This window comes from Mus pahari, chromosome 13 (genome assembly GCF_900095145.1).
Source record: "Mus pahari chromosome 13, PAHARI_EIJ_v1.1, whole genome shotgun sequence".
In the NCBI taxonomy this organism is placed as follows: Eukaryota; Metazoa; Chordata; class Mammalia; order Rodentia; family Muridae; genus Mus; species Mus pahari.
Window position 1 is genome coordinate 9,834,762 of NC_034602.1, and position 72,089 is coordinate 9,906,850.

The 72,089-nt window shown below is 41.3% G+C and overlaps 1 protein-coding gene across 3 annotated transcripts; it reads left to right on the forward strand.

The window, feature by feature from the left end:
- Window positions 1-2,316: 2,316 nt before the first annotated feature.
- Window positions 2,317-60,446, forward strand: Aftph (aftiphilin). 3 transcript variants are annotated; one of them, XM_029545095.1, is made up of 11 exons: window positions 2,394-2,573; window positions 10,143-10,345; window positions 18,578-20,532; window positions 33,555-33,706; window positions 36,110-36,236; window positions 37,303-37,359; window positions 41,777-41,899; window positions 47,037-47,097; window positions 48,578-48,658; window positions 52,946-53,069; window positions 59,338-60,428. In XM_029545095.1, exons 3-11 carry the CDS (start codon window positions 18,610-18,612, stop codon window positions 59,483-59,485), a joined length of 2,796 nt encoding a protein of 931 aa, XP_029400955.1. In that variant the 5' UTR covers window positions 2,394-2,573; window positions 10,143-10,345; window positions 18,578-18,609; the 3' UTR covers window positions 59,486-60,428. The 3 variants fall into 3 exon arrangements, with proteins under 3 accessions (XP_021066527.1, XP_021066528.1, XP_029400955.1); XM_021210868.1 differs by lacking the exon at window positions 10,143-10,345 and having other exon boundaries at window positions 2,317-2,573; window positions 59,338-60,446; XM_021210869.1 differs by lacking the exons at window positions 10,143-10,345; window positions 48,578-48,658 and having other exon boundaries at window positions 2,317-2,573; window positions 59,338-60,446.
- Window positions 60,447-72,089: the final 11,643 nt, after the last annotated feature.

The window sequence follows — 72,089 nt, forward strand, 5'->3', positions numbered from 1 at the left end:
TTTCAGACACTAAAGAAAACTTGGTAAGTCCCTGAGGTACAACAATAGGGTGAAACTCTTTAATTCTTCCAGTGAATAAACATTGAGCTTCTATCTTCCAGTGTCTTCTCTTTCTTTCTTTGGGGTCCTAAAGTTTTTATTATAGAGATATTTTATCTACTTCATTAAATTTAAAAATAGTTGGGCATGGTGACACATACCTGTAACCACAGCATTTGCATGATAGAGATAGGGGATCAGGAGTTCAAGATCCTCCTCAGTTAACAAGTTGAGAACTAGCCTGGATTACAAGAGACTGGTTCAAAATAAAAGTAGAAAACCAGGGGTTTTTCCTCTGTTTTGTGTGTGATACAGGTTTCTCTACTTAAGGTATGATTCACAGCCTCCCCTGTGAAAGAGCTTTCAGAGGTCAAAGAAAATTTGAGTTTCTAAGAGGTTAACAATAGCACTACAATGTAACATTTGACTAAAAAGTATAAACTTTACTATTTATTATGATTTCAGTTTTTTAACAAGTCTGAATAGGAGAAAAAATTAGAAGTGGTCAGGCTTTTTTCTTTTCTTGATGGCAAATGTCATAATCACATGTAAGAGCATCCAATTACTCATAGGTTGATTGGGCTCCCAGGTCATTTGAACAAATAGCTACTCAGCTTCCGTGGATTTAAATAATAAAAAAAAGATTAAGTAAACAGAGTTAACCTCTTCACTTACCTAACAAAGATAATCATTTGGTAATCGTATACTCTGTGAAATCGGGAAGAAACTTTCCCAAACTGCACGCTTCCTTTTAATGTTTAGAATCACTATATTAAACATTTTTTGATTGGTTTAAATTATTTGAAAATCATCATTCAAACGTTTTCTTCGGATCTTAATCGGTATTTATTTGGTAGATGTGTCAAGTGAAAACAAACATGTTAGTCTGAAATCAATTAATTTTCAGTCTTACACGCATTTATTTTATTTTATTTTTTTTGACTTTCAGTCTCAGACAATAAACATGTTTTACAGTGACATACTTTTTTTTTTTTTTTAATTTGCACACGAGCTACACCAGCAGGGGGCGAAATACAAAAGGAGTAAATTTGACAAGCCATATAGAATTTTCTCACTTCAGTGACTGGGCAATAACAAAAATATTCAGCATAACCACAAAACAGCAATGCAGTCTCTGTTATCTTGCAATGACTGAATTGTGAGGAGACAAATGAGGGTCTATTTTAGTTCTTCAAGTTAATTTGTCTAGAACATTGCAGAGGCAGGATAAACCATGATGAATTGCTATTGTCCTTATCTTTCCCTATGTGTATAATTCCTCCAGTCTCCAGTCAAAGGGCGGGACAGTTCTCTGAGATGACGGGTGTTTTCAGTCCTTGTTCCTTTCGGTTACTGCTGAGCTTTGCGGGTTTGGAACTATTTTAAATAATTCAGCGTGGGCAGAAAGAGGACCCGGCAGGGCTCATGGTTTGTAGGGTAGAGTCCAGGGTTCACCGTCTGAGACAGGAGCAATATATCCTGCAGCCTTGTCTGAGTTTTACAGTGGAATGATTTCTAACAGAGTCATAATAAAGGACGGGGAAATGTTATTTTAAAAAGATCAACTGCTCAGGAACCGATGGAAACAAAACCTCTTATGACCTCTATTGTATAGAATCGCTCAAATGCACAAGTTGATTTGAAAGATTTATGAAAATGATCATCTTCTCCAAACACCAACACAATTCTGGACTTATTTTTGTCGAAGACCATTTGTTAGTTTGCCTGCTGACTTCTCGCCTTAAGTAGGACAATCACTTCTCGTTTGTTAAATAACAGCTTCCTCTTTTGTTGGCTTACATAAAAAGGGAAGGGGATGAAAGTCTTTTATTCCGGGCAAAAAGGACGAGCTGCTGAATGTTGCCCGGCCGGTTTTTCAGCAGAGATCTGGTTCCGTATTTCCATACGTCTGCAGTTTTATTCCAAGGCGAAACTTAACCCGCTCCCCGGCTCAACGGGGAAGCACTGGGCTGAGAGGAACTCAGGTCGGTGGCCCGGAGCGCGGCCTCAGAGGGTCGGGAGGACGTCCCCAGCCCACACTCCACTGAGTACGGAAAGAAGACCGTTTGCCCGCACTCAAAATGGCGAACGTCGTGCCACACGACGGCGCCTGCGCAGAAGTAAGACTTCGGTGACACTGAGTCCCCTGGAGTGTCCTCCCCCACCCCGGCCCCCACCAGCGCCCGGCCCCGACCTAGCCACCTGCGCCCGGAAGTGACGTATGGGCAGCAGCGGTTCCCCGCTGCATGATGGGAGAGTGTGTGGAGTGGGCGGGGGTCTCCGCGGAGGAGGAGGAGGCGGAGGCGGCGGCGGCGGCGGCGGCGGAAGAGGGCGGAGGGTAGTGGGATGGGGGTCCCGCGGCAGCGCTGAAACTCCGGGTGGGCGTCCATGGCGCCGCGGCGCTGACGGGGCCGGCAACGGCTCCCCTTCCGCCCTCACCAGCTCAGCGTCCGAGTAACCGGTCCTTCCCCGGGGAGCCAGTTCCTCCCCGGGCCGCCGAGCCATGCCCATCGCGGCCGCCCGGGACGAGCCAGGTGAGTGCTGCCGCCGCGCTCCCGGGGCGCGGAGGACCCGGCCCGGCGAGTCGCCCCGGCCTGGAGCACCTGCCCGCGGCGGCCCCCGTGCGGGGCCTGCGAGCTCCGGCGCGGGCTCTGCTCTTCTCCGCGGGTGCGGAACGCCGCTGGCGGCGCCCGAAGCCGAGTGGCACGGCGCTCGGCCGGCATCCCAGGCTCGGCCGAGGAGGGAGAGCCGGCCGTGCCCTCCCGGCCGCCGTGGCCCGCCCTGCCTCTCGCCGTCCACCTGCCCCGAGCTGCGCTGCGCGCCGGGCTTCCCTCCCGGCCGCTGTGTAGAAGTTTGGGGCTCCGCTCCGGCGTCCTCCTTCTCCCACCTCCCTCGTGACAGGTGTAAACACGGTCTGCCTCGCGGAGGCCCGAGGCCGGCTGCTGCGGGAGTGTGCCGCCTCGGAGGGTCTCTGAATGCTCCAAACGGGCAGAGACGGCCCAGAGCTGTGTCCCTTGCGGAGAGGACCTTTTAGGCACTGCTCAGGAAATGATCTGTGTCTTCTCCCTCCTTGCATCCGAAAGTTGAGCCATTATTCTTTAAGCTCCCGACGTGGCAGGTGCTGCCGGGGACAGAGGGTGAACGGTGGTGGGTCCTTTTTCCCTTTGGAAACGGAGACTAGTTGTGCCTCCTACCGCCCCCCACCTTGTTGGTTTATTCAAGTTATAGCGTGATGTCTCTCGGAGTCTGTTGCGGTTGAGGAAAGAACTGACTCATACATGTAAATATTAACGGGGAGGGGGCAGGGAGCGTCAAAGGAGCGTTGGTTCTGTTTCAGAGTTCTCCCTAAGAGAAGTAAAACTTGACTCAAACTTCAGGGCATAAGTATCTGCCACGAGGTGTACAACCTTATACTCTAAGGTGGGTTTTTTTGGCGGGGGGGGGGCGGGGATAGGAACTCGGTTTAAATCAGATTTTACATTTGTTGAACTATTAGAGAAATATATACTAAACTCTAGGGGGAACTGTGCTTCAACTCTAATGTGTTGATATAAGCAGCCTAGTTTACCTAAATTTTATAAGTTTCTAAACGTTGGCATTTGTAGTGATCATTTTTAACACTCCCCAGAAGTGTATTTGTTAAAACAAAGTACCTATGGTATCCATATACATAGATATTTCTCACACGAATAAAAAGTTAGATCCAGCATTATAATTTCTAGTTCAGCAAATAGCACTTACTAGATTCTTATTAGCTATAGTGTATGTATCATATTTATCTATTGATGTTTAGAGACATATTTTTAAATCATTAAAAAGCTCCTGGGAAAAATTTAATAAGACTCATAATATGTAGGGCACTTGAGTTTAATGTTCTCTGATCTTTTCCCATGTCAAACAAAGATATATCCATAATGGCATTGGTAAATTTTGTAGAACCCAGTTGTCTATGAAAATTTCACAATCTAGGTGATTCTACTATAAAACATTATTTTAAAGTTATTTTTAAGCTGTTCTGCTTATAGTTAATAAAAGGCTAGATGCAAAAAACTGTGAAATTTGAGGACTTGTAGTTTATTTTTTGTGAAATCTAATTGAAAAGGAATTCATTAAATAGCATTTTATTGAGAAATTGACAAGCCTTCCCCTCAAGTCTCATAGTAGTCTCTTGCATATTTAGATACTTTAAAACCCACAAGAATTATCTAAGTTAAATGTTTATGTCTAACTTAATGTTACCAGCAGTTTGTTTTTAGTTTTTGAGGCAGGTTTCATGTAGCTCATATGTAGCTGAAGCTACCTTCAAACTCCTAATCCTCCTGTCTCTGCATCTCAAGCGCTTGGGTATATACCTTCATGTCCAGCTTTCATCAATTTGTAAATTTAAAAAAATAAAAGCCTTTTCTCTTTAAGCACTTTCAGTTCCTTGTTATGTAGGTCAAAAAGACTTCACAATCTAAACTTCATTTTTTGTTTTTTTGTTTTTGTTTGTTTTGTTTTTTAATGTGATTTTGAAAATATTCAGCAACTGAATTTTAAGTATGGTATTTTGGTAATTAACTTTTCTAATTTAGTATATGCATGTGTATGTGCATACACTTTTGCAGTTTTGTATAACAATTGCTCACATTGATACATGTTGCTTTCTGTAAGCTATATCCTTACCCTTTTCTGTTTGTTTTGTTTTGCTGAGGCATGAACTCAGGGCCCTATGCATTCTAGGCAGGCACTGTACCAGTGGGTCCCTAGCCCAACAAGATACTTTAAAATGTTTTCATGAGTCAGTGAGATGGTTGAGTAGATTAAAGGTACTTGCTGCCAAGCCTGGTGTGACTTGAGTTTGATCCCCAAGACCCATATGGTGGAAGGAGAGAACCAACTCCTGCAGGGTGTCCTCTAGACTTCCAAATGTGTGCACACGTACATAATACATGTAATTTAAACATTGACATTCTTTCTGCCAATGCATTAAATTATTTAATCCTCACAGTAACCCTAGGTAGTATGTAGAGTGCTAGCCTCAATTTTTTTCCCGAGGAAACTGAGGCACAAATATAATTTTCATAAGGCAAATCAGCTGGTAAGTGGCAGGGCAAGATGCAATATAACATTTATGTAGAGTTTTTTTTTTTTTTTTTATGCAGAACTATACCACTCTTTGTCTCAGATTCATGAAGCATGCATCACAGGTATAAAAATGTGTGGGCTGGGGGTGTTGTGCTCAGTGGTAGAAGTCTTGCTTGACTTGAGTAACAGCCTGAGCGCCATTCCAACATTGTACAAAAAGAAGTGGAATAATAAACAAGTAAGTATAAAAGTTAGTCTGGGAGAACTGGAGAGTGATAAAGGACCTGGAAAGAAGCTATTGACTTCTCAAATGGCTCCTTTACTGTTTGAAGCATACTTGGTGAGAGTAAGTAAGAAAGATGTCAACAGTTGAGTAGTGGGCATCTGATCATTTCTTTCCCCAAGCTTTTATTGCTTAACAGGCTTTCAAATAAAATTAAAACTTTAAATATTTCACTTTAAAACAAAGTGTCACTTTTTCTTTTAGCAGGGTTTCAGGAGACAATAGGGAAACAGTGTTATTACATTGACTTCATTTTAAAGTACAGAAACTTAATAACTCTAAAATTCTTGAACTAAAGCTTTTCCAGGTTTTTCTGCCTTAACTTATTTTGCCTGAGACGTCATCTAAAATTGCTGCCAAACATCTCAACAGCCCTTTATGACACTCGCGGTTTATGTTTCTGGGTATGCCCTAGGATTGGGGGCTCAGTGGTCAGTAGGTTAGACCAGTTCCCTGAGAAAGACAAGTCAGAAGCTGTTGACCGGAAAGAGTCCTGAGAAGGGTAAAGAGGAGAAAGCTGGCACACTATTCGGTCTTATTCTGGTTGACCACTACCACTCCTATTACAAATAACTTTGGTACAGACTCACCAAGAAACCAAGTGTCTATATGTTCAGAACTTAATTTCAAACACTCTAATAGTGAATTGTTCCCAGAGGAAAATAACATGGTAAAATAGGTAAATTTCCTCCTTTTGATTCCTTTTGTATAGGTATAGCATATTGTAAACAATTTCAGCTGAATATCTGCAGAGGCTCTTCGCATATTCTTAAAGGAATCGTCGAGTACCTGTTCTCTGTCAGGCCCTTGTCTAGGTGTTGGGGATACTGAAATAGCAAGCAGCAGTAAAACTGTCCTCACAGAGTTTTGGTTTCCTGCGTGGGTATGCATATGTGCATATGCTTGTGTTTGGGACAGGCAAATATAACAGCAAGGTAGCAGACATGAAGAAAAAGTTGGTTTGGGGGATAAAGGACTATTACTTTTTACTTTTAAGTCGTGGACTGGTGGTGATTATAGGGTATTGATGGGCCTCACAGTTTAATGTATGGTGGGGTTGAACGCGTAAGGCCGACACAAAGAGAACCAGGAGGAAAGAATGGTAGAGGCAAAAGTGTGCATAGAATAGCAAACACAGCAGCAGGTGAGTGTAGCTTGTCTAGAGCAGCAGGCAGGAGAACTAACAGGAAATCAGATCAGAGATAGAAAATGGGTGGGCAGCATTGGAAACCCTTTATAAACATACCGTGTGCAGTGGGAAGCCATTGCTTTCCAAGGTTTCCAAGGGAAGATGTCAGATAACATATGTTTTGTTTTATTTCTTTTTTTTCTTTTTAAAGATTTATTTATTTATTATATGTAAGTACACTAGCTGTCTTCAGACACTCTAGAAGAGGGTGTCAGATCTCGTTACGGGTGGTTGTGAGCCACCATGTGGTTGCTGGAATTTGAACTCCGGACCTTCGGAAGAGCAGTCGGGTGCTCTTACCCACTGAGCCATCTCACCAGCCCGTTTTGTTTTATTTCTATAAGTGTAAGTTGTGTGCCTGATGCCCAAGGATGCCAGAAGAGGGTGTCAGACTCCCTGCAAATGGAGTTATGGATAGTGGTAAGCCATCATGTTGGTGCTGATAATCGAGCCCAGGTCCTCTGCAAGAGCAACAAGGGGTCTAAATGCCTGAGCCAACTCTCTACCCTTTGCCATGTATGTTCTAAAAGGATATGTTAGGGCTGAGAGTGCAACTCAGTGGTAGAGTCTGTTCTTAAGCATATACAGTGTATAGAGTCAATCTCATGAATACACACACACACTCCTACACGAATCTACCTTCAAACAAAAGGATGCATATATGCTGTATAGAAAATAGACCATAGGAATGCAGAAGTATTCATTAAGGAGCTGGTTATAGTGAAGCAGCTCAGACACATTGGCAGGACCAGTAGTAGAAGTAATGAGAAGTGGTGGGACAGTATTGAGTTGAAATTTATAATCTCCCCATTGCTAAACGTGGAGAAGTTGTCATAGCAGTCCTCTTTAAAAACTAAAGTCTATACAGCCAGTGTCATAGTCTATTCTAATACTTCATCTATGCTACATTCTAATCGTGCCAAGAAGTAAGTGTTCCTGAACCCCAAAAGACCCCCAAGGAGACAGTGTAATCCATCGCACCAGGATCTCTTTAGTCAAGCTCGAACTTGGGCCACATCACCATCTCTGAAGCAGCAGAATGGGAGGGTGCAGCCTGACCCTCATCAGGGAATGGCAAGCAAGCAAGGGAGTTTGAGCCAACAGGTAGGTACTTTAAAGCAAACCCATGAATAATCACAAACGGTCTAAAAATACATCTGAAACAATCAGACTAATCTTTGATTGACTGTTGCTAGGAAGTGGCTAGGGAGTAATTCTGGAGTATGGGCCAAGGACAAGCCATGGGGGGGGTCCTTCCTGGTACTTGGGTATAGCTTGGGTTCTGCTGTAGGTCAAAATCTCAGGCTCTTTTTCTTTTCAGATGAAGTCCGGTCCCAAGATGCAGTAGGTTTAGCCTCTCATAATCCAATCTTTTTTTTTTTTTTTTTTTTTTGAGACAGGGTTTCTCTGTGTAGCCCTAGCTGTCCTGGAACTCACTCTGTAGACCAGGCTGGCCTGGAACTCAGAAATCCGCCTGCCTCTGCCTCCCGAGTGCTGGTATTAAAGGCGTGCGCTACCACTGCCTGGCCACAATCCAATCTTATTACATGTCTTACTGTGCCTGGACAGCGGCTCAACGTATTATCCTTAGTGCCAGCTATTTTCTCTGTTAAACCCTCCAGAATCTTCCTTACCTGGACATGGTGCTGTACACCTTTGATCTCAGCATTCAGAAGTTTGAGGCCAGCCTGCTGTATGTATAGGTTCCAGGTTAGCCAAGGTTACATAGAAAGACCCTGTCTCAAAAAGAAAAAGAAAAAGAAAAAACCTATTTCTTCACACACACACACACACTGTTTCCACTGTTTTACTATTTAGCCCTTTTCATATTAATCCCCCTTATTAGTGTTAAGTTTCACTAAGGTTATTACTCCTTTTACTCTGTTCTAGCAGTTTTGTGTATAGTAGATATTCTGTGAGTAGTCAGTGGTTATATTTTTTTATGCTTAAAGCATACAAGAATATCACATCAGATACACAAGCCAAAAAAATGCCTACATTTAAAAAAAAAAAAATCCAAAAAATTGATCTCTTAGTTTTGATTTGGTTTGGAGTTTTGAAATGGGGTCTTACTATGAAGAGTAAGGGGTAGCTTGGCACTCATTGTGTAACCCAAGGTGGCCTCAAACTTGTGGCAGTTCTCCTTCCTCACCCTCCCTAGTAACGGGATTTATAGGCTTGTGCTACCATACTTAGCGCCTGTTCTCCTACTGTTAGTAACTAATAGATATATTTCCCACATATTTATATATTTACACATACATTTATATGTATGCTTTTACCAAAATGAAAACAACAACAAAAAAAAAAAACAAAAAAAAAACCCTTGTTAATGTATTCTTGTGGGAGGAGCGTAGGCAAGCATGCCATCATGCTTGCTTAGAGGCCAGATCATAACTTTGTGAAGTTGAGTTTTCTTCTTCCTCCTTTACATGGGTTCTGGGAATCAAACTCAGGTCACCAGACTTGCACCACAACCCCTTTATCTACTGGGCCATCTTCTGGCCCACCAAAATGGAATTTTGTACATACGGTTTAGATTGTTTTGCTTTGCCAAGTCACCTAAACAAATTTTAAAAGCAATATTCAAATTCTTCCCTAGTTCATCCAAAAGTATACAGCTGATTTGTTGAAATCACTATTAATGTCATGTTACATTTTTCTGGTTCTTAAAATTATGAAGTTATAGAAAATTAGGGAAAAGTAGGGGAAGTCTGGCATGCTTCCTGTGGCAGTAGTCCATTGTTTAATGTCTGATACTAAAGTAAGGCTAAAGACTAGGTAGAAGTAGGAATAAGGGAGATGTCCCTGGCCATTGCACGTGTGCGAGACCTGTGTTTGTGTAGAGGCCAGAGGGTGACATCAAGTTGTATCTTCCTGGTTCACCTTTTTTCCCCTTGAGGCAAAATCTCTCAGGGAACCTGGAGCTCACTTAGTTGGCTAGACTGGGTGGCCATGAGGCCTCTCCTGTCTCTAGCTCCTCTGGGCTGGGACTAGAGTCATTTTAACCTGGCTCCAGACTCAGGTTCTCACGCCTGTGCAGCAAGCACAGTACCGCTTGTCCTCCTCACTGGCCATTGTGCTTCTAAAAGAAAGCTGTTAACATTTGGTTTTTCTTCAGTTTCTTGCGTTTGAATCAGGTGAAATCCCTTTCCCTTTCTTTTCTCTTTCCCTTTCCTTTTCCTTTTTCCCTTTCTCCCTTTCTCTCCTTCCCCCTTTCCAAAACAGGGTCTCTTGTGACCCAGGCTGACTTCAATCGTGCTGAAACCTTTAGTTCTATATGGAGTTACTCTAGCATCATTGTTTTAAAGTCAAACTGTCCTCTGCTTACCACACTGTAATGGCAGCTTTGTGTTCTCATTTGACCGTTTGGCTTTAAATCAAGTCTTGCTATCTGGTTGTTTAATAGTTTCCTTGAGAGACTATTTTTAAATAGCCAAGTAGTCTAAGCTAATAGTGCCCCTTCCTTTTCTTTCCTTCGCTTTCCTAAACTCATTTTATATTGCCTCTTAACTTTAAAAGTCTTGGCCTACAGGTTCAGTATCTCCTCTTTTTCATGCCCAGTTCAAATTTGAAGACACAGTCTTTAGCAAGCACAACTTCTCTTGGGTAAAGATTAGTACCAAGATATCTTCACACAATATGCTCTACTGCCCTGCCTGCCAATCTGCCAAAGGGCCCCAGTCTGTGCTGACTGCAGCTTGGACTTCTGAATTGTTCGTCTGGCTTCTTGAGACCTTCCTTACCAGAATTCCCAAGCCCAGAAGGTATGCTTTACCTTACACTTTGAATTACTATTTCTCACCTCCATTGACCTCTAGCCTTATAAGGAGTGATTTCCCATGAAAAACTTTTCAAAGTTCAGAAGCCCTGCTGAGATTCTCATTCCCCTACTCTGACTGCTGTTGGTACATTGTTTACTACCCCAATGAGATGTTTGTGTCAACTATTTGTGTTTACTGTGGTTTGATTGTTCCCGGGACTGCCAACACAATACCCCCCGTGTGTTTACGTCCTTCTAAATGCCTTGGAACAAGGAGGCATAAAAAATAACAAGTAGAATGTCTCCCCTCCCCGACCATTTGCTCTGGTAATACACAGAAATTAGATGGCTGGTTAGAAATTTTATGGTACTGAAAAGTCATCTGTAAGGAAGGGTGAAGAAACAGTATTGTATACCAGGTACAGCACTGAAGTAGCTCATTTCCTTTCCTATTAAACAAAAGCAAATATTAAACCCCATATTTTCAGTATTTAAAAAACAATGGATTGTTTAAATTAAATATAAAATTTAAATTCATTGTACAACTGCTTCTTTAGTTAACATAAAACTTCTTTTAAGTAGAGTTGGCCTGGGCACAGAAGTGTGTGAACCATCCCCACACTAGCTGGTTGGCTGAAACTTAGAAGCAGTGGCATGATCTTTCTGAAAGTTTCTGAAGGGCAAATGAGCCAGAGCCAACATCTGCTGGAGAGGAAATAGAAATGCATGTTCTTTCAACAGATAACTGAGGATTGAGAAGTATAGAAATCTCTTAGTGTAGAAGGCTAGGAGAGCTTATAACCCCTAGAAAATAGAATACCTTGCCAAAATGTGACAGAGAGAAAACCTACTATCTCCTATGTTGTTGCCTTGGTTACAAACAGCTGATTTTGAAATAGGCTTGAACCAATTAATTATTCCATTTTCAAACAGTGAAAGATTCTGTAAAAAGCAGTTTAGTTATGAGTGGATTCTGTAGAAATGTAGAAAGATGTAGAAACATCATATATTGTTCTTTAAATACCAGATATTGCTGGGTATGGTGCTGCCTGATGTTAGTATTCCCAGAATGTAGAAGAATTAGGCAGTAGGATTGCCATAAATTGAGGCCAGCCTGAGCTATAAATTATAGCAAGGCAGTTGAGGAGGAAGAAGAGGAGAAGGAAGAAGAGGAGGAGGAGGAAAGTCCAGCATCGTAGGAGAGAGTAAAATAGAACATTCACTTGAAACATCTTTGGCAGTTTTTATAAACCTAAATATACACTTAACATAGGTCCTCATATCACACTCTTGGCATCTTATATTTTTAAAAGTACCTGTATATGGATGTTCTTAGCATCTGTATTATACTTCTGTTTTTAACAAGAAAATACTAGAAACAACCCAAATGTTATTCAGCAAGTAATGGTTGCACAATATTACATCTGTGCAGTGAAATACTGCTGACCTTGTGGACAGACTGGATAAACAGGATGAACCTCAAGGGTGTTATATAGAGTAAAAAAGAAGTCAACTTTAATGGGTTTGCCTACTGTATGGTGCTGTTTACCTAACACTGGAGCTGGAGCTGGTAGTGTAGCCTGAAATAACTTCCTGCTCTTGAAGCTGAGGAAAGATGCTCTAAGCTCAAGACTTCTCTAAGCTACAGGGCAAACTCTTCGACAACCTTGACAACTTAGTGAGACCCTGTCTCAAATACAAAGTGAAAGATGAATAATGTAACCAGTTTCTAATTTTGCTATATTAGAGCTTTACAGATGCTATCATTGCTGGGAACAGGCTTAAAGGGTACATAGGATTCCATGCTATTTTTGCAATTGTTTAAAGTCTGTTACTTCAAAGTAAAAACTTTTAAAAAGAAAGTATCTTATATATTTGTGTTCATGGAAGTATTATTCACAATAACCAAAAGGTGAGGTTAACCCAAGAATTTACTGACAATGACAAACTATGGCATATACACACAATGGAAGGTTATTTAGTTGTAAAAATGGATGAACCTTGAGATAAGCTACAAGAGATGGGCTCTGGAGACTGTCGCTATGTAAAGTAATATGAGGAATAACTGTTAGGTGGGTACAAAGGTGTTTTAGAAGATAAAGGGTCAGATAGATAGATAAATAGATAGATAGATAGATAGATAGATAGATAGATAGATAGATAGATAGATAGATAGATAGATAATGGGTTATTACTTGTATAAGTAATACATTAAATATACCCATTTGTTTGTTTTGTTTTCATGTGTGAATGTTTTGCATGCATGTATGAATGTACACCATGTGTGTACCTGGTGCCTGAAGCAGTCAGAAGAGAGGATGTCAGATCTGCCAGAACTGGAGCTATGGATGACTGTGAATCACCATGTGGGAGCTGCAAGCTGAACTTAGGTCCTCTGCAAAGGCAACCAGTGCTCTGAACTGCTGAGCCATCTCTCTAGCATACTAATTTCTCTTTTATAAAAAGGTGTATTTGTATCTTATATGTCTGTGTGTTTACTAGTATGTGTGTGCAGGTGCCTGAGGAGTCTAGAAGAGGGTGTCAGATTGTCTGGAGCTGACAAGTGGTTGTGAGCCACTCAACATGGGTACTAGGAGTTGAATTGCCCATGCTTTTAAATGCTGAGTCTAACCTCCAAATATTTATTTACACTTTATTTCATTTTGAGAGCTGGGGAAATATCTTAATGGGTAAGATCTGTTCTACAAATACAAATATGAGGGCCCAAGTTAAATTTCTAGCATCCGTATAAAAAACCCAGGCATGTATGTCTATGTGTGTCTATAACCCCAGCGTTGGGGTGCGGAGACAAGCAGATCCTATGAGCTTGCTGGCTAAGTGAGTTTACCTAGGAAGGTAAGCATTGAATTTCATGAAAGACATTGTCTTAAGGTAATAAGGTAGAGAGCAAAGGAGGAAGAAGACACCAGTGTACTGCTCTGGACTTGAGAGCATGCACATGCACACACATGGGACACTAGACAAGTAAAGAAAACCAGATTCCTTTTAAAACTTAACAGACGGCCAGGAGGTGATGGTATGCACCTTTAATCCCAGCACTTTGGAGGCAGAGGCCAGCCTGCCTGGTCTACAAAGTGAGTTCCAGAATAGCCAGAGATATACAGAGAAACCATATTTTGAAAAGCAAAGCAGGTGGCTGGAGAGAGGGCTTAGTGGTTAAGAGCACTGACTTTCAAAGATCCTGAGTTCAATTTCCAGCAACCACATGGTGGCTCACAGCCTTTGTAATGGGATTTGGTGTCTTCTTCTGGTGTGTCTGAAGACAGCTATAGTATACTCATATACATAAAATAAATCTTAAAAAAAAAAAAAAGAAAAACAACAGTATCAGCTAATGTAATTTTCTTTAAGGTGATTTCATAGTGAAAATAATTTAAGATAAATATGCCACAGGGTGTCTTTTTTCTGACTTGTACATTTCTGTCATGTAAGGCTAATGATCAGTCCTTGACCTCGATAAGTTTTTTTCAGTCTTTCTTTACTGATGGGGTAGGTTTCTTGCATGCAGCAAGGTGATGAGTCTTGTTTTTAACCTTGCTAGTTTGTGTCTTTTAATTGGAGAATTCATGGTTCTTGTTGAAAGATGTATACTACTAGCTCCATTTGTTGGTTTTCTACTGGTTATTTTGAATAATTGACATCCACTTCTTTTTCTCTAAATTCATCTTAAAGTTTTGATGATTTATTGAATCGACCATGCTTGATTCCTTTCTAATTTTCATTGGCTCATTTTACTAATCTGGTGATGCTTATTTTTTTATTTTATGATTGTAATTATCCTCTTTTTGTATATGGTTTAGAGGGCATAGATTTGGTTTAGGCTATCTTGGAAGGTCTTTATCTCACTTTCCATTCTGAAGGAGAACCTTGCTGTATTCAGTAACCTTAGTTGACAGTTACTTTCAAGACTTGAAATACAGCATTCCACACCTTCTAACCTTTAGAGTTTCTGCTGATAATCTTGCTGTAATTCTGGTGGACTTCTTTTATAAGTGACTTAACACTTCTCTCTTGTAGCTTTCAATGTTCTTTCCTTGTGTACTTTTAGCAGTTTAGCTATAACGTGATGTGGAGAGGTTTCCTTCTGAGCATGTCTGCTTGAGATTCTAAATATCTGTAGGATCCTTTATGACAGTAATTCAGTTGTTTAATTATTCCCAAAATTATTGAACTATTATATTCTCTTTGAGCTCAGAGATCATTTTTTATTTTTTTCATAACTTTTTATTCTTTGTGGATTTTACATCTTGCACCCCAATCCCACTCATTTCCAAGTCCTTCCATGTTTGTTCTCCATACTTGTTACTTCCCTCACCAAAAGAAAATATAAAAATTAAAAAAAAACAAAACCCAACTATCTGACCATGGAAGCTGTGGTGTGTCACACAGTGTACCCTTTTGTCCACACAGCTTTACTGGCAAATGTTTGTCACAGTCATTGGTCTGGTTTGAGGCCTCTGGCTTCTGCTATACCATCAATACTGCATCCTCACCAAGACTCTTCTCAGATACCATGCTTTAGCCTGAGTCATGGCTTTGCATCTGGAGGGCCAGCCCCTCCATGAGCTCCAGTAGCTCCTAGGTGTGTTGAATGTTGGGCTGGGTGACTCAAAGCTCTGGATCTAGGCTGGATGGTAGCTGAGTTAGTCAGCCTGTCAGGGCTCCCCACACCACACCACTGGGGCCAACTCTGCAGTGCCTACTGATAACTTTTTTAAATTAATCTTTGTAATGATTTGCCCAGAATTACATTTGTTTAGTATCTCATGGATTTAAATGGAGTTACTGGTGTTAAGAATTTATGCAAAAATACTGCCTTGCTTATTCATAATTCTTATATTTTTCTGTGTTGGTATTTGGGCCTCTGTTGGGATGACTAGCTCTCACTTTTATGTGTCTCTTTAGTGAACAGCTTATTTTGAGGGCTCAGTCCTCAGCACTGTCCAGAGAGAAGAGAGACTGCAGTAAAAAGTTGTACTTGCTGCACTGGACTTCCATCCTGAAGCCAGGGCTGCTGCCTTACATTTCTGCTTTTCCAGTGTGCTTTTTAGTTTTCCTATTTATGTTTCATTCATATTCACATCCTCTCTCCCCGCCCCCATCTTTTTAGGCAGGGTCTGACTGTGTGACCCCAGTGGGTCCAGAACTCCCTATGTAGTCCTTTCTGGCCCCAAACTTGAAATCCCCCTGCAGCCTCATGCATGCTTGGATCACAGGTGTAACCCACCGTGCTTGACATCCTCAGTTCTTGATTCCTAGAGTTCTTTCTCCAGAATATGAGTATTCTTTCTCATTCACAGAGCTGTGCACAAGATAGTTCTATCATTTTCTCCCCACCCAACCTTTGCTTTTTAAACTTCATTCATTTTATACTACGTATGTGTGTTTTTGCTGAATGTTTTGTTGCATGCATGTGTGTGTGTGCTTGGTGCCCAAAGCTATCAGAAGAGAGCATCAGATGCTCTAGAACTGGAGTTACGGCTGGTTGTAAACTAGCTTGTGGGTACTGAAAATCAAACCTGGGTCCTCTGCAAGAGCAACATATGCTTTTAACTGCTGAGCTATCTCTTAAGCCCCCAACATTTGCTTTTAATATTAGGTCTTACTTGATGGTCTTCACACAAAGGATCAGAATAATGTTGACAAGTTCATTTTAAGAATTATGTCTATAAAATTATAAATTATAAATTAATAAATAAATAAAATTATAAATTAATGACTATGAGAAAACATTTCCAAAAATTTTACTTGAATCTATATTTTTTTATTTTGTAATTATATACAGAAAGCTTAGTGTATATTTAACCCAGTTTAGTGACAAGTTCTTTAGCTTTTTCTAGCTTTGCAAAGTGAGCCACAGATTGAGGACCCAGGACATTGCCTCTCCAATGTCAGTGAATCTCCCCATACCTGTCTTTGTAATTGGTCCTGATGGCTTCCACCAACTTAGCCAAAACACCCTCATCTTCCAAGTTAACCTGTGTAAAGGCAACAGTGGTGGAAGTTCCTGTGGACCAGCCACCCCAGCCTGGCCATTCCCTTGATGATGTAGTAGGGTACCCCCATCTTGCAACGCAGGGCAGGCAGGACGACCACCAAATCAGTGGGGTCTAAGTTGGCGGCAGCCACCACCAGCTGCGACTTCTTGACTGAACTGATCCCTGCTGAAGGACAGGGTCTTTTAGGTGGGGCTTCCCTTTTGCCAGCAGCTTTCTTCTTAGTACAGACCTTGGCTTCTTCTCTTGATTTGTCTCTACCCTGTACTCTGGGCAAGCTTAAGCGGCTGGTAACTGTCAATGTGGCCCCCCTCCTTCCCCTTGCCTTCTTTCCCTTGTGCACTGTGCCCAACTGGAGGAGATGGCTTCTAATCTTTAGATTAGACAGCAAAATAAAATAAGTTTTAAATGTGTTCCATTCATAAATTGAATGTTATACAATCTTAAGCTTATATGATAGCAAAATAAAGAAGAAAATTGCAAATAAGATTGTAAATTGATTTGTTATTATAAAAATAAATTTGAGAAAATAGTTTTGTGGGTTTTTTATAAATGAAGTTTAACATACCATATGACCCAGCACTCATATTAGCTGTGTGTTAAAGTAATGAAAACTTAGATTCTCAGAGCATTCTGTACATGTTAAATGTATCTCTTACTCATGATCTTTTCAACCTATGGTAAGGTTGTGACAATATAGCCCATGATAAGTCAAGAAACATCTGTACTGTGGTTGCTGACTGTGTTACCATTGGGAGAACCTGTGTATAGCATATGTGTGAGAATACAATTTTCACATCTGAGTTTAAACTACTTAAGAATGAATAGTTATCAGGTTAACTTGGCCAGAAATAAACATTGAAAAGGAAAATGAAGAACATAGTTAACAGCAATTATTAGAGATAAAATACTTATTATTAAATACACACACCAGAGAGAACACATATAAATGTATATTAGGCACGAAGAGCCCCCAGTAATTTTGAATGAGAATTTTCTTTTTAAAAATTTACTTATTTTATTTATGAGTACACTAGCTGTCAGACATACCAGAAGAGGACATCAGATCCCATTACAGATGGTTGTGAGCCACCATGCAGTTGCTGAGAATTGAGCTCAGGACCTCTTGAAGAGCAGTCATTACTCTTAACTGCTGAGCCATCTTTCCAGCCCTTGAATGAGATTTTTCTTTTTTTTTTTTGGCAGGGAGCAGATGGGCTTTTTGAGACAGGGTTTCTCTGTGTAGCCCTGGCTGTCCTGGAACTCACTCTGTAGACCAGGCTAGCCTGGAACCCAGAAATCCGCCTGCCTCTGCCTCCCAAGTGCTGGGATTAAAGGCGTGCGCCACCACTGCTTGGCGAATAAGACTTTTTAAAAGTCAGGGAAGTACCCAAGAGAAAATCTTATAGGTGTACTTTTATGCATTCAAGATTCTCTGACATTTCAGCCAGTTAGTAGTGGTGCACACTTTTAATCCCAGCACTTTGGAGGCACAGGCAGGAGGATCTCTGAGTTACAGGACAGCCAGGGTTACACAAATAAACCCTGTCTCAAAAAAAAAAAGAGGAAGAAGGAGGAGGAAGAAGAGGAGGAAGAGAAGAAGAAGAAGAAGAAGAAGAAGAAGAAGAAGAAGAAGAAGAAGAAGAAGAAGAAGAAGAAGAAGAAGAAGAAGAATCTCTGAAATAATAAAAATAGGCCATAACTTTGTAATCTCACCCAAAAGAAAAATAGCTGTAAAAATACAGCATAGGACTAGAGAGATATCTCTGTTGGTAAAGTACTTGCCACACTGACACAGGAACCTGAGTTTATCTACCAGAACCTTAGGGGTGGGGGGTAATAGGTGGTTCCCTAAGGCCTGCACGTTCCAGACCAATGGGACATNAGGTCTCAAAAAACAAAAGGGTGGACGGAGCTCGAGAGACAGTATGTGAATTGCACCCGAAGGAACATATGTACCTGTGTACACACATGGAAATACACACACACAGAGCAGAGCAATGTAATTTTCATTGTTTTGGTGGTGGTGGTGGTTTGGTTTCTTGTTTGGTTTTTGAGACTAATGCCCAGGTTGACTGGCTAAGGGTGACCTTGATGCTCCCTGAGTCACCTTGCCAGATAACTTTGTATTGTTTTAAAGAAACTTGAAAAGCCTTGTTATGTAATCTGCCTTTGAAAATTATCAAAATAAAATAAATGTTTTTCCTTTTTTTTTAAAGGCATAAATTAATTACTGGAAAGCTGCTGAATAATGGAGCCGGACATCATTCGAATGTACTCTTCGTCTCCCCCACCTCTAGACAACGGAGCAGAGGATGATGATGAGGATGAGTTTGGGGAATTTGGTGGATTTTCAGAAGTCAGCCCTTCTGGTGTAGGGTTTGTTGATTTTGACACACCAGATTATACTCGTCCCAAGGAAGACTTTGTACCTTCAAACCATTTTATGCCAATTCATGAATATTCAGAAGATGTAGATAGCCTTACAAACTTTAAGTCTGTTCAGAATGGTAATGATAAGGATATCACTGCTGAATTTTCTACTCCTGTGAAAAGTCAATCTGATGTTGTACTTTCTACCACCAGCAAAGAAATGATTCCATCTAAAACTTTGGATCCTTCCATCGATGGTATGGAAAGCCTGGGAGACTTAGATAAAGTAGTGGTGCAGGGACCAAGCACTGGGCAACTCAGAAGTTTCTCTCCAGGAGATTTTAGAACTGATAAGAACATTATTCACCAAGCCAAGCAGTTAGAGAGCTGCAACGGTGAAAAGCCTCCTTGTCTGGAAATTCTCACAAACGGGTTTACAGGTTTGGAAACTGTAAATCCTCAGGGAACAGATGACCTGGACAATGTGGCAGATTCAAAGGGATCGCAGCCTCTTAACACTTGTGGCACTGAGTGCATTGTAGAGTCTGCAGCTAGTCATGCTACGGAATTTGCAGATTTTTCTACATTTTCCCAAACAGAAAGGACACAACTGGAAAAAATAGAATGTCCAGTTTTAAATGATGGTGATGCACTGACCATTCAGGGAAACAGCAAAAGCCCCAGAGTCAAGGAACTGAACTGTGTGAAAGAAGTGACTTTGGATGGAAGCTTTGAGGATACAGGGGACACTGAAAGAGAACATCAGGTCTGTGTCTCAGAAATCCATGCCATAGCTGACAGAGGGCTCAGTGTTGAAAAACAAGACCTTCAAACACTGCAACAGGATGAGTTTCTAAATTCAAGGATTCAATCTGAGGCTTGGAGCTTGGTAGACTCAAGTGAAAATTCAGAAGCCATTACAAAGGAGCGGTGTAAAATGGAAGAAAGTGACTTATTTGCCTCTAAGTGTACTGACTTATCTATGGATTCTATTAAAACTTCAGATGTTAATGAAATTGGTTCTTCCAAAGAAGAAACTAGAAAGTTGACTAATCCCAAAAGCCCAAACCCTGATCCCACAGAAGAAAATGTTTTAGATGATCCTGCTGCAAGCATGAAAAATGGTGACAGTGGTAATGGCTTTGTGACTTGTCACGATACCAATGAGGATGATTTTGGTGACTTTGGTACAGCCAATGGCACCACTCCACCCTTTGTTACTAGTACTCAAGATTCAATGAGTGATGTCACTTTTGAAGACTCCTCAGAGCATTTTCTACATCTTAGTGAACCAGGTAATGATTTTGGAGAATTTGAGGATACAAATGCTATTTCTTGTCAAGAGGAAATGATATTTACTGAGTCAGACCTAAGACAGACTTCTGATGGCTTATCAGAGGAATGTCCATTGGCAGGAGAGTGTGGTGGAAAAGACAGTGAACCTGACTCAAAACTGAAAAATGGTCAAGACAGTGAATTTGGAGATTTCGATTCTGTGCCAAATACTCAAGGTAGTGCTTTTCAAGACTCGGATGATTTTGCAGACTTCAGTTCAGCAGGTCCTAGCCAAGCTGTAGATTGGAATGCTTTTGCGGATGAACAGGAAGACGGTTGTTCTTGGGCTGCCTTTGGGGGTCAGCAGGAGACTGAGTCTCATCAGCTGAAGGAAGTCTGGCAGTCACATAGGACAGACGAAACTATGGGCACTCTGGGAACCCCTAAGATGCACAGTGTCTCTTCAGCAGCTTCCAAAGGAGGAGTTGCTAGTGGCTGTTTGCAGGAACCAGCCCCTTCGATTCAGGTATGTACTTACTGCCTCTGATATCTGGCAATTAACATGTTCTACAAATCAGATATCACACAGAAACCCCTTTAACAGATACTAATACAGCTTTAAACAAAATTACCTGAGTATCTGTTAAAGGGGTTTCTGTGTGATATCTGAGGTTTGTTGGTCTGGTTTGCACATTAGATTTTCACAACCCTTTGAAAAATTGTAAAACTGCTATCACAGGGAGTGTCTTAACTAGTTAACAGGAATTTATCAATTTAAATTATCCATGGATAGTATCTGTTTTAAATGGTAACCATTTTTCCTTCTGTTTTTATCTTTTCAGTGATTTTAAAAGACTAACTCCTTTTAAAAACAAACAAACAAACAAAAAAGCTTTGGGGGTTTAAAAAAATGTCAGCTAACTCTGTCTCTTAAAAATTAGATTGAAGTACAGTTTTGATTGTAGAGAGCTAATGGGACTTAAAACTCCATGATTTAACAGCCACAGAGAGACCTGGCATGAGATAATTTAAAGTTTAGCCCTGGAAGAAGTGACTGTGGATTAACCTGCTGTTGTCTTATTAATTTATTTATATCATTTCTTGCTTATGTATATATGTAACTTTTGCTTTGTTTATGACAATTCTTATAGAGTAGAAATATCAGGGAAGATATTTTTACTACTCAGCACCTGTGTACAATTCTTTCTGGATAATTCTCTTTCAGAAAAGATTCATTAATATTTATTTTAACCTAATATAGCACCTGTACTTGTAGCTTGAAATCATTGTTTCCCAATCCTGAGTTGTGTTCTCTGTACTGGTTTTTACCATTCCTCAGCTCAGGCTGTGAAAACAAGGGCATTCTCTTGAAAAGAAAAGTCACTACTTTATAGTGGTTATTGATGCAAACATCTTGTCCATAGGCTTATGTTAATATACTGTGAGTATGGTAGTGTGCTCTATTTTTCCAGTTGTCTTTTGCTCAGAAACCCTTCTCAACTGGAAGTATCTCACCAGTCTGTTAATTGAAATAATTATACTTCACTGCTTGTCTTTGGCTTTGAGAGTCTAAATAGTTTGTTTGCTAATTCAATTATTGCATAGCTTAGCTATGTGTAGTGTTAGTATTTAATAATTCTTTATTGAGGAAGAGCCTTATAATTCTAAATAAGAAATTAACTGATTTTAATACAAGATGAAGACTGTTGCTTTGACGTAACCCTTTTCCTATTTAGTTTCATCTCAGTAAAGTATAGGATGGCAGTGGTATTGGATGATCTTTACTTTGTAGCCTTAGAACTTTTAACATCATCAGATAATGAATTTTTAAAAGTATGGCCACTTCAAATGGAAATTTCTTACATCATTCATGTTGACTTTACTTATATGTAATTTAATCATTGAGTACACATATAGATATATATGTATATGGACTTCATTGGAATGTGACATGTGATTTTACATCTTGACAACCTCTTGAAAGCTTTATGGTTTGGTATAATGAGGGAAAAATCTGTACAAACAAGATTTCGCTAGGTGAAAATAAAATGTAAACTGCATAGAGATAGCAAAAATACTTACGAAAAAGTGCTGAGATCTTTTGGCATAGGCTGCACACTTTGGTTACTGGGGGGGGTGGGGGGGGAGACATGCAGTAGACCTACTAGCTGACCGGATCAGAGTGAGGACAGGTTAAACATCCTTACCTGATGTTCTGAAGGAAACTGGCCTGGACTTCCCTCCCTGGACTTCAGATTCTGCTGAGAAAGTACATTAGTCCTAATCTTGCCCTTTGAGAGGGGATTAGATTTGTTAATGTTTTTCTTAAAATGTCTCCTGGCCATCATAGCCAGCTTCCTTTCTCAGTCTGTACATGCTGGGTTGCAGGCATGAGCCACCACATCTGGCCAGCAATCTTGATTAAATAGCAAAAAGGCCTTTTCAACAAAGCATTGATTTAGCTGTGAACTTCTATAAAACCTTACATGTTACTCAAAGTGGAACTTGAGAATTTAGGTCATTGGTAAATACTAAGATTTTCTTCTAGAAGGAAGGATATGGGTTATTTTTTGTTAATAGCCATTTAACAGGTATCACTGAAAAAGTTATTAGATGAAATTTGAGAACTTTAAGAATGAAGGGTCTACAGGGGCTGGAGCTACGTCTCAGCAGTTGAGAAAGCTGCTCTTTTGGAACATACAGATTCATCCCCAGCATCCATGCCAAATGACTCACAACTGCCTGGAACTCCAGGTCCACAGACATGGGCTCCCTTGCTCTCATCTGCACTTATGTGCACATGCCCACATGGAGTCACATGTAAACAGAAGAGAAAATAAAATTATAAAACTTAAGGATGGCTTAGTAGTTAAGAGCCCTTGTTGCTCTTGTAAAGAATGTAGATTCAATTCCCAGAACCCACAAGGGGGCTTCACAACCATCTGTAACTCCATTTTCAGGCACCAGTGCCCACTTCTGAATTCCACTGGCACCAGGAATGCTCGTGGTACACATAAATAAATGCAGGTAAAACATTCATACCCATAAATAAATTCTTAAAATTTTAAATAAATAAAATGTAATGGTGTGGGCTGGCAGTTCTTTCATTTCTGCCATACCATGCCCCTTGCAAGTATACCAAAAAAAAAAAAAAAGCTTCTCTGCTTACAAAAAAATTAAGGATATAACACAAAAGAAAAAGAGGTGGTGAAAAACATTTTGGCTTATGCTATTTTGAGATTAAGTTACTGAAGTTTCATCAGAAAATCAGCATTCTCAAACTGAATATAGCAGATTGTTTATCCTCTGTAATCATTTGCCCAACATTGTGTGTGTTTGACTTTTGCATACACATTTGAATTTATATCTGGAAATAGAAGTAGCAAAATTAAGATTATATGTGATGGATCATTCCAGTAATCCCAGTACCCTGGAAGCTAAAACAGGAGGACTGGGGGTCAAGGCCAGCTTGATCTCTATAGAGTGTCCCAAGCCAGCTTAAGCTTCATAGTGAGTTCCATTTCAAAAAACAAACAAACAAATAGTAAAATTTATCAATCTTTGTTTACTAAGTATTTGGTTGAATTGTATTCTCTTTTTACTATTTCCCCCTCACAAAATTTGACATTCTGACCTTTAATACCAAGTAGGAGTACTATGTTAGGTTTGTCCAGAGACTGTACAGAGGGAACAAATTGTCTTTTCAGAGTCTGGTAAATATTACAGTAGCCATTCTTTTTTTAGTTTGAAATTAAGAATTGGTAAGTGTACAAGTGTAGCTGTATTTGATATCTTACTTAATATTTAATGATGGCAAGGCATAAGGTATCCTCTGAAGTGGAAGATTAAATTACTGTGATTTAAGTTTCTTCTGTGTAAGACTTAGTGTTATCAATAGCAAAACTATTGACAATGGAAAAGACAGTATTTCTTCATAAGCAAGAAAGAAAAATAATTGGAAATACACTTAAGAGGATTTTTAACATTTGTCTTAAATTCAAGATATTCTAAAGAGATGTACATTTCATTAGTAGAAGAACAGAGTATAAAATCTCAAGGGTCCTTCCATTAACGCTGCTGAGAAGCTGAACAACACTTACTGAACTTACAACTTACTGAAGTTGGTAAGGCTTACTGGGGGTACCTTCTGACATTAACAGGAGACACAGTTTCACAGCAAACTCTGTATCTTCTGTCCCTTAAAACCATTTCACACCCTCTGAGTCTTAGGTGCTGGAGGTGTGTCCAGCTTTGTAGATGTGTTCATTGGAACTGGGCTCTAGGCTGCATTTTGATTGGTATGGGTTTCTGTAGTGGTCTCTGTTGCAAAGAGGAGTTTCCTTGATGAGGGGTGAGGTAGTACACTTTTCTGAGGGTATATGGACAAATATTTAGAATGTAGTTAAGAATTGTGCTGGTTTCGTAAAGTAGTGACTGTAGGTTCTCATCTAAAATTCATAACTTCACAATCCATGCATCTTAGTTAGGGTTTCTTTTGCTGTGAAGAGACACTATGGCCAAAGCAATTCCTATAAAGGACAACATTTAATTGGGGCTGGCTTAGGGGTTCAGAGGCTCAGTCCATTGTCATCAAGGTGGGAGCATAGCAGCATACAGGTAGGCATGGTGCTGAAGGAATTGTGAGTTCTACATCTTCAGCAAAAGGAAGCCAGGAGCAGACTGTGTTCAGGCAGCTAGGAGGAGGGTCTCAGAGCCCACTCCCACAGTGACACACTTCCTCCAACAAGGCCATACCTATTCTAACAAGGCCATACCTCCTAATAATGCTACTCCTTGGGCAAAGTATATTCAAACCACCATATTCCACTCCCTGGCTCCCATAAGCTTGTTAAAACACATGAGTCTATGGGGGCCATACATAGCCATAGCATAATGCTAAAACATTTAGTCCAACTTCAAAGTCCCCATAGGCAATAACAGTCTCGATAATGTTAAAAGTCCAAAGTTCAAAGTCCCTTCTGATGTTCATCCAGTTACTTAACTGTAATCCTCTATAAAATTAAAATAAAAAGTAGATCACTTGCCTCCAACATCACAGGATATACACTATCATTCCAAAATGCCATAGTGAGAAAATACTGGACCACAGCAAGACCAAAAGGCAGCTGGGCAAACTCCAGACTCAGCATCTGTATGTCAATGCTTTCTTCAGATCTCCAACTCATTTCATCTTTGTTTAATGCAACACAATTATTTCTCTTTGGCTAGTTCCACTCCCTGTTAGCAGCTTTCCTCAGCAAGTATCCCATGGCTCTGGCATCTCTAACATACTGGTATCCAAGGCAACTTCAACTTCACAGCTTCTTGTTCCAGTATCTGGGATCTACACACAATCTTCTGGGCTTCTCCAGCTCTGCCCTCTATAGCACTCTAGGCTCTGGTTGACTCCACTGCTGCTACTATTCTTGATGATCATCCCATGGTACTGGCATCTCCAATACACTTGGGTCTTCCACTGCAGCTAGGCTTCACCAGTAACCTCTTATGGGCTCTCTTTATGATGCCAAGCCTCAACTTCTTCACATGACCCCTTCAGTCCTGGGCCATCAACTTCAATTGAGGCTGTATCTTCACCAGTGGCCTCTTGGCCTGTCACATTGCCAAGTCTCAGCTGCTGTCCTTCCCTTCATGCCTTCAAAACCAGTACCACCTGGGTGATCCTTACACATTACCAAGTTCAGCTACAGCACAAGGAACAACTTGGCTATCTCTGTAACAGAATCTTGGTGCTCTCACCACTTCCCAGAAGATCTCACCTCAGTGATGCTGGTCTCTTCTTAATCACTGCTAATTTCTTACTTCCAGCTAGCCAGCATCAGTTGTCAAAGTAGTTTTCTACTCTGGATTCTAAAGCCAGAGCCACATGGTCAAAACTGCTGAGTTCTGCTGCTTACTCGAGCTGGAACATGGCCCCTTTTTCTATTACATTATCATGAGCTTTCTGTTTTCCAACTTCTTCACTTCCTAAGCTTAGCTGTCTTGGAACTTGCTCTGTAGATTGATCTTGAACTCAGAGATCTGCATGTCTCTGTATCCTGAATGCTGGGATTAAAGGTATGTACAAACTACTCCTGAACCTAAGCTTTTCTCCGCTTGGTTTCCAGTATCAGGCATGATTTCCCTGGTGTTAGTGGTCCTAAGTCCGACTAGAGAACAGTTGGTGCCACTTTATGATACTGTACCATGCTGGTCATTCATATGCTTCATAGCTGGGTAGGGCTGTGAGTTGCTTCCCTCTTTTGAAAGCTTATATGGAGCCTTCTGGTACCATGAAAGCCAGTCCTCAGGGAGGAAGCATTTCAGGTCAGTTCTAGCTTAGGGGCCTCTGGGGCCAAACAAGGGCAATTGCAATAAGTAACCTGTAATATTTGGAGAGTCTCTTGGACAACTATGACTAACAACTAAAAATAGGGCTTCTCATGCCTGATGTTGCCATTTTGTTTGATGGTCTTTGGCTCACTGATGTAGCATTGCCAGCGAGGATGAGAAATGTTCATTTAAACTCTGTGTATGTGTGCGCAGGCACACATGCATGTGCACACAAGCACACTCCTGGGTATACATATATGCATATATATGTACATATACACACACTCATATTTTAGAGCTATTTATGTAGATAATTAATAGTATGACTCCTTATGATGTTTTTCAGACACCTTCCTGTTGTTTTACTCTATTTCTTTTGCATTTATCCCCCTCTCCTCTCCCTAATTACAGCCCTTTCTTTCCTCCACCCTGATACTCCCCTCTCTGTCCACCAGTCCTCCTATTCTGGCCAGTGGTCCCACTTTACTTTTGGAACTAGGAACTTCCAGTGAGGGAGAACATGTGACATTTGTCTTTCTGGGTCTGGGTTACCTCACTCAGCATATTTTCTAATTCCATCCATTTATCTACAAACTTTGTGACTTTCCTTTTTTCATAGCTACATATTATTCCATTCTGTATATGTACCACATTTCCATTATTCGTTCATTGGTTGAAGATTGTTTCCATTTCTTAGCTGTGGTGAGTAGTCTAGCTGCAAACATGGTTGAGCAAGTATCTGTGGTGTACAATATTAAGTCCTTTCAGTATATGCCAAGGAGTGGTGTGGTTGTGTTATATGGTAGATTTACGTTTAACTTTTTGGGAATTCCCCACACTGATTTTTAGCATGGCTAGACCAGTTTGCAAGCTGGTGGGGTTTCTTTTAAAAGATTTATTACATAATCCACTGCTAATATCATTCATAGCACAGTACAAAGAATGCATTAAACTGTTGTTGTTACCAGTGTACATTGTAATTAGATAAATATGCCAACCCATGCATGTAAAAGATTTAAATAGCTTACAGTAAGGTAGGTTTTGCAAACAGAGCAGTTTTAAAATGAAGTGCAATATACATTGATTACATTATATACATTAAAATCTCATGTATACATTGATTTAGTTATCCTCCCAACTGTGTTCTGGATTCAAGAATTAAAGATGTGGTTTGTGCCCTCAAAGCCCGTATAATTTTCAGAAGCTTAACTTAAAACTGCTTTCAGGAGGCAGAGGCAGGCAATCTCTGTAAATTCGAGGCCAGCCTGAACTGCACCATCAAGTTCTAGGACAGTCAAAGATACACAAGAAACCCTATCTTGGGGGGAAAAAAATCAAAAATCAAACAAACAACAACAAAAACCAAAAACCCTACTTTGATGGCCAGACAGTGGTGTGGTGATGCGTATACCTTTGATCCCAGCACTTGGATGGTAGGGAGAGGTGGATCTCTGTGGGTTCAGGGCCACCCTGATCTGCAGAGTGAGTTCCAGGACAGCCAGGGCCACACAGAGAAACCGTGTTTCAAAAACAACAATAAAACTGCTTTCCTCCCACTTAATATTTATGTGGCCTGAGGCAAGTTAATGTAACTTCTCATCCTCCATTTTTCTCAACTAGGAAGTGGACATAATATTGTTACTTCTGGAGCTAGAGAGATTGTTCCGTGCTTAGGAACACTTGCTGCTTCTACAGAAGACTTAGGTTTGGTTCCTAGGACCCGCACCACGTGGCTCACAAACACCCAGGCACCTGCATGCACATGGTACATACATATACATACTAAATGAATAATGTATAATTACTTCCAGAATGCTTCTTATGTGCCTTAAATGGGCCAATAATTGTAAAGCATTTAAAATGATGACTGGCACATAGCAAATACCATGTAAGTATGATTTATTAAGCAAAAACTCTAGTATATTATATCAGGCCTATTCCGTGTCTGTGTTCAGAGAATAAAGACCTTTGGTCTTTTGCCAAATTTAGTTTCTCACATTTCTAAACTGAGCTGTACTGATTTTGTTTGCTTTACAAATGTCATCTTACCTATATATGGAAACTAGAGCTTAGGCAGTCTGAATTTTTGGAATTTTATTCTTTATTCAAGTTCATATGTATTTGAGTATGTTAATAAATGTCACTGCTCAGCCAATCATAGTAGTATATGCCTATATTCTCAGTACTTGGGAGGGTAAGAGAAAATTCCACGTTTGAGGCCAGGCTGAGCCACTTGGAAAAAAAAAGTTTGGCTTGTAAAGATGGCTGCCTTTCCAGAGGACCTAGGTTCAATTTCTATCATCTATATGGCAGCTTACAATCATCTATTAATCTGGTTCTAGCCTCCACACGCACCAAGTATGCATGTAGGACACAGGCATACATGCAGGCAAAACACCCATACACATAGGATACAATTCAAATATTTTTAAGTCATAATTTAGATTATAAGTTACAACTTTTTAAATACTGAGTGGTGTCCCATTAAGTCAGAAGTAGAAATAAATGTTCTGTTATAACCAGTTGTATTTTGCTTTGAAATATAGATAGGTCAGTATAAAGAAAGTTCTTTTTTACTCATTAAAGTAAATCAAATTCAGTGTTTTACTTCAACATTTCTAGCCTTGAATGTGATAATTTTAATGCTCAAAGTTTAATGGTTAAAAAATGCTTGTTGGTTTAAGTAGTGTCTGATCATAGTATCTTAAAAAAATCAACTTCTTGGGGAAAATATCTGATCACAACGAAGCTATTCTTTTTGGTAGTTTTTCTTTTCTTCTGAGTATATTGGTTATATTCTTATGATCTGGAGAGTTGGCTCTGCAATTAAGAACATAGTTATGGGCTGGTGAGATGGCTCAGTGGGTAAGAGCACCCGACTGCTCTTCCGAAGGTCCAGAGTTCAAATCCCAGCAAACACATGGTGGCTCACAACAATCCGTAACAAGATCTGACGCCCTCTTCTGGAGTGTCTGAAGACAGCTACAGTGTACTTACATATAATAAATAAATAAAATAAATCTTAAAAAAAAAAAAAAAGAACATAGTTAGACTTGCATAGGATCCAAGTTCGATTCCCAGCACCTACATGGTGGCTTACAACTGTCACTTACAACTCCAGTACCAGGATCTCTAACTCCCTTTTCTGACCCCAGGGGTCACCAGGCACACACATGGGTCACTTACATACATGTAAGCAAATGCTAATACACATAAAATAATAAAAGTTCATTTTAAAGTTAAATATTTTAAACATATCTACTGTATGCTTTGTACACTTTGTGTTTTGTAATACAGTAAAGACAACTAAAAATAAGTCATCCACTGATATCCAAAGTTTAGAATATACAAGGAGTAACCTCCTCAAAAAAAGATTGTAAACCAGGCGTGGTGGTACACACCTTTAATCCCCGCACTCGGGAGGCAGAGGCAGGGGAGTTTTTGAGTTCGAGGCCAGCCTGGTCTACAAAGTGAGTTCCAGGACAGCCAGGGCTACACAGAGAAACCCTGTCTCGAAAAAAAAAAATTTTTTTTTAAACAAAAGACTCTCTTAAGAGTAGACACTTCCTTTAATCCCAGCACTGAGAAGGCGAGGCAGACTTATCTCTGTGAGTTCAAGGCCAGCCTGGTCCAGAGTATGTTCCTGAACATCCAAGACTGATACATAGAGAAATCCTGTCTCAAGAAAACAAGAAAAGGGGGAAGGGGTGGAACAAGGGGAACGTACTTAAAAGCTAACTTCTGATTCTTGGCCGAAGATACAGAATAGTTGGATTTAATTTATTGCTACATTTTTAAGTGATTGGAATTATTAGGTTGAGCCAAGTGATTTTTATTATGCTTTAGAATATTAAATAGGGGTAGAAAGCATCAATGGTGAGCAGTGGGCTTAGCTTTGACTGTTTCCCTTTAGTATGTTTCTGTTATGTGAATCTTCTGTATACTAACAGTAACTGATACAAATTGCCACTCTGACTGGCACTGAGTACCAAAAGTAGTTAATAGTCTCTTTCTTTTTTTTTTTTTTTTTTTTTAAAGATTTATTTTATTTATTTATTATATGTAAGTACACTGTAGCTGTCTTCAGATACTCCAGAAGAGGGCGTCAGATCTTGTTACGGATGGTTATGGGCCACCATGTGGTTGCTGGGATTTGAACTCCAGACCTTTGGAAGAGCAGTCGGGTGCTCTTACCCACTGAGCCATCTCACCAGCCCCCAATAGTCTCTTTCTTCATCTAGTCTGTGGGGGCCGGCCCTGAGGTCTCTAGATTATACTTGCAGAAGCTGAGTCTTAGTGCCTGGTGTGTAGCCCCCTCTGTGTGTGTCAGCACAATCATGTCAGCACTGTGGTACTGCAGACATGCGGCTTTGTACTGTCAACAACCTTGGTTTCATAGATAGTTGGAAATATATTCTTTTAAGAGTAAAAGCCCTGTAGTGGCACATGCCTTTAATTTTAGTACACAGAGGCAGAGGTAGTGTGGCAAGGTAGGGAGTGTCTCTTAAGTTCGAGCTCAGCCTGTTCCACATACCAGACTAGCAAAGTTACACAATAAGACTCTTTAAAAAAAAAGTAAATGTCACACAAATTTAATGTAATCAAAACCTTTAACTCTCTTAGCTGTTCTTTTTGTTGTTATTGTTGCTGTTGTTGCATCGAGCTCTTTCCCTGTGGCTGATGCCGTCAGCTATTTGATATTTATTTATTGCTCCAGGTAATGGCCCATGGGACGAATCTGTCCTTTACTTCTTGCTTTTGTACATAAGTTTTTCTATAGCCCACACATACTTGCTTTTTTAGAGATGAGCTACAAAGCCTGAAGTATCTATACTGTTCTCTGTTGAAAAGGTTGCTAACCTTGTGTTGCCTCGTTTAACAAAAGATTGGAAGCAAGTGTGTTTTATGTCTAATTCTAAAGATATGTTAAACTCAGTTTTAACTTTTTTTTATGTAGCTTATATCACTTGTAGGGAAATGCTGAAGAAAAAGGAAAAAAACAAAAACAAAAACAAAAAATGAGCCAGGCAGTGGTGACGCATGCTTTTAATCCCAGGACTTGGGAGGCAGAGGCAGGCGGATTTCTGAGTTCGAAGCCAGTCTGGTCTACAGAGTGAGTTCCAGGACAGCCAGAGCTACACAGAGAAACCCTGTCTTGGGGAAAAAAACAAAAACAAAACACATAAAACCTGAAGTAATTAGGCTAATGGAATTTCCTTCTCTCAAATACACTGCAGTCATTTGAGCACTTGTTCATGGTAACACTAGTATGCTTAAAACCTGTGTTATGTATAGTAATGCTTAGCCAGTTGAATTTAGGATTCCTGTTTTCTTCTGGTAACAGGTTGAGTTTTTTCTCCCTTCACTTTAATAAGATTATAAAGATGATACAGTAAAGATTTAATTTTCAGGTAAATAAAATGTGGTCCTAGGTGAGTTTTATTTACCTTCCCTGCCCAGGAGGGAAGTGCTCATCAGGATTCCAATTAGATAGTTACCTGATCTCCTTCAAAGTCATGGCTGTCCCTTCCCCTTGTTGAAGTCAGTCACTGCTGGGTCCCCTTGACACGCTCAAGTTTCAAGAGCCTGGGGATCTGAAGTCTACCTGCCCTTTGCTTTAGGGTTCATAATTGAAAGTGAGACTTTTTCTCATCTCACATGACTATAATGAGGGTGTCAGAGAACTTTGGCAGAGATAGCAAAGGAGTACCTTGAGACTAATTATAATGTGATGAGGGCCTGCTCGAGCGCAGCTTCCAAAAGGGAAGTTTGGGCTTGGAAAATGGGATTATGGAAATTATGCCTTTGTGTTTCTTCTTCCAGTTACTGACTACTTCAGAGGAGAAATCAAGTGTTGGCTTGTTTGTGTCAATTACGAGGAAGAAATATTGTGGTATTTTTCTGTTATCAATTTTAGTAGTACATTTACTCTTCCAACAGGCTTTAACTTATAACAGTTTGTATTTCTACTTGATGTTTAAACAATAAATTGTACTCAGTTTTAAAATATCTTACATGTATATGAAAACAATTAGGACAATGGGAATAACATAGTCAATAAATACAGTGACCCCCCCTCCAAAAAGCATTATTATTCAAGAAGTTTGAATTAATAATAATAGAAAAACTCAAAATGCCAAGTAAATTTATCTGTTTATGGTGAAAAATACTCTAGTAAATACGTAGGCTTTACCTCAAGGTAAGTAGAGAAATGAGATTTATTAAAGATAATATAGAATGTCAAAATGATGAAGAGCTGGTGAATTTCTTATTAGTAAAAATTGAGATGCTCAGGCCAGCAGGATGGCTTTGTGCGTGAAAGTGCTTGCTGCCAAGCCAGAAGAGCTTAGTTTAATTCCTGGGACCCATCTCCCAATAGTTGGCCTCTCACCTCCAGGTTCCCACCACAGCATACCCACCACCACTACACAGGGAATAAATACATGTAAAAATGTAAGATGTGTGCATGTTAATACAGGTGCCCAAGAAGTCCAGAGCTGGAGTTGTGAGTGCCCTGATGTGGGTGTGGGAACTGAACCCCAGCCTCTGGAAGAGCAGCAAGTGCTCTTAATGACTTCAGTCCCCCAATTGTTTTTTTGTTTGTTTGTTCGTTTGTTTGTTTTCTAATTGAGACCCTCTTTCTTACTGTGTTCTGCATTTGTTGCAGCAGCGAAATTTCAAAAAGGCTTTCATAATTAAGTGTTTATGTCAAGAAAAACAATTCTCATTAGCCATGGGTAGTCTACATCTACCTTTCTGTGCTTACTGTGCTGCCTGGGTCATGGAGAAAAGATAAACAGTGCCTGAGGGTTTTATTGTTGGGCTTTGTTTTTATTTTGGGGGATTTTGTTGTTGTTGTTGGGTTTTGAGGGGGTAGGGGAGCATTGGTTTGTTTGGCTTTTGGAAGATTATTCAGACTTGGAAGTTACTATCTTTACTACACGACAGAGTAATGGCTTTTCCTCTGTAGAACTCTGTAACAGACTAAGACACTACATAGAAAGCACCAGTGGGTGCTTACCACCTGTTGCAGCAACAACGTGACTACTTAATCAGTTAGCGGAGTTGTTGACACTATTTTCTGTACTTGAGTGGTGATTTCCTTCCGTGTGTGTGTGTGTGTGTGTGTGTGTGTGTGTGTGTGTGTGTGTGTTGAGATCATTAAAACTGAGTCATCATTAAAACTGAAGAAAGTGAACTTTTTGGGGGTTGATTCAGACAGCTTTACTCAACCGGTTGGAGAGAATTTTCGAAGCCTGTTTTCCTTCTGTATTTGTCCCTGATGTGGAAGAGGAGGTTACTTCCCTGAAGCACTTGCTGGAAACAAACAGCTCACCAGTAAAAACAAGAGAGGCCTTAGCTGAACGTGGGTAAGTAGAAACTTGTTCTTAGAGAACTGTGACTGTTAGTTTCAGTTGTTATTATTTGTAAAGCTATCTCAACAGTACTGTTTTAAAATACTATAATTATAGACTAATCGTGTAAAAAGACTTAAGGGGAAAATCCCTGTTTCTCTACTTCTGAGATGTTTCTTTTGATGTCTTTAAATCAACTTTTGAATCAGCCTGTTATGTCACCTCTCCACTACCTAGTGTGATAAACAACTTGGGGTATATTCAGACAGTGCCTGACTATCTGACTATATAGCCCAGGCTGCACTCAAACTCAAGAGTCCCCAAGTGCTGAGATTACACATGTGTCACACATTTGACTTAACTGACAGTGTAGACCTGCTTTTCTCACCAGCTCTATATACATATATCTTACCTTCTGATAAAATCTTGTATTTTCCTTTTAACTGTATAAATGCTAAATACACACTTGTTTTTTTTTATACAGTGTCTTCCTACTTATGCAAGACGAGCGTCCCTAATTTGGCAATCCATTCTTGGAAGTGCTATAACATGTAAAACTTGTGGGAGCTGGGTAGAGGTGTAGAGCAGTTGTAGATCACCTGCTGATATGCTTGTGCAAGGGGTTTAATTTCCAGCACTGAAAAAGGAAGGGGTTGACTTTTTTTTAATCTATACATTTTTGAACATTGACATGATATTCAAAAAGTTTATAATTTTGGAGCATTTCAGATGCCCAACTGATAAAGTCTATACAGATATTCCAAACTCTAAACCAGTCTGAAACCTAACACCCTTCTGCCCCCAGGCACTTCACGTAGTCGCTGTCTTATTTTCTAACATCTCTCTCTGCCCCCTAAGAGCTAGTTACACAATTTTTCTTGATCAGACTTTACCTATCAGGCTGTTACCCCCCTTGGCCTCTTTATAACTGTCACCTTAAGGCTTCCCGTGCACATGACGTGTTCTACTATATTCTGTTAATATAGATGTATGTGTACGTTGTTGTTACTGAAGTTTTACAATGAACTGCCTTGATGTGAGTCTTTCCATTCATTACACTGATAGATTGTTCTTCAGAAGCAAACACTTCTTTATTGTTTTGCCTTTACAACTGCTATTTCTCCTTGGCCTCTGTGTCCCTTTTCTAGGTTCCTACAAATTATTTGATTTTTGAAGTCATTCCATTTCTGGCCGGTCTTTTTATACTTTCTCATTCTTGCCTCTGGAAGTATCCTTCCCTTCTCAAGTGTTTCCTCTCTTCCTTATCTAAGTCCCGTATAACTTGTTTGTTTCTCTTTATGGCCAAAGTATTTCTTGTACAGGCTTCCACTTGTCTTGATTCCATTCAAGATTGAGATTGTTTTTTGTCTTTTTCTTCTTGTTTAGTGATTTCTAATGAAAAGGGGATGGGGAGGGGTGAGGGAACAAGGTGTACAAATCCCTTTCCAAGAGATTTAACCTAAGGAAATAATATGCCATACACAATAAACTACTAAAAGATGGCCATTACCAGCCTAATAATATTAACCAACTAGTAAAGGCATCTTACTGAGGGCTGTAGGTTGTAGCCTAATAATATTAACCAACTAGTAAAGGCATCTTACTGAGAGCTGTAGGCTGTAGCCCACCTGAGCTGCATAGTGAGACTTGTTTCACACCACAAAAATAATAAACACCCAAATATTGAGTAACTAGTAAATTAAAATGGTGGATGCCAAGTGATTTTTTTTTTCTTTTAAATGTTAATTTTTTGAAATACTGTCTCATGTATAACAGGCTAACCTGGAACTTACTGTGTAGCCAAGCCTGAGTTTGAACTTCTGATCCTCTTTCTCCTGAGTCCTGGGATCGTAGACCTGCACCACCATGCCAAGTTACTGAGTGCTGGGGATGTAACCCAGGGATTTGCAAGGCAGAATTCAACCCCAGCTATAGCCCCAGCCCTTAAATGTTGGGGTTTGTTTGTTTTTACAATAAAAAAAGAACAAGCTGGAGAGATGGCTCAGCAGTTAAGAGCACTGACTGCTCTTGCAAAGGGCCTAGGTTCAGCTCCCAGAACCAAAATAGTAGCTCACAGCTGACCATAACTCCAGGTTCAGGGCATGTGACACCCTCTTCTAACCTTTGAAGGTTTGGGGCACATATGTGGTACATATCCATACCCACATGCAGACAAAACACTAGACATATAAAATAAATAATCTTTTTTTTTTTAAACAGGCTAGTTCCTGGACTGTATGCCTTCATATAAATTTAGCTTACCTTTCTAATGATCTTTATTGCACTGAGATAACAGTTGATACAGATAGGTTAGATATGATATTCACTACAGTGCACAGTGTATCATCAATGTACTGAAGGTGAAGTTTATGGTGAAGGGGCTGGAGTAACCTGTTGTCTTCTTTGTGGCCTTTACAGTGAGTTGAGGGGTGTGTGGACCGAACTGCAGGACATCCATGATGCACATGGTTTGCGGTACCAGTGGGGTGGCTCCCATAGCAACAAGAAGCTTTTGTGCTCCTTGGGAATAGACACTCGAAACATTGTGAGTTTGTTAGAATCTTTGAAAATTCTTTAATAAACCTGTATAGGGTTTTTTTGTTTTTTGTTTTTGTTTTTTAGATTTATTTATTTATTATATGTAAGTACACTGTAGCTGTCTTCAGACACTCCAGAAGAGGGCATCAGATCTTGTTACGCATAGTTGTGAGCCACCATGTGGTTGCTAGGATTTGAACTCAGGACCTTTGGAAGAACAGTTGGTGCTCTTGACCTCTGAGCCATCTCTCCAGCCCACCTGTATGGTTTTTAAATTTACTGTTTTCCTGTTTACACTGTGATTATCTAGCTCTACAAAAAAGGATTGGCTTAAACGTTAACTTGTTTTGATTAGGCAATTTTAAGACATCATAATGAGCCAGGAGGTCGTGGCACACGCCTTTAATCCCAGCACTTGGGAGGTAGAGGCAGGCGGATTTCTGAGTTCGAGGCCAGCCTGGTCTACAGAGTGAGTTCCAGGACAGCCAGGGCTATACAGAGAAACCCTGTCTACAAAACAAAACAAAACAAAAAGATATCATAATGTTCCTCTGAAGTTAGTGCTTCTCAACCTTCCTAATGCTGCAACCCTGTAATACAGTTCCTCAGGTGGTGACCTGCCATAACATTACTTTCATTGCTTCTTCATAACTGTAACTTTGTTACTGTTATGAATCATAATGTAAATATCTGTGTTTTCTGATAGTCTTAGGTGACAACTGTAAAAGAGTTGTTCAACTCCAAAGGGATCATGACCCACAGGTTGAGAACCACAGCTCTAAGTACTTATTTTTGAAAATTTTTGTTTTCCCTTAACTATAAAATGAAAAATTGGACTGAGTTACATATATATATACACGTGTGTATGTATGTACACATGTATGTATGTACACATTGTGTGTATATATATATGCACACATGTATTATGTACATATGAGCCATATTTAAAGCTTAGCTTATTGAGTTCATTATTCACAGTATAATAGAACATCATAAGCATACGAGAAACAATTTTATTGTATGACAGACAAATCATTCTCTAAATACATGTTCTTCCTCCCTAATGTACATAGCTATTCACTGGCAATAAGAAGCAGCCTGTTATAGTGCCCATGTATGCAGCAGGATTGGTAAGTACAGAATATTTATTGCATTTATTTTATAAAATCATCTTATATAGCATGACAAAAAAACAAAGTAGTTGTTTATCTGGAGACATGGTCTTTCTATGTATAAACCCAGCTGGCACAGGACACTCCATGTAGAACAGTCTGGACTTTACTTACAGAGATTTGCCTGCCTGAGTTTGCCTCCTGGATGCTAAAATTGAAGGTGTGTATCACTACTCTTGCCAGAAAGTGTGCTTTAAGAAGCATTTCAGGACTGGGTATGACGCTTCTACCTGTTAGCTGACCTCTTGGAGGGCTGAGGCAGAGTATGGCCACAAGTTTGAGGCTAGCCAGGACACATAAGTTCTGAACTGGCTTGACTAACACAAAACTCTGGTGCATGAGAAGCCTTGAGTTTGGTTCTCAATGGCCACAGCTCACAGCCACCTAGAATGCCAGTTTCAAGAGATTCAATAACCTGTTCTGGCCTCCATGGGAACCTGTGCTTACGTGTACATACATACATGCACACATGTGTAAATTTTGTTTTTAAAAATGTTTAAATTTATCTGGGTGGTGGTGACACATGCCTTTTATCCCAGCACTGGGGAGGCAGAGGCAGACAGATCTCAGAGTTGAAGGACAGCCTGGTCTACAGAATGAGTCTCAAGACAGCCAATGCTGTCTCAAAAACACAAAAAGAACAGTTTAGATGTTACGTGGGTGTGTGGGTGTGTGTGCCACATGCATGTTTGGTGCTCACAGAGCTCAGAATAGATCATCAGATCTGCTGGGATTGGAGCTACAGGTGGGTGCTGGACACTGAATCTGGGTCCTCTACAAGAGCAAGACTTAACTACTGAGCAGTCTCTTCAACCCCTCTAAATATTTTAAAGATTTGGTGTTGTGATCTTAGGGGTACATATTTATGTAATATTTGTAATTATATATCCTTCATGTCTTTACATGAGACATTTTTTATATTCCATTACAGATCATGTGTTGTTTTAAATGGAAGATTATTTTTATGTTTAACTCTTTCTAAAATATACTGTTGATGGATTTTCTTTCTAAACTTTCTTGCATGTGTATGTAATGTGTGTATGCAAGTATATAGGTAAGACACGTGTATCTGTGTTTGTGCATGTGCATGTGGAGACCTGAAGTTGATAATCAGGTATCCTCAATTGCCCTCCCCCTAACATACAAAGGCAGAGTCTCTTACTTGAACCCAGAATTCACTAATTTAACTAATGTAGCTAGCTAGTTTGCTCCAAGGCTCTGTCTCTGCCTCCCGATTAAAGGTGCTGGGATTAAAGACATGCCTCCCCATCTGCTCACGTAACATGGATGCTGGGGATCTGAACTCTGTTCTCACCCATCTAAGGCAAGCACTAAAGCTGAGCCATCTTCCCAGCCTGTTTTTTTCTAAATTTTTAAGAAGAAAAATGGAAGATAAAATGTCTGGCATCTTAGAGATATGTTTAATTCAGTTATTAATTTTAAATAAAACAACATTGAGACTGTGGATGTCCACAGGAGCATGAAAATACCAAATTAGAATATATGGAAATAAGCCAGGACCTTACAATTTCCATTAATATTGTTAATGTGATTTTTTTTTTCCCCAGATATTCTGGGTAGTTTTAGCAAATGGGCATTTTTCGTTCTCTTCTTTAACAAGATTCAGTCACATTTTGCCTCTTGTGGGGAGTGGGTCTACACATGTGGTCAAGGGGAGGACACTGGTGTCCTTATTCCTTTGAGGCAGATTGCTCACTGGGGTTATAGGCATGCATGGACAGCTGTCTGCACCCATCTTTTAGGTGCATCCTGAGGACTTGAACTCGGGGCTTCAGGCTTGCACAGCACACACAGCTATCTTCCAGCCTCTGAGTCACATTATAAAGTTTGGTGTTGGTGGGTGAATTATTGCTAAATGAAAATGTCCTCTCTGTTAAGCTAAAATCTCATGTTATTATAAGGAGTAAATTGAACTTAAGGGGAAAATGTGGTTAAAAACTCAAGAAAGCTAAGTGTGGTGGTGCAGACCTATAATTCCAGCACTAAGGAAGTGAAAGCAGGAGGACCAGGAGGTAGTGAGCTCAAGCTCATCCTTCTCTCACAGCTAGTTCAATTCAGACTGGGCTACATGAAACCCTGTCTCAATGAAAAAATAAAGTAAGCAATTGTAAAATTGCTTATATGTGCCTGTAAAGTACAACTTGGTGTTTATTTGTTTGTGTGTTTATCTACAGTTTATTTTCTGTGAGTAGGCCCTAATTTTATTGCCATGAAACTGGAACTTTATGATTTTTTTCAGTTTGTTGAATTTTCTGTGCCTGAGGTTTTGGTTTTGTTTTGTTTTGTTTTTTTTTTAATCAGTTGCTGCTCAGTTACTTACCTTGTATTGTATGCTTCTCTGTTCTAGATAGATACAGTCCAGAACTTTCCTTTAACTTATTGGTTATTTGGATTTCTTTTTTTCTCAAACAGTAGGACTCCAGAGGTTGTTGTATAGTCTCTTGGTCTAAGTTGGACTTATAGTAACTTGGTAAGCTCGCCAGCAGTACCTTCTTGATGCACATTAGCTGGCTTTAAGGAGTTGGTGGTAAAACTTACACTTCATTTTTGAACTTTATTGCCTATAATAATAAAAAAACTTCCTGCTTTTAAGGTTTTAAAACACTAAATTTATTTAATGAACATAAATAGATTTATGGGTGGGTAGTGGAATTGTAGCAAGTGTCACCATGCCTCCCTTTTTTACTTGAATAAACAGTGATCTAAGTAAGGCCCCACATGCTTGCCAGGCCAGTACTTTTCCCAGTGATTGCCTCTGATACAAAGCTTAACTCTACCTCTATTTCTTGTGTGGTGCATCTCATATGGAAGACTGCACCTGAAGTAGTCATTTAAGTTTCTGCTTCTCCAACTTGATCAGAATCATTTGGAAGATTTAAGACACAGATTTCTGTGGGTGGGGTTTGGTGGCCCATACCTTTAAAATCAGTACTAGGGAGGTGATCTCTAAACTCAAGGCCAGCCAGCCTAATCTACAGAATGAGCTACAGGACAGCGTGGGGTGCCCAGAGTAAATTCTGTCTCAAAAAGAAGAAGAAAGAAGAAACAAAAATCAAAAAGAAACACCATCTTAAGCTTTTTTATAATCCGAGGCAGAGCTTGAGAATTTATACATTTGATCAGGTTTTAGGTGCTGTTGCTTGGCAACCACAACTTGGGCACCGCTGGTTTAAATCGTAGTTCAAATTAAGAAATTTGGCTGATACTAATAATTACCAAATATATTTTCTTTTATAAAAGCACATAAAGCCTATTATAATGTACATGTTATAGCACGTTGACCATGAGCTTATTTTCATCTTTCTACTGCATAGAAGGAAACCTGGTGCCACATGTATTAATATTAGAAATTGGGTCTGCTGGGGAGAAGAGGGATCCAGTGTGTAAATTGCTTTTTATTAGTTTCTACCTCTGTGGGAGTAGGGAGTCTCCTAGAAGGCAGTTTTAGAAATGTACAGATTTTGAGATTACTGGTTAGTAGCTTTGATCTCATACACACATGCACACATAGAGTTAAAAGTGATTTTCGTATGAAGTATAAACCAGTACATATTTAAGAGCTCATCAGGTTGTTTGGTTTTGTTTGGCTGGTCTCCAGACGATGTAAGCATAAGCACCTTACTCTGGACCTCAGCTGTGGTTTATCTGTGTCAAAGCCCTGCTGCTTTGTGCTGTTAACCTGAGTTAGCCATTTCCATGTTTGGTAGAACCTTGATACCAAATGATTTGTTTGTTTGTTTCCATATCAATCTACAATATTTTCATTTTTTACTTTAAAAAAGTATGTTTGAATTGTTTCAGATCCAGTGGAGTACATACAGTGTCTTGCCCTCTGAAGTGGCTGTCTGTCTATACTTTCTTTGCCAGACCCAGAATCTAAGTACTGAGACACCAGCTCAGATTTAAACATATTAAATTCACACTAAAAGACATATGCTTTCAACATACCACTGTTAGAAATATTGCCTTTTCATATAACATTAGTGTCTTAAGTAGCATAAAATAAAATAATAATGAAAATGGAAGATTTGGGACTGGAGAGATAGCTCAGAGGTTAAGAGCACTGACTGTTCTTCCAAAGGTCATGAGTTCAATTCATAGCAACCACATGGTGGCTCACAACCATCTGTAATTGGATCTGATGCCCTTTCTGGTGTGTCAAGGACAGTGTGGTCATATACATAAAATAAATAATTAATTTTTTTAAAAAAATGGAAGATTTGACTTCAAAACATTTTATTCTAAAATAATCTTTTATATATATTATTTGAATTTTTTCTTTTCTCTTACATTGCCATTATTATAAGCTTTATGTTGATCCATTTCCAATTAATGACTAATATATCTTTTTCAGGGAATGTTAGAGCCCACCAAGGAACCATTAAAACCACTATCTGCTGCAGAAAAAATTGCTTCTATTGGTCAGACAACCATTATGACACCAGAAATAAACGCGTGTACATCTGATCCATTCCAGGTAAACTATCCATATGTATGTAAGTGATTATGCATTTATATGGACACATAATCACACATGCTGGTTTATTTTCCTTAATATGTCTTTCATTTTATATTCGTAAAACTTGAAAATGGACGTTTTTGATTGTCATTTAACATTCTTAGGCTACAATGAACAAATTATCTGTAATTTTCAAAAATAAGAAGATAAAATACAAAACAAGACTTATTATTAGTAAATTTTTAAACCAGTCCAAGTCACAGTCTTAGTTTTTAAGATTATAAATACTGGCACAAATATAGTAAGTGCCAGATTTTCAAACACTAGAAAACACTACATTTGTACTAACGCTTACAAGTTATATCTAACAAATGTATGTTTGGACAGTTCTTCCCAAAATATATTCTATATCAGTAGCCCACTAAAGCATTGTTCCAGGGTAAAGTAAGTTTGGGGAAAATATTATACCCTCACAACCACCCTTGGAGATTCACAACACACATTCAGTACCCCTGAGCCCTGCAGTAAATGCTGCTATTTAATTTTAATTTCTCTCTCAGATTTGTTTGACCACAGGCCGTTTTGCGGGTTCAGGGGAGGAGATCATACTTGTGTGGAGGTAGTGTTCTGAAGAACATACTGTAGAAAATGATGTATAAATAAACATAGGTCCAGCCCTTTCAAGTGTGTTTGAAGAAACATCTGTTTTTACTATGATATGCCACTGTGGGTTTTGTTGTGATTTGGGTTTTTTGAAACAGGGCTTCTTTTTGTAGTCCTGGCTGGTTGTCTTGGAACTTGCTTTGTAGACCAATCTGTCCTCAAACTTAGAGGTCCTCCTGAGTGCTGGGAGTAAGGTGTGCACACACACACACCCCCAGGCATTGTGGTTTATTCTGGGCACAAGGTAAATTAAACTTCATTTCCAAGCCAGAGCACTGCAGGCTTGGTGTTAGCAGGTGCCAGGCTGTCATGCGTCCTGCCTGGCTCTGAGGGTGGTTGGGCAGTGTGCCTCGTCTCCTTTCCCTGCCCTCATGCTGCACTCGTAGCCTACTCTGTGGCCTACATCATTGGCCACAGCACACTTCCTGGCGCGTCACCATCCTCATCCCTACAGTGGTAGCTGCTTTGCCATACTTACTGGAAACGGAGCTTCCATTTTCAATACTGAGACAGTTGAGTGTTAGCCTTTCCTCTTTGCTCTTTCCTTTTCTGTACAGCATCCCCATAACTACTGCCTGTTTCATTGGTTAGCTGTTGCTTGTCATTTTGCCTCTACATCTTAGAAGCATCTATCTTCTAGTCATGACCTTATACCATGTTATATTCTTAAATAGCTTAATTCAGACTTAACCAAAAGCAGATGACCAAATGAAATACATGTATTTTAATTTAGAATTTTGTGCTGAGTCGCTAACTGCCGGCCAGATTGCACAACCATTGCTTGGCTCCATACCTATGGTAAAGGTTGACAGAAGCACCTGACTGCGTTATAGGTTTTCTTCGTATAAAGCGGTGTCTCACGTAGTCATTAGCGTGCCGTGTGTAATACCTATGCACTTCCTTGGTTCATAGAGTAACCCTGTTGCATCTTGTGGTGGTTGTGCTTTTCAGATGAATAACCATAGCCTGTAATGATGGAAGTCTGCAAATTATATCAGGGTATGCCTGTTCAGTCCCTTCTGTCTTTCCACTCACTCCCCACCCACCCCCAGAACAATGTACCACACATTCCTTGTGTGTTTTCATTTTCAGCATCACTGAACAGCACTGTCAAGCAAACCACAGTTGCATAAGGCCTTGTCAGTTCCATACCCTGTTCCAGTGTAAACACTTGTTTTATGGTTGGGGTTTCCCCTCTCAACCTGAGCAGCATATGGCAGTTCTGCGACCATTGCTTCTCTTGTTAAGGGATTTTAAAACTTGGGAGTCAAGTGTACTGACACACCTGTAATTCCAGCACTTGGGAGACTGAGGCAGGTAAATATTGAGTTCAAGGAAAGAGGGAGATTAATAATTAATTATACCCAGAGGGTATGAAATTCAATAGATCAGAAATAAAACCAAACAAAAGGTAAAAGTCTTGGAGGGGACGCCAGGGTTGGTTTTTTGTTGTTGTTTTGTTTTGTTGCAGAGGATGGGTGTGTTGAACTCATGTTTCATTATATATAAGCAAGTCAGACTGATAGTTATCCACCCCGTCATCAGTAGCAGCTTTAGCCTCTTGATGGAGCTATTTTAGTTGTGAATCCGAGTTCAGGGATGATTAACTTATACCCATTTCAATAAGAAACCATACTTGGAAAGGTTAATGACGTGCCCAAAGTTGTGAATCAGTGGATCAGCAGGACTGGAATGAGGGCTCCTTTCTCCAGCCTCCGTGTTTCTGTTGTTTCTTCAGTCTGGTTTCTCTAGTGCTTCTGTCTCTGCAGGAATCATTCATTGCACGTTACATATAAAGCTGTTGCAAAGGCTTTTCTCCATTGGTTTCTCTTTGGGTTCCTTCACTTGTGAAGTCATTCTAGCTCACCACCTTGTTAAAGCGTTGTTTTTCATCTTCCTCATTTCCACTAAATGTTGATTCATACTTAGTGGCTCATTATCATAATTTTGGTTGTTCTCAAGATGTCATAGACATCCATAAATAGCCAAAATTCCAGCAAATCAATGAAATATTTCTAATTATCCAGTTCATTGATATCACTTACATAAATGTTTACAAAAGAGCCACTTGTCCAGAAATAATGTTATTGTATAGACCTAGGTTCTTCTTTGTTGAACATAACCACTAAAGGTTTCTCTTTTCCAAAAATGGAGTAAGTTAGATCTGCCCAGGTGTGTTTGCTCTACAATTAGCTTTAAAAAAAAAAAAAAAGATTTTTTTTCTCTAAGTTTTTATTAATCTTCAGGTAGGTTATAAACCAGGGTTTCCCTAGAATTATTTTTAACTTATATGAAATTATTAGATATCCATGGTATTACAAAGATAGAACAAAGAAAAGACCTGTGTGTCCACCTATGTAGCCTTTGGCTACCGTTCATATAATTACAATAGATATAAGGTACAGTCAGGAATAAGACACCGATTCATTTATATGTAGTTATAGATCCCTTAGTCACAGGTGTGGATGCAGGTAACCACCCCACAGTCAACATACAAAACTCCTCACTCACCACAGACCTCCCTTAGGAACTAAGGATTGAACGCAGGTCGGGAGCTAGTGCACAGCACAGACACAACAGAGACACTGCATGGCTATACTCGCTCCCATCCACCCTCCACCCCAGGCATCTCCTGATGCTGGCCTTTTACTTGGGTTTATACTTCCTCCTCAGCTCCAAGCTGGACAGGCTAAACTTGATTTTTATTAGTCTGCCTGTCCCTATTTTACGAAAACATTATAATATTGCCTCCAAAGAACTAATTCATGTTCCTGTCCTACAGGTAATAGTGTCTTTACCCAGAAAGAAAGTAAGTATAATGTTGTGACAGTGCCTTCCGCACAGGGAAGCATGGCTAGCAGTGCCAACGACATTCTAGGAAATAAGCAACAGTGTGTTGGTGTTTAAATGCCTGGTAGAGCACAAGTTATTTCCACACATGTTGTCAGCATAGCCACCAAAAGAGAAAACAAAAACTTCTTAACGTGAGGAACATTTGCCAGCTACCTTCTACTCACTGTTTACTGTTGTTCAGTTTATATTATGAAATTGAAAACGCTAGAGTAGTAATCACTTATAATAAGTGCATTATTTCATAAATCTCCCAAGGTATGGTTGTGCATGCTATGATTGCACTTGGAGGACTGAAGAGGAGGAGTGTGAATTTAAAAACCAGTCTGTCTTTACATAGTTAGTTTAAGGCCAGCCTGAGCAACTGAATAAGACTCTGCCTCAAAATGAAAAAGAAAAAAAAAAGTGATTTCATATAATTTCTAAGTCAGAGAACTTGACTACAATAAATGCCTGACCTGTTGTGGGGCATATACCTACATCTGTTGAGTAGCCTTAAGCACGAGGACCACAGGTTTGAAACTGTCGTGAGAAGTTTAGCAGGACCTTGTCTCAAAAATATATTAATTGGGCCAGAGATATGGCTCAGTGGGTTAAAAATACTTGCCTTTGTGCACGCATCTAGACCTAAGTTTGAATCTCCCACACTCAAATAAAAGGGGGTATGTCATTCTGAGGTTGTAACCCCGGTGCTATGCAGGACAGAGACTGGAGGATCCTGGGCCTTGCTGATTGGCAGCCTAGCTCCAATTCAGTGAGAGACTAGAGAAGTAAGGTAGAGGATGTCCAGTGTCTTCCTCCGGTCATAACACAGTCTCACACACACACACACTCACAATCTGGTTTTTTTTTTTTTTCTCTTTCTCTCTGTCTCCTTCCCTCTCCTCCCTCCCTTTTCCTTATACACATGCGCGCGAGCACGCTTTAAATTACATATCTGAAATTGAACACATTAAAAATGACATTCCATCCAGTCATGGTGGCACAGGCCTTTGTTCCCAGCACTCAGGAGGCAGAGGAAGGTAAATGTCTGCGTTTGAGGCCAGCCTGGTCTATAGAGTGAGTACCAGGCCAGCTGTACTCCAGAACTACGTAGGAAGACCTTGTCTCAAAAACAGACCAAAAATAGTGCATCCTATTTTTTGGTGCACAGTTTCTTTCCTTTTGAAATCAGGAAACTTGTAAAGAACTAGAGACCTTGGACGTTGTTCCTTCTTGTTCTATGTGTCATGAGACCAGCTAAGTTAGTAAAGATCATCTATAACTAGTTATTTAGTAGTTACTCTCATTTTAGATGTCACTTTCAATGTAGTTCCTTCTCTGTCATGTTGTATTTTATGTTAAAGGTAATCACTAAGTCAAAAAAAGTCTGTTTTAAATCCTCTTCTTGAAATTTAACAGTTTAAAACATAATATCAATAAGCATACTGTTTATAAGTTTTCCAATTTCAGCTTGTTAATATTTGCAAATAACCTGAAATTGTAGTTAACCAAAATTTGTTAATAGGTACATTGTTGCATCATGGTCTTGTTGTACTTTTGAGGGAGTTGCTTTGTTTTAAGAAATCTTTATGTTGCTGCTACCTATACTGATTAATTTTGATTGTTTTGTTTTTGTTTTTTGTTTTGGTTTCAACTCTAGGAGTCTCTCCCACCTGTCCAGTTTGACTGGAGTAGCAGCGGCCTTACTAACCCTTTAGATGGTACGTCTCTCCGTAGAGCCTCTAGCACCAGGGCTAGAGCTAGGAAAGCTACACAGTTCAGACAGACTTCTCTCTGCTGACTTCCTTTTTTGTTTGAACATAACTTCTTATTCTTATCTTTGGAAATTCAGGCTTTCTTTCTAAATAGCAATTGCTCAAGATATCAGCCATTAATGTTATCAGCAATATTAATGCTCAAGTAATGGTAGTAAGAATAAGGTAAAGTTTTAGTTTCTTTATCTTAAGTCAAAATTAGATAGTTTAAATGATATTTTAGCTAGGACCAATTTATTTGAATGTTTTATAGCTTTACTTTGTGAAATTTTCTTGGATACACAGTCTTGTGGCTAGTGGTTGCTCCAAAGCATAAAGCACAATTATTCACTTAACCAAAACCAGTGTGCAAATAGATCCATATTATTGACTTAATGTAGTTTTCAGACTCAGTAGCATTTTATAGAGTACTTATATGCAAATGGAAGATGAATGATTTTCATGATTATTTTTAAACTTATCTCCAAATGCTAACAGAGCAGTTCCAGAAATCAGTGAATTTTCTTATGACTTTCAAACTCTAAAAGGGGAGTAACTTATGCAAGTACCGTAGGGTCTTTAATATACAGTGCTAGTGTTCCAGTCCATGCTGGGGCTTTTCCATGGACCCTGATTTATAATTGCTTCGTAAGTAGTTCAGCCACTGTCTAGAACACTGTCACTGTCATCTCAGTGGTACTTCCCATGCCATTGCCTGAGACACTCTTACCAGCTTTTCCTGAGAGCTGGGATCCTAGGATACCTGGAAACCATCAATTGAATGTCCTGCTGAAGGAAAGCCTGGATGTACCTTTCGCTGTTGTCTGGTGTCTTAGTCAAATCATCATGCTCTTTATTAACAATTTCTTTAAAAATGTATACTATTTGTGATTACTATTGCAGAGTTAAAGGGGAACAGTACAGCTTGTTCATCAGGGTAGGGCAGTTACTACATCTATATTATGTTATTTTAAAGAAGTTAATGTATTGGTGCATGTCCTGAAACTCACAACTTTGTCGTTCTTTTGAAAAGCATTCATTAGAAACCAGAAATTGCTCATAGAAACTAACATGAAAGATGGGGCATGTAGTGATTTGATGCTGGGTTAAGATTAAGTATTGTTTCCCTTTAACTAGTGTGCCTTCTCTGGTCTTTCTGATACTTTTCAGTTTGGATTGAAAGAACTGACTTCTAACTAAAACCTAACAAAGTGTTACATTATTTACATTGTACACAAGGAAATCTACATTGAGTTAAATTGTTACTTTAGTTATGAAAACCTAATGCTGTACACATTGTTTTAATGTTGATTTTTAAAATGTGTAATGACTACTAATTATAACCTGCATGTTCAAGTGTGTGTCTTACCCCTTTTCACACGTAACCCCTCCTCCCTTGGCTTACCTTCTGTGTGGCTGCCCACCAACACGGTCACTGAATTCCAAGCTAGTGGAGGTTCCACTCTTCTGAACCTTGATTTCTTTGGGCCCGTGGATGACAGTAGCTCTAGCAGCAGCACAATCCCAGGTCAGCAGAGCGCTCAACCATAGTTGTGATTACTAAAGCATGGCAACATTTGACTTTCCTATAAACAAGGGAGCAGGTAGACAGCGTTCTCCCCGCCTCCCCTTCTGACAGCCGATTGCAAGAAACTACTTACACAAAATACAGTTGTAAGGAAAGTTTCTCAGAGGGTTATATTCAGAGCTGAAAGCAGTTTCTGCAATAATATGACCCTAATGGCTTTAGACAGCTAAGGATGTTTTGGTTTTCACCCGCTCTAACTGGAAAATGTATTTATATGCTTATTTTTGAAAGCATATTCTATAAAGCCATTTGAAAATAGCACTAGTGAGATAAGAACGTTTTAGTACACAAAGATGGCTTCATATTATAGTGTCTATAATAATGTAACTTTTACAAGTTCTAACATTTTAATTAGTTCTTATTAGTGCTGCTAAATACAAAATTGAATAAAAAATGTTGGAATCTAGCATGTAGTTATATAATCCCATATTTTAAAAAATTACTATTTTTATGTAGCTTTTATATAGAAAGCATACTGTTAGCCTCCATGGAGAATAAAAAATGTTAACAAAAGTTAGTAGTAGAAAGTAATTGCTATGAACCTAACAGCTAAAAACTAAGCTTACTAGTATCTGTTAATGTTCTGCCCTAGTTCATTGACCAAAGGACTAATGTACTTTGTCATTTTCTAACCGAATAAAAGATCAAAATTATAATGGCATTTTAATGTTTACATTTTATTGAATATGATTTTAATGAATCCCTGTCATCTCAAAGTTGTGACCTGGTCATCACTGATGACCAGACAGCTGCTGGGGTAAATGCTAACCCCAGGACGCATACTGAGGATCCCCTTCTGTGCTCACTGGTGGCCAGTTCTGTAGCTAGACCGGGTTCCTGAGAATTGGGGGGTGTTTTGTTTGGGGTAAGTCTGTTAGGTAAGGTTTATCAGCCACAAATATGAAGAAAGAACAAGGTCAGCTAAGGGCAATCCTTCCCCAGGATGCCCTTCTCTTATACCCAGCTAGGTAAACCCCTTCTGCCACAGCGAAGGCCCGCAGATCTCAGGTGGGATGGATAGATTTCTCAAATCTAAGCTCCTGGTTTTCATTTCATTGTTGTCAGAATTCTTGAGAGTATAGGAAAAGGTCTGTATTTGGTCTTTCTACTTACATAAATTTGATACTTTACTACTTAAAGTTCTACTAAGAATATCTGACTTATGGAACAGCCTGGAGGAGCTCAAATTTCATATTTACTAGAGATAAAGGGGGAAACTGAGATTTATCCGAGTTTTCTCTTGGCTAAATTTAATCAGTCTGCATTATAATGAAAAAGAGTTCACTTTTTCTTTTGGCTGCGGAAAGTTTGGATTAGATTTCAAATGTGTTTATAGTTTAAATTTGTTTAAAAAGCGTTGATAGGAGCACAAATAACCTGGTTGCTTAAAGAAGTGCCGAGATTGTAGCCGGGCGTGGTGGCGCACGCCTTTGATCCTAGCACTCAGGAGGCAGAGGCAGGTGGATTTCTGAGTTCGAGGCCAGCCTGGTCTACACAGAGTTCCAGGACAGCCAGGGCTACACAGAGAAACCCTGTCTCGGAAAAAAAAAAAAAAAGAAGTGCCGAGATGGCCTGATAATTGGGCTCAGGGTATAGCTGCAAGACTGGGAAGGTTCAGGCTGCAGTGGACGTGCACACAGCATGGCCCAGTGCAGTCTCTGCCCTGGGAAACCTTTAAACTCTGGGTTGTCGTCAGTATGCTCTAGCTGCTGTGTAAATCTGCTTACAGTGGATTTGCCTTGGCTTTCTTTGGGTTTCATTAAAACTTCCCCCAGCTTCAGGTACCAACCCCTTCTTTAGTGTTTAGTTTTACCACTTATTTGTCCTTTTTTTAACTTGTTTATGGGAAAGTCATTTTTTCTTAGCTTGCTGTTAACTATTGTGTGTGTGATTTTTTTTTTTTTTTAGGAGGTTGGCATAAAATTTGGCTTGCTACTTTAATTGTGTAATTAAGCTGTGCCTCATTAAGGTTCTGCTTTTTAAAAAAAAATTACATTAAAAAACTCTCTGTAGTTTATAGTAAATAATTGGCTTGTTTCTGAAAAACGTTAACTATAATTGTTAGAGATCTCAGTCATTTTTTGGTTTGGGGGCAGTTTATGGAGGGGAGGAGTGTTGTGTGGGGTAGAAGGAGGTTTTCTTCTGTCATTGTCAGTGCTGTTGTTTTCAATCTGCCATTTCCTGCTTGGCAGCTGAGTGTCCAGTGCTGGATAAACTGCTGTTGCCACTCAGGATGCAGTTGTTCTGCCTGGTACACAGGTCTCACCTTGACTGTGAGCACTTGGAAGCTCACCTTAAACAGCGGAAGAGAGAAAGGAACAGTTTTGGCTTGTTGCTCTTTATATACACTTTTAAATTTTTATACATTTTAACTTTGGCCTGTATGCTTATTGTAGAAAAACAGGTTTTTAAAGTATGTCCTGAAAGTGTACATTAATGAGCTATTAAGAGGAGTCAATGTGCACCTTCCTCCTTGTTGAACTCAGTAACTTTGGAAGCTATTGCTTGTTTGATTTCTATAACATCTGAGATCCATCTGTGCTCATCGAAGAATTGGTTCAGAAAGGAGAGAACTTGTTCATGAGTTTATTATACTTTTTACTTACTCTCATAGGCTTTTCTTAGAAAATAAAATTGAACCAAGTACAGCCATGCACACTTGTAGTCCCAACTAGGGCAGGAGGGTCACCTGACCCTCAGTAGGTGGAGACCAGCCAGAGTGATGTTGGAATTCCCTGCCCCAAAGAAGAAAGAAAAGAAATACTGGAGAAGCTATTAAGCATTTTTTGTAAATGGATGCTTAACTATATATAGCCCCGCCTTAGCTTCCTTCCTGCTCCTCTCTCTCGCTGACTACCCTAGCTGCAGGCCGGCAGGTTTACATCAGGTACACATGGGTACCGGGTCCTGGGGATGAGCGTCCTCGTTTCTCCCAGAGTAGTGCTCTCAGCCACTCCACCTCTTACCTGAAGACATGTAGTCAGTTTTTAGTATTAAATTGATGCTTTAAATAATTGTGCATCTCTTTAGTCATGGCTAAGATAACCAAATTACCAAATCACTTTCTATATTAGCAACTTTATATTACTCTCCAAATCTCTGACGTGAAGAAAAATACCCAAGTCTTTAAAAAAGAGGTTTGGTTTTTTTTTTTTGATGAGATCAGAGCAAGGTTCAAAATTAGGTTCATTAGCCAGTTTAAAAATTGAGGATATGGAGCTGGAGAAAGTGGTTAAAAGCACTGCCCACTCCTCCAAAGGCCCTGGGATCAGTCCCCAGCACCCACACAGCAGCTCATAGCAGGGATCCAAACACCTTCACACAAACATACATGCAGACAAAACACCAATACACATAGAAATAAATATTTTTTAAAAATGAGAATGTTGGAGGTCGGGTGTGGTAACTCATACCTGTAATCCCAACACTCAGGAAGCTGAGGCAGGAGAATTGTCATGAGTCAAAGCCAATGTAGGCAACAGAGTAAGACCTTGTCTTGAAATAAGATAAAATAAAAATTTTTGAGAATATCATAGCATGCTCCTATTTATAAACACTATGTGTCAGAAATGAATACAAAACTGACTGATAGAAATTCTTGAAGCATTTGAAAGGCATCAGCTACATACAACATTTATTTCAAAATGGGATTTTTATGTATTGCTTTTATAGATACTTCAAAGCCTACCACTTAATAAAGAAAAACATGAGGCTAGCTAATTGGCTCTGTGGTTAAGAACACAAGCTTCTCTTGCAAAAGACCTGGGTTCTATTCCCAACACCTACATGGTGGCTCACAACTGTCTGTGACTCCAGTTCCAGGGACTCCGACAGCCCTTCTGGCCTCCTTGGGCCATAGGCATGCATACGATGTGCATACATAAATGCAGACAGATGCGCATAAACAATAAAAATAGATAGCTTAGTGGATAAATGTGCCCGCTGTCCAAGTTGGTAACCTGAGTTCAATCCCCAGAAACCCTGTAGGGTGGGAGGTTAGAACCAGCTACACAGAGTTATCTGGCATCCCCCACTTGTAGCATGTGTGCCCTCGTGTAGCATGCTGAGTAATGACTGCTCACGTGCATAAGAGCAGCACTTGATCTGACAATGACAGTGAGTAGTGCTTATGCAGACTCACACGTGAATAGAGTATTGCTGTTGCATCTTGTCGCTCGCTATGACCCATGCAGCTTGCCCTCACTCACTGTCATTCTGTGCTGTAAGGTGTGGATCCAGAGTTGTATGAGTTAACAACTGCTAAGCTGGAGACCTCCACCTCAGGCCTCAGAGTGACTGATGCGTTTGCGAAGCTCATGTCTACAGTGGAAAAGACAAGCACGTCAACCAGGTGAGTGAACCTGAACTTAGCCCTGACTCTGTATTCTGGTTTAAATGACCACAAGCAAAGTATACAAGAGGTAGTGTGTGTGTGCTGAGCTGACTTTGTGTCTTAAAGCCTAGAGAATGTCAAATGGATGTTTAATGATGAACTTTGTTGGAAAAGACTGACAGATGACGTTTTCTTCTCCCCACCCCCATAGAAGATGATTCTAATTAAGTATTGATGCTGATGCCACTGGGAACATCCCTATCCTTTCATAATTATGGAGAAAAGCATTTTCCAGAACCAGTTTCATTCTCCTGGGGTCACACAAGCCTCTGTGTTCACTTTGAAGCTAAGACAGAGTAAAGATTTTTTTAATATTCAGAACTTTTGCTACTGTGCACCTAACTTGAGCTATCATGAACTTCTTTACCAAACTTATGGAGCCTCTCAAGAGACAGTTATCTTCTGCTGTCAGAGTCAGCGGCAAGGAATGTCATGTGGACCTTGTACTTAGGGTTTAACGCAGTTAAGTAACCCGTGCTTTGACAAGTTAAACACAGGTAAGCCACTTCCTAGTAGAAGGTGGTTCAGACAGGTCATCACTAGTGCCAGGGCAGGAGCTGATTGGTCAGCTGTCTTCTCTGCTTCTCAAATTATCATCATCCATCTGTATCTTCAAGAGGGATGTATATGTGTCAGTTGCCCACTTTGGGAATTTTAGAATTCCCTATTGAATAACAGGCACCATTTAGATTTATCTTTAAAGTTAATTCTTTTATAAAAACATCTTTTTTCTATTGTTTTTTAACTTAAACAAGAATGATTGCAATCTCTTTGTGTTGTTTGTTGTTTTGTTTTTGAGACAAGCTGTCATGAAACTTGTTATATAGGCCAGGCTGGCCTTGAACTTAGAACCAACTGCCTGTGTCTCCCAAATGATGGGATTAAAGGTGTGTGCCACCATGCCATCATGACTTAAAGGATTGTTGTGTCTTTTACTTTACTCCCTACAGGTGTCATTCTGCAGACACTAATAATTTTTAAAGACTGCTGCTGTTACTCATTTGATGGCTGTAGATGCCTTTAACCATTCCAGGAAATAGATTTGGAGCATGTAGGTCCTTGTGTCCACAAATGTACTCCATTGCTGTCATCGCCCTTCATTGGGCCCTGACACTGCCGGCCCTCTGCTGGCACCGCGGTTGTGGGAGTTATGCTGCTACTTTCTGAGCCAGTCCTACTGCTTCTTACCTTTCCCTGTAGTTCCACCTCTTAACCAGTCATGAGAGTTCCTCTGTTGTGCCAGTAGGAGGAGCTCTACTCCACTTTGTTAGTCCTGTGCCTTCATTTTTTTAAGGCTCCTAGACAGACTTACTGCCCAACCTGTCACTACTGAACTTCATATTCTTCTGAAATAAGAGAATACATTAAAATCGCATCACACATCTAGGAGGGAAGCTGTAGCTGCCAGAGAGAGTCTCTGTGATAATTATGTGACCTTTTTGCTGTTAGGACCCTAGAGAAAAAGCCCAGAGCCTTGCAGACTCTAGACTCTACTACTGGGCTATTTTCTCAGACCCATTTGAACATTTAAAATGAAGTAAGTTTAAAAAAAGCTACCAACTTTGGGGTTCATTTGGAAGAAGGTTCTGTTTGAAAATAATGAGAAAAATACCCACATCTTAATATTAGAATTTAAAGTTATAAAATATCACCAGAGGAGTTGGAGGTGGTGGTGTTTTTTGTTTTTGTTTTGCAGAAGCAGATGTTGTTCTTTGCTTTTTTAATTTCTCCTTTTTTTCCCCCAATCAAACCAAAAGCCTCATGCATGCTAGGCAGATGTTTACAGCAGAGTTCCAGCCCTAACACTGTGTGAGCGATTCTAAAGACAGGCGCACAGTATGATTCCAAAAAGCTTTCTAGTGTAGTGATCTGTAGGATTTATTTCTTTTCAAGTAAATGTTAACAAAATTGTCTTGGCTCTTGACAGTAGTACATCAAAGGTAGAGTGGAAAGCTTTATGAAGAGCTAGCGGATAAAAAAGGGTTAAAGCGGTAGTTGCAGTGGATATACTGATGAAGCCTGTAATTTCAGCACTCAGAAAGCTGAGACAGGAGGAGCACTTGAGACCAGCCAAGGCCACAAAGCAAAGCTCTGTCTCTGAGAGTGAAGAAACTGTAGTTGGGTTAGGGGAGGAAATTTGACATGGAATACTCCTTTCTTTTTCCATTTCTAAAATCGTGTTTATTTTTTATCAGGGGTGATGGGTTCTGTGCTTGAGCCTTGATGCGCAGGGGAAGGTCAGAAAACAACCTGTGGGAGTCTGCTCTCTCCTACACCGTGTGGGTCCTAGGGACCACACTCAAGCTCTCAGGCTTGTTGGGGGCAAGCTCTGTGCTGCTAAGCCCTCTGCAGGCCCTCCCTACACTCTTGTCTAAGAGCATTTGAGTATGTGAGGAAACGTGATATGGTCTTCTCTTCCCAGATGTTGTAAAATAATTTCTCATTTATTTTCCTGTTTATTGGTAGTTTAACATGCTCTGTTTCTGACTGGAGCCAGTTTGTCCCTCCTTAGACAACCTGGTACCCAACTCTGGAGCGGCTACCAGCTAATGACAAACTTTGTACAAACCAAATTGGCATAGCACAGTATGGCCCAGAATGCCTGAACTTAAGCAATCCTCCTGCCTCAACCTTCCCAGTAGCCATCAGGACTACAGGCATGTGCCACTGTTCCTGGCTATACTGGGGTATTGTTCCCAGGGCCCTGAAGCAGGAAATTTAACCCAGTAAATCAAAACTCTAGAAAATGATAATTAAACAGTCAGATTTATATATCAATAAATTCTCAATTCACAAGATGCCCACACAGTAATTTCAGAGCCAATTGATAATGATACAAGCTGCCCACCTAGATTAGACAAATTATCCAGTTATTCTATCCTTCCTTGCATGATATTCATAGCTACTTGTGGCTATTTAAAGCCACGCAGAATCTGGATCATCATCTTCTCCCTCCATCTTCCTTCCTTCTCTCTCCTCTCTCTCGTCTCTCTCCCCCAAACTTTTCAACTCCCGCTTCCCTTCCACTGCCCAATCACCAGCTCTAGCAAGTAAGGTGGGGAGAAGTTCACAAGAAGTCACCTGTGTTCGTGGTTCACTCCTCTGACTCACTCCTTGTCTACAGTCCCTCCCGGGAAAGTGTAATTGGCATCAAAATACAAGCAACACCAGGGCTATCCACATCAGGGCCCTGTGCATGCCAGGCCAGCACTGCACCACAGACCTACATCACCAGCACTTGCTCTGCTGTTAGAGAAATCCAAGTTATTAGTGTGAAATGCTTCCGTCTTCTTGCCCAACTGACCTAACATGGAAAAAGGTTATTTTCTAATTTAAATTAATGTGTGGCCAGCTGGTTAGTAGCTACAGAGAGGCCACTAAGTGACATTTATATAAGCCAAAGAACTAGTGGCTAACAGAAATACTTTGGGGCTTTCAGTTTTGGATTTTATTGATTTAATTAACATCATGAAACCTGTCTTTCTCACTGGTGCAAATCCACTAGTTTTTAGTAGATTCACAAAGTTGTGCAAATGTCATCATTAGATTACCGCAGAAAGTGTTTATTATCATAAACCCCCTGTACACATTTGCCCATTGCAGTTGTGGGTGTGGGTGTGGGTTTTCTGTCCTGAGGTAAGGTCTCAGGCTGATGTTTTAGCTCAACAGTAGCATTTGCCTAGCATGCATAGACCCTGGGATTGAGCTCTGGTACAACATGGCAAAGGAAGTGGGAGGTGGGGATGGGGTCCTAGGAGGAGCGTACTCAGGCTCATCTCAATCTCAGTACTCCTCACTCCCCTAGGTGCTAGATTGCAGATGTGCACACTACACAGGGGCTTCATGGCTGTGGTGTCTGGGTGAGACAGGATCTCCTGTTGCCTCTGGCTTTGAACACCTGATCATCTTGGCATTCACCTCCATAGCTCTGGGACATAATATTTTGTATTTCCACCAGTAACAGGAGCTTTCCAGTTTCTCCACATTCTCTCCTCCAAATAGGTTGTAGCTATTCCCCTGGGTATGAAGTTGTAGCTCAGCATTGTAATTTGCATTTCCCTCGAAGCAAAACTGTTGAGATCTTTTGATGAGCTTATTAGCGTCCATGCTGCTGCCTTCCAGAGTCCACACCTTTGTCAGGATTTGCTATTCTGTTATCCACCCTGTATTGACATTCAGAAGCTTTTAGTTTTGATGAAACCCAATTTGTTGTTGTTGTTGTTGTTGTTGTTTCTCGTGCTTTGATTGAAGAAATGACTAATTCAGAATTAGGAAGATCTTACACCTCAGAGTTTATAGTTTCAACTCTTACCTGTGGGTCTTTAATGCATTTTGGGTTTGTCTTGGGGTCTTATTGGATGCTTGGTTGGTTTTTTGAAACTAGGTTTCTCTGTGTAGCCCTGAGTGTCCTAGAATTCACTCTGTAAACCAGTTTTTGTCAACTCAGAAACTTGCCTGCCTCTGCCTCCTAAGCTCTGAGATTAAAGACATGTGCTCCCTCCTCCCCACTTCTTAATACATTTTAGATTAATTTTAATATAGTGAAAGGTGGGAGAAATGTACATTCTGCTTCCCCCTCCTCTGCCCTACCTAGGGCTATCCAGTTGTCCTGACAGTTTTTTGAAAAGTTTCTTCCCCTTTTTAAAAGGTCTTGTCATATTTCTTTTTGTGTGGGGGAGGGGGGCGCTCATAGGCCATTCTTTTTTCATTTGTATGTCCATTAACAAAAAAGCATAAATCTTAGCCAGAAGGCAGTAGAGAGCAGTATAATTGTTCTCAAATTCTCAAGCATCTGCTTTATGTATTTTAATAAGAATATCTGACATAAATAACTACAAACGCATGCACAAACTTAGAGTTGTGTAAACGTTTATACTCAGTTTCATATTGCCTCTGAAAGCCACTGGTGGAGCCTAGAATGATCTGCACAGCTGTCTGATGGTTAAGAACGTCCCTTGCCTTTCTCTCCTGGACCTGCCTGCACTTCACAGATGGGGAAATCCACCACGCATGCAGGGCTTGTTCTACTCTCTGGGGCTTTCAGCAAGTAATGTTCACCATGTTATTTAGTCCCCCCATTTTCTGTCAATTGGACATTATGTCTAAAGGCCTGTGAGGACATCAGAGGTCTCACAGCACATCAGAATACTTAATGACACTGCTGACAGCAGGCTCTGTGACAGCGTGGCTGCAGACTGACCGTTTCACTCCCTAAGCCTTGTTGCTGATGCTAAGATTGACACTAGGACACAAGGACGCTTGTTTGACTTTGAAGTGATGCAGTTATCTACTAGTTCCTCAAGCATCCACTGATTTATTACCATTAAGTGCAATCTAAAATGTAAATTTTAAGTTTTGTTAAATATAGGATTGTTATCGTGTTTTTTTAAGAAACTGAGTTGACTATTGATTCTTCTGCTGGTACGATTACCATAAAAGAAAGAATTGGGCTTTCTTTTCAAGGTATCTTTGGTCTGAAATTAACTATGTGACTATAATGATAGTTTCAGCATATTTAACAACCTGTATGAGCTTGGATGGTGTGGATGGCTTTGTGTACTGCTGGGTTGCACTTGATGCTCATTGGGCATTTTCTCCAGCCTGCCCACTAGTTCACTCAGTTTTTGTGCATGTTGTAATATGCTTCAAACTACTTGTTAAAGTGCGGGGAGATACGGCTGAGTAGGCATTATTGACAAGGTCAGAGGCCTTTAAGGTTTACACATCCCCCTTTCCCACCACTGCCCCCCAGGTTCCTGCCTGGCCCCAGTTCTCGTGTTACTGCCTGTACCCCGGTTTAGCTGAAGGCTTTCTCTCCTGGGACTCCCCATTAGGTTAAGAGAGCCCGAGTTTAAATGACTTACCATGCTTCACCACACCTTTCAAGTTAGGTCATATTGGTAGTTTTTGCATAGGCAGGGGAAATCCAGGTGGGCAGACTGTAATCAGGCCTTCAGTGCTAACTGTCCTTGTGCTTGGTAACATGCTTGAACATTATTGCTGGGTAGGTAATTCCAGCCTGAAGTGCATATGCATGTGGACAGTTGTGTCTGCGTGCTTGGTCTCAGGACAGCAACAGGAAGCCATGCTTGGTCTTCACTTCGCACCTAGCAGAGGAGAAGCTGGTCAGACACCCAAGACCACAGACCTTGACAACGAATTCTTTTCCATTTGCTCTACAGCACAGTGCCCTTTAACACACTTGTCTTTTCTCATTGGCTGATAGGAAACCGAAGAGAGAGGAGCACCTAAGTGAGGAAGCCGTGAAGGTGATCGTCAGCCTTCCCGACCTGACCTTCATGCATGCCAAGGTGTTGATGTTCCCAGCCACACTCACACCTTCCGTAAGCTCCCAGGAACAAGCGGACGCGTAGCTGCTTGCATCGGACAGTTTTAAATACATGTTCCTTGATCCCACCCCTTCCCTACCATCAAAAGCATATCTGCTGTAATTTAAAAATAAAATCATTCAAGTTCAGCTGATTTGTTGGTAAGCCACACTAGAAAGGTATACATAGTAATGTATATTTATTTACATACTGAAGTCCTAAATTTATATTAGAAAAAATGTAAATAATTGGGGATGAACATTTTTGAAGATTTATTCTTTTGTGTTGCTGGGGTGTATACATTTATGTCTTTGTGAAATACACTGGTGGTGTCCTTCTTAAAAACTTTTGAAATAAAAAAAGAAAATTAAACCTCAAATCTCCTGTCTGAAATCCCCTCCAGTCTCCCCTGCCCCGACGGCTCTTGATTTACCTGTCCTTTGGTCTGTTACTTTTACTATCACAAAAAAGCTTCAAAATTGTTGTTTGGTTTTCAGTTGTGTGTGATGGGTGTGTTTAAGGCCTGGCTTTTGTTCACTTTCCTGGGCTTTGTTTTCAGTCCTCATCAGGCAGATTGCTGTGTGACCCTCTCTGAGGTCACTCCATCGATGCTCGCTGGCTGTGGAGTGTGGGTCACTGTCAGGACACGATTGGAGGCTTGAAAGAGAATGTACCTGTTTTAATTGGTGTGATTTGGAGAAGGACCAAATTATATGAATGTCTTAAAATTGAGTTTGTAGAGATCTTCCTGTTCTGTCATACCACTATTTTTTGACGATTTTGCACAGTGTAAAATGACATAATCATAGATTGCTATGGTTTAGGCTGTATATACAGTTGGAAAAAAAAGACTATGGATTTTAAATGTTTGGGGAAATTCCTATGGAAAAAAGAGAGATATGTAGAAGAGCCTCTAACAAGGTTGATGTGCATGCCCAAGGGTTTTGAGATTTCAGTGTGTAAATTTCCTTTTAGCTTATACAAGAATAAAATAATTTAAAAGAAATTTAGCCTTTTGTCTTTGTATTTTAGTGTCTCAGGGAAAATATAATGCATTTGAATGTGAGGTTTTATTCATAAGTAATAAATTTTGTTTCAAATGAAGTAATTTGGTAGGACTTCTACCTGGTTAAAATCAGGAAGAATTAAAATCTGCTCTCCAAGAACTGAATCATGAGGCTGGAGAGATGGTTCGTAGGCCAAGAGCACGTGTTCTTACAGAGGACCCAGGTTCTCCTCACAACCATCTGTGACTAACTTCAGTGTTAGACATACATGCAAGCAAAGCATTCACAACAAAAATGAAATAAATTCATCTAAGAAGCTCCAGGCCAGCTAGCCTGGTTTACACAGAGACAAAGAAACTGTCACAAACAAAGTAGAAAGGTAACAACCTGAAGGTCATCTGTGGTGATATGCACCTTTCCCAAACACACACACCAAACAAGATCAGTGCTTTAAGAAATCGCCCTGGGCTGGAGAGATGACTCAGCAGGTGAGAGACTGATGGTTCATCCAGAGATCCCCAGCAACCACCAGGTGGCTTACAAGCAACTGTACTGGATTGGTCCAGTGCAGTCTTCTGGTGTGCAAGAAGACAGCATACTCACACATAAATAGTTTTAAATCCCCATGATTCATTAGAACATATCTTTAGAATGCTGAGAAAGTTAGGAATTTATAGGAGTACCTCCTCCAAGAAAATGTTTGCACAAAATTCCTAAAAATAATTTAGAAGATAGCTGGAGAGATGGCACAATGGTTAAGAACATGTGTTGCACTTGAAGAGAACCAGGGTTTGGTTTCCAGCAACCACATGGTGGCTTACAAACATCTGAAACTCCAGTTCCAGGGGATCTAGCACCCTGTTCTGGCTTCTACCAACACCAAGCACACATGAGTTGCTTATGCATCTATGCAGGCAAAATAACCACACTTAATGAAAATGTGTGAGGCTAAGAGAAAAGTAATTTTAGAATATTGTCATTTTAGACATTTGCCAGAAAAAAAGTTACATGATATTTGCTAGAAAACAAGCTAGAAAACTGCAAGTGGCACCCTATGATATCCACTAGGATGTACTAGTGGAAGGCTTGACATCATTGACCGCTTCTTAGTTGCCAGGGAAGTATGGCCTAGAGTGACAGATGCTCCAAGTCTATGATATTTCAGGCATATAATAAGCTGGGCTGCTGTACAGCACTGTCCCCCACCCCAGCCAGCCACCATGTCCACAAGTTCATCTGTGCCTACTTAAAACCGATCACAGCTGCACTTCCTGCCTGGACATCTCACAGAATGGGGAGTTAGGGGACCCTCAACTGAGTACCCAGCCAGTTGTATGCAACTTGGTCCTAACTGCATGCACATGGCCTTTCAGTCTCAAGAAGGGCCTACAGTGTGTAGTCTGAGGAAGACTAGGCAAATTGGGCTCCATCTATACAGCCATGGAGAAGACATCGCCCATATGGGGTGAAGACATTCCAGTGTAGCTGGATCATTTATCCTCCTGTGAGTAGCCCCTCCTCCATGCCCTATAAATATGCCTAATAAACTCAGTGTTTGGGAGGCGGGAGCGAGAACTGTGATGGAATCAAACTCTGCTTTGCCATTGGAAACTTAATAGGAGGGAGGAATATGTTACATGGTCTCCCCACCCAAGATGAAAATTGTCCTAACAGGAGTGTGATGGCCATTTTAACTGTCAGCTTGGCTATATTTAGATTCTTGGAGCTTCTGTTCATAAGCAGCCATTATTGGATTAGCTCAATTGAAGTCTGTTGTCATTCTAGTAAATAGCCTTTATGTAGATTCATTCTCTTAAGTTTTTTGATTCTAGAACCCTGACTAATACAAGGGGCTATAGAATCAAAAATTATGGGGATATAGTTTAGCAGTCAAGCATATGTTTCACATACATAATGTCCTGAATTTGACCTCAAACATGTATGCTTGTAGACCCCATACACAAAGGAAAGGAAAACTGAGGTAGGAGCTACTTTAGAGTCTTTCTTTTTTTTTTTTTTTTGCTCCCCTAAACCTCTCCCAGGAGCCCCCAGAGGCATCAGAGCTGGGACACACATGCAACCAAGGGTTGTCTTGCAGTAACAACCTAGGCTAATATTGGAGCTGAATGACTACAGAAAATTCTGTTCAATAAAAGGGCTCTGTTGCTGCAAAATATTAAACCAAAGATGAGTAGATTCTCATGGCTGAAGAAATGGAAACATAAATGAGGAAATGTTGATGTGTGCAAGAGCACATCTGTATCCAGAGGCAAGAGCATGTTTGTATCCAGAGGCCGGATCCAAGTCCAGCTTTGTTGCTAGCACTGTGTGGCCATAACCTTCCTACTCTGTCAAGCTGACCCCTAGTGCTGGAAAACCTAATTCTTCCCCCCACATAGCTGAAGGTCACTGTCACCGTCCTCCATCCTGCTGTCTTTCTCTGTGCACAACACCCTTATCTGAATGCTATCCTATTGGCCGAGTGCTTCTTAGCTGTTCCCCAGGCTGGACCAGGTGTCACCTCACCACTGACACGTTTCAGACATCTAACCTAGCCTACATTTCTATCCCCAGTGATGACAAATCTGCCTCTCTAGCTCACATAAGTGAGTATCGAACCCCCTCCAACTGCCATCAAGTCAGACTTTGTCATCTACTTCTACTGATGAGTTTTTAAAACTTAAAGTGGGTTTTACACTTACCCTTTTCAACTTCATTATGTCCATTTTAGACATTGCTTCAGATGTCCATGTCCCCAAAGTGTCTTTATACCCTTAGTGTGCAGTCTCTCCCTCCTTCTTCCACCTTGCCATTTGTTAACTGATAGACAAACTTCATGTCCAGATCAACAAATCGAACATTGGCCAGTAGGAACTGCCACAAATGCCTGCACAGAGCACAAGCAGGCTCCTCAATAGAATATCACCATGCTCCTTTTTCCTTGCCACAGATCACAACAGGCAAAGTCCTGCTGAATCCAGTTACAGGACCAGCGACACCACATGGGCCAGCGTAATAATTCATATGCACCAGGAATTGATAAGCTCAGGATGAAAGGGTCGGCACGGGTGTGGTGCGCAGCTGGGGCAGGAGGATCAGAAGTTAAAGGTGGTTTGGACTATATAGAGAGATCCGAAGGATAAAATGGCATCCATTCAGGCTGGGGAGGGGGGGTGGTGGAAATAATCCACATCACCTGTGGCACACAGCAAACACTTGGCCAATAATGTTTATCATTTATCTGGGTAGGTATTCTGTCAGTATGGATGAGGATGATGATGACAGGAGAAGAGAACGGATAACTGTCTCCTTAACAGTACGTTTAGTGTCCTCCTCCTCTCCAGGGGGCTAGAGCCACCTTTAGAATGTGTGATAGATTTCAGTTGCCTTGAAACTCCAAATGACATATGAACTGTGCCTGTAGCTCCTCACATCCCTCAATGGGACCCCATGGTTCTCTCCCATCACCATCTGTGAGGGTCAGTGACATGGATCATCAAAGACCAAAAGGGCCAAGGCATGAGAGGAAGGAGACCTACCTCCATCCCTCATCCACCCCAGAATGGGGTTGCTGGTTACTCTAGTCTTTAACATGAGTCTATCTCCTCCCTAGGTCCCTCGAGGGAAAGGATTCCTCCAAAAGATCAGACCTGGTGTGTATGCCTCCAATTCCAGCACTCAAAAGGCAGAGGGGAGAAGATTCCAAATTTGAGACCAACCTAGACTACACAGTAAAATCAAATCCTGATTCAAAATATCAAATGAGAGAAGGAGCCCAGTGCCAAGATTCTGGGGGAGCCCTTTCCTGGCCCCTCCTTGGGCTCCCGGTCTCCTCTGCCACTGGACAACTTCACTGGGGATCGAGGACTCCAGCTTTAGACCCCACGCACCATGTCTGAATCCTCACATGCCCTATACATACTGCCCTTGCTTGGCCCCCTCTCAATTAGTGTTGTCCATGTTCACTCTTGTCCAGTCCCCTGCCTCACCTTCAGCTTGTGGGTGTAGACTCTGTTGATTCCACTTCTTACACAACCACTTCCTCTCTCCAGGCCCACTCATCTCATGTGACTACCATTCAGCCTCCTAATCTAACTTCCCACTATGCTGATAAAATGTTCTTTTCCTTTAGCAAGTCCTTCCTGGAGCTCCCTGAACAGAAGCCTTAGCCTTACCAGGTTGCCCACGCCTGTTCTCTGCCTTCTTCTCTACACGATAGCCTCTTTGTGAGCTACCAATGCCCTAGTCCCTTACCCAGGAAAGCGTCTCCTCGTTCATTTGCCACCATCAGCAACTCTGGAAACCTCTCTGCCACTCAGACTGGACAGAGCTGGCTCTTTAGCATCCCAGGATTCTTTGCAAACCCTCTGAACACATAACACTTAAAATAAAACTAGTCACAATAAAGATCATCGTGGTTTGAAACTGAAATAGACCATACCACACCCAACTCATACTTGAGAAGTGCAGTGCTAACTTGGCAGATCGGGAAACTCTGGGAAGTGTAAGTAGGGCAGTAGGTCACTGAGAATGGGCCTTCATACATTGTATCCTGGTCTCGCCCTCTCTGCTTCCTGATCCACAGTGATTTCAATGGCCTTTAGCACACATTCCACAGCAACAAGTACCACATCTTTTCTACATACTGAACTTGAATCCTCTGGAACCTTGAACCAAAACAATGTTTCTTCTCTTAGGTTGCTTCTGTCCAGTACTGTCACAGGGACCCCAAACCAACTAATACAAGAGTACGAACCAGTGCTTGCCCCTGTTCTTGTGATGACACCAAGAGGCCCTTAGTATATTTGCTAGTGAAGACACCAAAACTGGGAATATTCTATGACTTCCCCCAAGGCCACAGAGCCGGAAAGGAGAGTCTGCTCTCCCAGATCCAGACAACCACAGAGCCTGACAGTCACACTGTCAGAGGAATAAATAAGGCTGCCAGCCACCTCACTTCCTGATCGACCTGTGCTGTTCTCTCTGGGCCTTTGCTCCTTGAGGACAGGGTTCTGTCTGGCTCAAATCTGTCTCCTGGACTCCACATGACACTGAACACACAGGCAGTCAGTGAAGTAGCAGTAATCTTTCTAGAAACTGTATTTTGTCTGCCTGCAAACAGTGTAAACCTGTTCTCAGGCTCTGTCCAGAATCACCCAGCCTACAAATTCAGTCACCGACTTGATTCCCTGGGCTCTAAGACACCCCCTACCAGCTACCCCAAGCCTGCTGGGCTTCAGTGCTAGTTGTTTTGGGTTTGTATAAACAGTAGGAACACTCTGGATGGGGTTGGAGATCACAACCTTTACTGACATATTGTCTCAGAGCCCACACCATCAGTTTTCTGGTTATAAAAGCACACAGCTCCCATTGGTATGGTGGTGGTGCAGACCTAGAGAAGTTGTCCTGAGACAGGAAGATCTCAAATGCTATAGGCTAGCCTGGGTTACACAGTGAGATCCTGTCCCAAGACAGTAAAACGAACATCAAAAATCCCAGATATGTTGGCTAATTTTATTTGAACTTGACACAAACTAGTCAACTGGAAAGAGAGAACCTCACTGGATAAAATGCTGCTAGGCCTAGACTGGCCTGTGGGCAAGCTTGTGGGGCAGTTTCATGATTGATGATTGTTGTGAGAGGACCCAGCCCACTGTGGGCGATACCATCCCCTAGGCTGGTGGTCCTGGGTTCTATAAGAAGGCAGGCTGAACAAGCCATGAGGAGCAAGGCAGTAAGCAGCATTCTTCCATGGCCTCTGCATCAACTCCTGCCTCCAGGAACCTGCCCTGATTCCCCCTAACTCCACCCCACTGATGGACTTGAGGTAAAACTATAAGTAAAATAAACACTTTCCCCACCAAGTTGCTTTTGGTCATAGTATTTTATGACAGCGAGAGAAACTCTAGGACACCAGCTATGTACCAGTTCTCCAGACCTAGGTACCATCCATTTAGACTGGTCCTCAGAGGGTGTCCTGAGGGCTACTCATGGGAAATCGGTTATGACACTTCTTAGTCCCTGACCAGGCCAAGCATGGCTCACAGCTATACAGTTCTTGGATCCCCAAAGCTTGGGATTCTTGAAGGCGGGCATTGGTAGACATGGTAACAGTAGTTGACACAGATGGGTGCCCAAGGCTAACAACACAGACTGCACTGGCTCCCAGCACCTTTAAGTTACTCTCCCACTCCTCTGTTACTCCAAGTGGGACTTCCTTCTGCATTTGTGCTGGCAATACAAACAAGCAGGGTGAGGATGGATCCTGACTTTGCCATTCTGAAACTGGGGCTTCCCATCCTGACCCTAGAGTGGCTCCCCTGCCGCTGGGAGGGAGCTGCCCCATTCAGCAGCCCTTACTTGCTGTCTCTTTTTATTCTGGCTCACAGGTGAGCCCAAGCCTTTCCCCACCGTCCAGCTCCTCACCCATCTATGCCCCTCTATGTATGCCATCACCTTTCTTAGTCCCCAGTCCTACAAGACATTGGTTAGAGCAAGGAAGACAGGGATGTCTCTAGTGTCTTCATTCAGTGTTTGTAGTGTAGATTTTAGAAAGAAAATGTCCCCGACTCCACTCACACTAAAATCCAGACACTTCTTTCCTGCCCCAGGTTTTTTCGTTTTGTGTTTTGTTTTGTTTTTTGTTTTGTTTTGTTTTGTGGCTAAAGATTGACATCTGTGAGGCAGACAGGACTACACTGGTCCTGTGTCACCGACACCTGTTGAAAGGATACATTCAGGGTAGAAAATCTGGACACAGCCCACCAGGAACAGCTGGTATTTATCTAATATCAGCTTCAACCAATGAGAAAACAGGAAAAGGGTTGGCAGCCCAGCACTGTGGGAACCGAGACAGAAAAGGTAGCCTGCAAGGTGCTGGCAGGGAGCTGTATTAAACCTACCTGCCCTCTACTGAAAGAGAGTATCTGCCGCCATGGTACCATCTCCACAGGCCCGACTTCTTCCCAAGCACTTCCGTAAGTGGCCATGTTAGCCAATCTACCAGTGTTGGATTATGAGAGAAAGAACATGAGCTATTGTTTTATAATAATCTAACATGTGGCAGGGAGGGAACTCAGAGCAGGCCTGGCTGCAACCCATCCCCACATCAGAGGCAACTGGCAGCCCCTGCTACCTCACGCTTCCCCAGGCACCTGACCCAGGACAGAGAGGATCCCGAGCCTTCGGTAATGTAAGTATGGCCTGGATGCTGCTTCTAGAAGAGGGAGGGAAGGAGCCACATTGCCACATCAGAAGCCTGCCATATCCCATTGAGACCACAGAGCAGGCTTCAAAGTGGAGCACAAAGAAAATCACCCAAATGGCTTTCCCAGGAGGCCTCGTGAGCAAGGCCTCGTTATCTTATGTGAAGTGCTTTACAAACGCACATTGCTTGTTCACAGTTCCAGAGATGAGAATTCCAAGAGAAGTTTCCAGTGAACTCCGTGTCTGACAGAGCCCACCCCTCCCTTGTGGATCCTGTCTTCCTGCTGGCTCCTCACAAGCCGAAGGCAGCAAGGGCCCCTAGGCCTCTTTCAATAGGACCCTAACCCTATCTCCATGACTCTGCCCTAACAATGTTATTCACTCCCTGAAGCCTCGGCTGCTAACAGGAGCGTGGTTTAGGTTTCTCTATGAATCTGGAAGGACAGGAGCACTGGGACCACAGAGCGCATGTCACACACGTAACATGACATTCGGAAATGCTGCGAGCTCCAGGAACGTCAGGTGTCACTGTAGAGGACACTATTCCTATTTTGTTGACTTGACAGAGGCAAATCCGGAGGCACCGCATGCCAGCTGCTTGTGACCAGCATGGCCTGAAGGCACAGCATTTCTGGAATCCAGGGGGACTCTTAAGAACACTTCTAGGCACTTCCAAACGTAGTGAGCCTTGACAACCTCCCAGCATTGTTTGTTAACTGTCAGATGGTGAACTTAAAGGTGGAAGAGTATGCTCAGTCACAGACCATCCTTGGAAATGAATCCCAACAAGGCCTCCATACGTGTACACGTTATCAGACACCTACTATGTGTGTGCCCCTACTTCAATGGCAAGCACACAGTGACCCCCAGCAAGCATACTGTTTGAAGTCAGCCCTGACCATCTTCCCAGGAACATAGGGCAAAATTCTGAAACAATACTTAACAGACGTGGGATTGGCTTAGGTTGAGAAAGAGTCACTCTGTAGCTCAGGTTGGCCTTGAACTTGCCATCACCCTCCTGCTTCAGTTTCCCATGTGCTGGGATTAATCACATGACTTAAAACTATACCTCATGTTAAGCTGGGGATACCCATAGGTTAACAATGAAGCTCTTGTTGCCTGCCTGTGGATCCTGCCTTGTCTGGCCTCAGTGGGAGAGGATATGCCCACTCCTGCAGTGCTTTGATGTGCCAAGGTGGGCTAATACCCAGGGTGACCTCCCTCTTTTCAGAGGAGAAGGGGAGGGGAGAGGTTGTCTAAGGAGGAGACTGAGAAGAGAGGGGGAGGCTGCAGTCCAAATGTGAAGTGAATAAATAAATAAGTAAGTTCTCAGTATGCTGTCTGATGCCCCAAGCACCCCACCTGCCCTCTTCTCCCTCATCCTCCTTCAGGTGAGCCAGACCTCTCAGCCACAGACAGCATGTAATCCAGCTCAGAAATAAGGTGCCTGTGAGTTGTGCGTGAAAGGTTTCTTTTGTCTGGATTTTTAAAGTTGAATGTGTGTCCCTTCCCTTTTCTTCTTTACCCTCATGCTGAACAGGTGCTGCGGCGCTCAGCACCTCACCAGGGACCACAACTCAGGGTAGACACTGAGCCAGGGGACCAGCGAGGACAGACCATGTATGTACTATTATATACTGGCAAAGGAAGGAGAAAGGCTAGCTTCTCTTTTGGTGTGTGACATGTAAGAGCAAAACTGGGGCTTCTTGTCATGGCTGAGTTTGGGGCGCAACCTCCTGAAACCACCGGCAATGTTTCCAGGACCTTTTAGAGACAGGATCCGCGGCTTCCATCCACTTCCTGACAGAGTTTGTGACAAATTTTCTTTCTCCCCAAAAGATGATTTAAAAAGAAAAAAGGAAAAACAAACAAACAAACACCAGGACCAACAGAATCTGTGTCAGATTCCTGCTCTGGGCCACTTCACAAGCTCAGAGTACTACAGGACAGAAGGCTTGGGAGGAAGCAGGGCAGGGGTGGCAGGCTGAGTTGGAATCCCCAGCACATAAAAGCTGGGCATGCTGGTGCACATCTCTAGCCTGTGTTGGGTATGGCGATGGGTCACTGGCTGGCCAGCTTAGCTCTCCTCCTAGTACCATGTTGGCTGGACACAGCTAGAGTCATCTGGGAAGAAGAAACTTCAGCTGAGAAACTGATCTTACCAGACCGGCTGGTGGGCAAGCCTATGGTACATTTTCTTGATCAATCAGGATTGATGTGGGAGGGCCCAGACTACTGTGGGTGGGGCTACCCTGTACGAAGGAAGACCTGGTGATGAGAGAAGGCAGGCTGAGCAAGCATGAGGGACAAGCCAGTAAGCAGCACCCACGCATGGCCTCTGCATCAGCTCCTACTTCCAGGTTCCTGCTTTGAATTCATGTCTGACTTCCCTGGAAGATGTATTACAAACAGTAAGAGGAAATGAAGTCTTTCCTCCCCCAGTTGCTTTGGTCATCACAGCAATAGAAACCCTAAGATACTATCTAGCCCAGACACTGAGTTCTAGGTTCAGCAAGAGACCTTGTCTCTAAAGTAGAGAAACAGTTGGGGAAGATATTTGACACCCACTTTGGTCCTCCACATGTACACACCCAGATGAGCACATGTGCATGTGGCATGCACACAGACAATAAATAAATAATAAATAACTGTAATGGGGGGAGAGAGAGACAATATGGATGAGAATACGCTTTAGGTAGCTCGCTCAGAAACCCATAGCAGACCTATTCAAACCAAGACCCACACCGCCCACAAGCCGTGGCTCCCTTGAGCTGAGCATTGAGTTCCTGAATTACCCCACGCTACAGGTGAGCACACCCATCACGCTACAGGTGAGCACAACCATCATGCTACAGGTGAGCACACCCATCATGCTACAGGTGAGCACACCCATCACGCTACAGGTGAGCACACCCATCACGCTACAGGTGAGCACACCCATCACGCTACAGGTGAGCACACCCATCACGATACAGGTGAGCACAACCATCACGCTACAGGTGAGCACACCCAACACGCTACAGGTGAGCACACCCATGCTGGGCAGCTTGTTATGCTTCAGTTACCGTTGAGGGCCGAGTGCCTGAGAAGAGCCTGAGGAACTCAGAAGGCACAGGGTCTCTCGGGGAAGGGTGACCAGGTCAAACAGGGAGCCGTGGAAATTTGCCAGGCTCTGAAGTACCCAAGGGACAGCTTCTGTGTGGACAGCGATCCCCCTTGTACAGAGAGGAATTATGTTCCCAGAGATAGAGAATGAGACCTAGACTTCAAGGCTAGCACCCACTCTTATTCCCTGCTGTGCACCAAAGTCTCTGGGGTTCCCTGAAGAAAGCATTCTGTGGGCAGAGCATCAGGGCACCACCCCAAGCTCCTTGTTGGGTCTTACCCTAATTTCATGGAGTAGGCACCTGTCTCAAGTCCTGCAGCAATGGCCTGTCCCATGGGCAAAGGAAATCCCCACAGTCAGGATGCAAGTCCCAAGGAGACCAGAGTCTGGTAGCTACAGATCGCTATGCTCAACGGAGCAGCCCTCAGGAAGCTGTCACTAACATTTCCTCAAGGGGTTCCCCAGGGCCACAAATACTTCTCTGCACAATTCTAAGAGGTACCTCCTCAGAGTCAACTGCAAAGATGGCCTCCTGCTCTCCCACACTAACGCTGCAACGTGTGACCATCACCATGCCGCACGATGCCTTCCAATAGTTCTGAAGAGCTTAAATTCCAGCTGACCATCAACTCAGAGAGGTTGCCCAGGTGCCCCCAGTCCCACCTGTATGTCTTGATATACTAATTGTCTAAATTCCATCATGCTTTCGAGGAAATGGCATTTGTAAAGCAGAGGCTTAGCAGGGTTTCCTGAGATGTTCTGCATGCTCTGCTCATCTGACCCCCACTTTAACGTAACCTTTCTTCCTGGTATCCATCGGATGGCCAGCCTACCTCTACTTCCCAGAGGCAGAGACCCTGTTGGTAGAGACCCTTTAGGGTGGGTGAGATGTGTGTGAGTCAACCTGTAGGCATCGCAGATTGGTCCAGAAATGGGGTTTGGCCCAAGCTCCTTCAATCGCAAGAGCTTGAGCTTGATTTCAAGGTTGATTAGTGAAGCCTGAAGCTTGGCTAAAGATTCTCTTGTCTAGATTTAAGACAAACAACAACAATAACAACACCTTTATGTCACACTTTCTTTTTTTTAAAAAAAAAAAAAAAAAAGATTTATTTATTTATTACATGTAAGTACACTGTAGCTGTCTTCAGACACTCCAGAAGAGGGAGTCAGATCTCATTAAGGATGGTTGTGAGCCACCATGTGGTTGCTGGGATTTGAACTCTGCACCTTTGGAAGAGCAGTCGGGTGCTCTTACCTGCCGAGCCATCTCACCAACCCTACGTCACACTTTCGAGTAGCTGGGCAACAGTCCCATTGGTCTCAGGGCCCA

What these genes read in the sequence shown, in the direction of transcription:
- Aftph (XM_021210868.1), top strand. Translation starts at nt 18,610, where the DNA reads ATGGAGCCGGACATCATTCGAATGTACTCTTCGTCTCCCCCACCTCTA. An exon ending in GAGGCCTTAGCTGAACGTGG is followed by an intron (nt 33,707 to 36,109) that starts GTAAGTAGAAAC and finishes TGGCCTTTACAG; the next exon opens with TGAGTTGAGGGGTGTGTGGA. An exon ending in CCTTACTAACCCTTTAGATG is followed by an intron (nt 47,098 to 48,577) that starts GTACGTCTCTCC and finishes CTGAATTCCAAG; the next exon opens with CTAGTGGAGGTTCCACTCTT.